General features: G+C 25.1%; 6 protein-coding genes across 8 annotated transcripts in view; 3 read left to right on the forward strand and 3 right to left on the reverse strand.

Moving 5' to 3' along the window:
• The first annotated feature begins 14,013 nt into the window (after positions 1-14,013).
• Positions 14,014-19,728, forward strand: LOC126552287 (probable ATP-dependent RNA helicase DHX35). The gene is made up of 11 exons (XM_050206979.1): positions 14,014-14,233; positions 14,850-15,067; positions 15,347-15,526; positions 15,597-15,737; positions 15,813-15,975; positions 16,044-16,203; positions 16,550-16,698; positions 17,610-17,751; positions 17,828-18,423; positions 18,496-18,649; positions 19,403-19,728. The coding sequence occupies exons 1-11, from the start codon at positions 14,206-14,208 to the stop codon at positions 19,518-19,520; spliced, it is 2,049 nt and encodes a 682-aa protein (XP_050062936.1). The 5' UTR covers positions 14,014-14,205; the 3' UTR covers positions 19,521-19,728.
• A 6,969-nt stretch (positions 19,729-26,697) lies between these two features.
• On the forward strand, positions 26,698-32,747 carry LOC114130301 (cuticlin-4). Of its 2 annotated transcripts, none has more exons than XM_050207711.1 (9): positions 26,698-26,712; positions 28,175-28,213; positions 28,693-28,747; positions 28,954-29,165; positions 29,239-29,378; positions 29,892-30,122; positions 30,311-30,473; positions 30,538-30,693; positions 31,799-32,747. In XM_050207711.1, the coding sequence occupies exons 2-9, from the start codon at positions 28,184-28,186 to the stop codon at positions 32,000-32,002; spliced, it is 1,191 nt and encodes a 396-aa protein (XP_050063668.1). In that variant the 5' UTR covers positions 26,698-26,712; positions 28,175-28,183; the 3' UTR covers positions 32,003-32,747. The 2 variants fall into 2 exon arrangements, with proteins under 2 accessions (XP_050063668.1, XP_050063667.1); XM_050207710.1 differs by lacking the exon at positions 26,698-26,712 and adding an exon at positions 26,758-27,047.
• A 731-nt stretch (positions 32,748-33,478) lies between these two features.
• LOC114130299 (protein ST7 homolog) lies at positions 33,479-46,632 on the reverse strand. Its single transcript, XM_027995245.2, has 11 exons — positions 46,238-46,632; positions 43,128-43,210; positions 40,876-40,990; positions 39,888-40,058; positions 39,576-39,809; positions 38,794-38,891; positions 35,928-36,118; positions 35,010-35,112; positions 34,299-34,542; positions 34,081-34,220; positions 33,479-33,974 (listed from the first exon to the last, which is right to left on the reverse strand). Exons 1-11 carry the CDS (start codon positions 46,356-46,358, stop codon positions 33,879-33,881), a joined length of 1,596 nt encoding a protein of 531 aa, XP_027851046.1. The 5' UTR covers positions 46,359-46,632; the 3' UTR covers positions 33,479-33,878.
• Positions 46,633-46,822: 190 nt separating this feature from the next.
• LOC114130298 (microprocessor complex subunit DGCR8-like) lies at positions 46,823-51,181 on the forward strand. Its single transcript, XM_027995244.2, has 3 exons — positions 46,823-47,046; positions 49,043-49,980; positions 50,080-51,181. The coding sequence occupies exons 2-3, from the start codon at positions 49,052-49,054 to the stop codon at positions 51,095-51,097; spliced, it is 1,947 nt and encodes a 648-aa protein (XP_027851045.2). The 5' UTR covers positions 46,823-47,046; positions 49,043-49,051; the 3' UTR covers positions 51,098-51,181.
• A 2,395-nt stretch (positions 51,182-53,576) lies between these two features.
• Positions 53,577-60,444, reverse strand: LOC114130296 (protein catecholamines up). 2 transcript variants are annotated; one of them, XM_027995240.2, is made up of 5 exons: positions 60,162-60,444; positions 57,342-58,033; positions 55,998-56,206; positions 55,297-55,372; positions 53,577-53,775 (listed from the first exon to the last, which is right to left on the reverse strand). In XM_027995240.2, exons 2-5 carry the CDS (start codon positions 57,976-57,978, stop codon positions 53,600-53,602), a joined length of 1,098 nt encoding a protein of 365 aa, XP_027851041.2. In that variant the 5' UTR covers positions 57,979-58,033; positions 60,162-60,444; the 3' UTR covers positions 53,577-53,599. The 2 variants fall into 2 exon arrangements, with proteins under 2 accessions (XP_027851041.2, XP_027851040.2); XM_027995239.2 differs by lacking the exon at positions 60,162-60,444 and having other exon boundaries at positions 57,342-58,278.
• A 3,227-nt stretch (positions 60,445-63,671) lies between these two features.
• The window catches only part of LOC114130297 (protein Mo25), a 6,056-nt gene continuing 1,819 nt past the window's right edge, over positions 63,672-67,908 (reverse strand). Inside the window, exons 2-8 of the mRNA XM_027995242.2 lie at positions 67,026-67,131; positions 66,360-66,527; positions 66,178-66,296; positions 64,820-64,988; positions 64,573-64,737; positions 64,179-64,283; positions 63,672-64,121 (exon numbers count right to left, since the gene is read on the reverse strand). Coding sequence (XP_027851043.2) covers positions 63,936-64,121; positions 64,179-64,283; positions 64,573-64,737; positions 64,820-64,988; positions 66,178-66,296; positions 66,360-66,527; positions 67,026-67,127 — 1,014 coding nt within the window. The 5' untranslated portion in view covers positions 67,128-67,131 and the 3' untranslated portion in view covers positions 63,672-63,935. The remainder of the gene's footprint in view (positions 64,122-64,178; positions 64,284-64,572; positions 64,738-64,819; positions 64,989-66,177; positions 66,297-66,359; positions 66,528-67,025; positions 67,132-67,908) is intronic.

Consider the following 67,908-nt stretch of genomic DNA (forward strand, 5'->3'; position numbering starts at 1 on the left):
AATCAATAAAAATCATCTTATACCTTAAGTGTTTAACTATTAAAATAAAACAAGTGGTTAATTGTTTTTGTCTTATTGACACATATTAGTAGGTACCTAAATTATTTATACAAATTATAAATAACAAATACATTATATATACTAAGTTACATATAGGTACACAAAAACAAAAATTCTACATTGATATAATTACGATCTTGTTAATTAAATTACATAAATAAATACCTTCAACAATATTTTTAAGAAACCAACTTATTATTAGGTGAACAAATCTAAATTCTTCCATACACAGTAAATTTCCGATTACCAGTGAATTTTGATAGAACATTAAAACGGCAATAGTATACACACTAATTATCTACACTCTACAGCTTATCAGCAAAGTGTCAACAGGGACATATGGAAATACATTTAGACAATACTTATTTACAGTAGCGAGTTACATGTCATTACCTATATAATTATAATTTATGACTAAATAAGAAAAAAATATTGTAGGTACCTTCAAGTTATAATAAGTAGTTTTTTTTTCACAAAATAATAATTTTACATATTTTCAAACCGCGCTACGTACTAGACCGATTCGTGGAACTGAATTTCAAAATATTACATAAATTTGTATTGACCTATCTGAACTATACGTTTTTTAGTTACCTACTTATTGTTTTAGATTCAGAGCGAAGCGATGAATGTATTGATTGTACAATGGTGTGTGTCTTTTTTTTTTGTATATCTATGACTACACGATAAATTGTCTAACACGGAAAATCGAATCTAGTTTGTACTTCAGAGAGATCATTATTGAAAATTCCCAGAATTTTTTTATAATCGGAAAAAAACAAACAAAAATTTTTTAAAAAAACAGTAATTTTTACTTAATTGATTTTTTTATTTTGTTTATGATTCTAAAACAAAAGATCACTGAAAATTTCAATTTTCACTAAATATTTATATTTTTAATTTCTACCCACAGTATTATCAAATATTTTGACTTTTCTTAAGCTATTATAAACAATTGAAATTTTCTATTTTTTTAGTTTTTTTTTTTTTTAATCAATAATGATAAAAAATTGATGAATGGATAAAAATGCTTAAAAATAATGCAAGGCTACTAATCAATTGATTCTTATTCCAATTAAAACTGATTAAAAATTTATTGTCACAATATTTTTTTATAAGTATTAAATTAAGAATGTTGATAAAATTCATGAAAATCTCGAAATATACAAATTTGTAATTAGAAATAAATATATAAAACAATTTCTGTTAAAATAAGATTTTAAGATTTGTAAATCGAATATAAGGTTCTTTATAAGTTTTTCAACCTTTTTAAAAAAAATTCTTCGAGAAAGCATAAATAATTTTTTATGAGCATTTTAAGTTCAAATTTTTTCAATATTAGATATTTACTCGTATAATAACTTTTCTTTTTTGTTATTCATTTAACTGTATAGATACTTGAAATTTTTATTAAATGTGTATGTTATCATTTTCATTGTATAATAACAATTTTAAAAAATTTACTTATTTCGAACTATTTATAGGAATACCAAATTTTTAGTAAAGTTGATAATAAAATATTCCCCTAGTCAAAATTTAATGTAAGATTTCACATAAGTTATTTTTTACCTACTTGTAAACAATATTAGGTAACAATATATAGGTACAAATGTACAATATTTTTTTAAATGTATTTGAAATTAGAAATTGGACAAAATTATTTATTTAAACAACAAATTTAATAACAATATTTATTATTTTGTTATACTTATTTTAAAACATTATTTCTAGAAATTTAAAAATGTTAATTATATTACCTATATTTTTATGAATATTTATTAGTTTACCACATGCAATGATACTGTTGATTTGTTTTAAGATAATATATAAGTAGGTATCTATTATGAAATATGAATCTATTTTGCTGTTTTATTGTTAGAAAGATAAAATTTAAATTTCGAGTTATATAAATTTTTATAATATGTTATATATATGTATATTATATATTTTATTATAATAATTAAATAGTACATTAATCAAGAAAAAATTATATCAACCTACCTTTATAGGTACTTAAAGTAAATATCATAAAAATGCGTAATATTAAGCATATTATGTTTTCCCCCCTCTTGGGTGTTATATTATACTTGTAAGGCCTAAGAACAAATCCTAAATGTTGTTTACAAAATTAAAATACACAATTTTTGTCCCCTACTCTCAAAAATAAATCCTATATCCGACACTGATCCTTGTATAATATATATTATGATAACTTAGAAATTGCTAGTTTAAAATTTATTTAAATTCATTAATATTTAAAAAAAATTACTATCTTAACAATTTACAATTATAAAAGTTGGTTTTTTATTTGAGAAAAACGTTAAATAAGTATCTGCTCGGCTATATAATAGGGGTCAAGTAAGTCATAGAGTAGGTCACAGTAAAGGCCAATTTAAATTTAAATTCAATGATAAATCACTCAATATGATGAAAAATGATTCTGAGTGGATATGGTCAATTTTTGTTACTAAACAATTATTTAAATCAAACTATCAAAATTTTATCAATTATATTTTTTTTCGATTATTTAACTTATTATAGTACCAATTAATCAATTTCTTCTTTAAAACTAGTACAGACTAACAAAATACAAACTAAATCCAATTTGTTACCAGATATCTCGCTAATTTTTCTAGTGAAAAAAGTTTTTTTTGATAAATAAATTATAAAATTACCTACAAGTTAAAAATTATATTTATGAAAATCAACTGTACGAGTATAGGTATAACCAAATTATTAATTCAAAAACGTTCACGAACTGGTTTATTTCTTGAATATTGAACGAGTTCTTACCCTGCACTGGTACACTATACCTACGTCTGTACAATATACTTGTAATATGTAGGACGTAGGTAATAACTAATAGGTAGGTATATTGAAAAAAATACATCATAGAATATAATGTATGTATTATTTATAATTTATAAAATAAAATGTTTGAAAAAAAAGCATTCGTGCAAAACTGTTGGTTTTTTTCAAAAAAAAAAAATGTCTATAACTTATAACTATAATATTAAACAGCTCCATTCCTACATTCTATATCAGGTTTTCTCAATAAATAAATCCATTTAATGTAATATATACTTTTACCTATTATTTAGTGTGTTCACAATTCATATTTCTTATCTTCAATTTTGTGCAATATGAAAATGAAATACAAAATTTTTATTTTCAAGGAATGTCAAGTTTATAATTTCCCTTCCATAATCCATAACACATATTTTTTAAAACCAGTAACATATAATAGCAAGCTATATTACCTATGTGTTAAGTTTCTGAATGAAATATTTAATCATACTCACGACGAGGACTTATCTACATATCTATTTTTTGTTACAATACAAATTAAAATAGGTACTATAGTGTTTTTATGTTTAATTACCTAGTAATTGTGCTATAATGTGTTCACGTTATCATGCTACATTGTAGTAAAACGTAATAGGCACCTAATACTATAATCAAACTAAAATTAGCATACCTCTTAAAAATATTCTTAAAAATTAATTTAGTAATATGTTTATGTTCGGCTTTGTCCTAAAATATTTAGTACAATGTTTGCGAGTACCATAGAAGCTATACTGTCCTGTGTATAAATCAAATTATATTCCTTAAAAATATTAAGTATATTATATTTATTTGAAAAACGTGCAGTGTTACTGCGTTAGTTTGAAAAAACACAAATTTCAAAACTAAAAACACATTTCTGAACTATATCTTGCAGGATATTAGCTATTAATAGAGTATGTATTATTTTATTTTATACTAACTATACTTTTGATTTCATACAAATTTATTTAAATAATAGTTATGTGAATTGAAAATATGTACGAGAAATTATATTAAATTATACCTACTCGAAGGAATGATATCGCTCGCGGTGTCCACTCGACTTCTCATGATAAGGTATTTTTTATCTTTGAGGGTCAGAGTGAAATCTGGGCTTAATGCCGCAATAAATTAATTAGGCATAGGTACTTACTGTTTACTTGTAATAGGTATGTAACATTATCTATGACAGATTATTATAATATCGAATACAATTTGCTGTTTACTTGTAATTTTCATATGGATATATAAATATTTATTACCAACACAAGTTTATCAAAGTGTAGTTATTTTAAAGATAAATTATTTCTATTCTTATTTTTTATATAATTTTCCAGTTACTATAACTACACAAATTTTACTTATGTCGATTTGAATAAACAATTATCATAGAATAAATACTAAATAGTGAACTAATTAGGGTTTCATTAAATTTTAGAGATCCATAAAATTAAAAATTGTCTTAAAACCCGGTCCTATACATTATAAAGACATAAAGTAATTTATATAATTTTGGATGCATACAAATTGCGTGTCTGATTTTTCGAGTAAACAACTAAATTGAATACCTATTTTTTGAATCATACAATACAATTTTAAATTTCTCTTCCCACTATTTCACCATATACTAGGACTGTCGACTAAAAAAGTTGGTGGCACAACAGGTGTGGACGTGTGATTAAAAATCGTGTTTACACATAATTATATTGTACCAATAAGTATCTAAGTATATGTATACATAAAAAAGACTTAATGTAATATAATGTTTATTAAACATAATACAGTAATAATAATAATAAATGTAACTATTTTTAAAAGTTAAATTTTATAAATTAAATTTTCGGCAACAATGTGTACGCTGATTTATCAACGAATGCAAGCCATGTTATTTTTTTATTTTCATATATTTTTTATCTATTATGTTTTTTATGAAATAGTCTTTGTCTATTGCTTCTTATTGTTTTTATAAAATATAGTATGACTAGTTATGAGTTTATGACATTATATTAGTTCTATATCTACAATTTCAATAAGATAATAATGCGATAAAATAAATAAAGTAAAATCCGCGATATATATAGTCTTTGTTTTCATTAATGACACACGTAACTCAGACGCACCAAAAATAATTATCAAGTGTAAAAATTATTCGATCCTAATGATTTTTAATCTTTTTTATGCCGCATGTAATGCGTATGCATCGATAATTAACACCGCAGTACCGCACACGACTAGCTACGTCCTCCAAAATTAAGAAAAGTATTTATAATATATTATACAGGGTGAGAAGTAATCATTGTAGTTAATTTGAATTAATACAGAAATATATAATAGCTATCTAGGTAGGTATCTTCTTTTAAAAATACCAACTACGCATATTAAATTAAACATTTTGATCATTCTGAAATACGCCAACGTGGATATGTTTTTGTAGATAAGCCTATTTTAATTATTTTTGAAACAATCAATTCTAATAAAATTATAAAAATACCTATACTACGTAGATAATAAATATCAATACTAAAATTAGCTTTTACCTAAAACATTGTCAATAAGAATTCGATAGTATTTTAAATGTTAAAAAGAGGTATTTTACTTTTGTAATTTTAATAATTAATACCCAATACCAATTACAATAATATGTCTACATTTCTATGAACCAAATAAAGCTAAAAAATATATATTTTTTTTATGTATATGCTTCATCAACTTAAACTCCAACAATTTGTCTGCCTGCAAATACGCATGTCATCATACATAGTTATTTCTATTTTCGTTTGTACCTTTTTATAACTATAATACCTATGTAATGTATAGTACATTAGTACTTACCTACCCGTTACACGAAGCACTATAATACATTTTCCGGACAACCAGCACATTTTTAATGAATAATGAATAAATCACAAATCGTTGTAAAATAACGTGCTTTACTAACCACAAAGTTAAAAATTGGTACTAACGAATTCAATGTTAAAACTTTTTTTAATTTTAGGTTTTTTTAGGATTTTTAATGATTTTTATCATTTAAAATTTTACAATAATATAATTTATTTTAAAGTATATTATGTAGAAAAATTTTTTTTTGAATTTTTGTCTTATAAATACTAACACGTTTTTTTGTATAAACGCCGTATTCGATTAATAATACTTATATTTATATCACAATAGTTAACACTTTATAGATTATTTTACTTTTTGATTTTTTCTATATTAAATTAATAACTTAATTATTGCATTTATTAATAATAAATTGTTTGGTAGGTAAATATTGCCTACTATAAATCTATCATACTAAAACAGTTGCACCTACATATTGTATTAAAATATATTATTACATGGTGTGTATTTTTACCTGTAGATTGAACTTGTTTTGACTGAATTCTTCAAACGACGAACAAAAAAAAAAAAAAAATTACTAAACAATATTATAATTTTGTTAAACTACTGGACACACGTATCTCGACGGTGGTCTTCAGGAGTGCGACTGTGTATTAATGAATCTCAAATGAATAAACAACGGTCATTTATTCGTTTTTTTTTTTGTGATAGGAAATGAAACTAATTTTTTTTATTTTACATATCGGTAGCCCTCTGCTATTTGTTTTGAATGGCTTCCGCACAATCCGGAAGTAAACATGAATGAATTCATGTAGGTACAATGCATCATTAATAGACTGCAGCGCAACACGCAAAATGTATTAATCGACCGTTGACATTCAACACAATTGGTCCAAAATGTACTCGTATTCAAATTAAAAATCTATCGTGATTCGTGTTTATTATCATCGGTCCGGACGTGCATTTTTATTTAAAAACTGAATATAATGTATTAATATACCTATCACAATATCGTGTATATATAATTTATCTACCTGTATAATATTATATTATATAAGATAGAATGAAGTACTTTTGTAGCTTTGTAACAAGATATAGAACTACTTATCCGGTCGGCGGTCGACATCATGAAGTAGTTTTTAAATATATAAAACATACCACTAATATAGCTGTTTAAATTATTATTAAAAATAAATGAAACTTATGCAAACGTATATTCTAGCATTAGGTACCTACTTTGGGACGCTTGAAACGATTTCAACTATAAAATTGTTAGATGAATGTAATGCTGCGCGAATGAGGAAAGAAAGCCCGTGCATCGGTAACGACAAAAAAGCACTGTTTAAGATTTGTGTTCTGAAAAAATATACCGTTGAGAATTTGAGATAAAGCACCCCTATAGATGGTGATTGCCGCTGAAAATGTATGACGGAAATCGGGAGTAAACTATTCGGGACTCGGCGTAACTTGATTTTGATAGAAACACGATCAATGAATCTGTTTTGATTTCCTAAATAACATAAATAATAATGCTATAAATGAAATAAGTACATAACTGTTACATACCTAATAACCTATCCGGTTTTTATGTCAAAAAAATTTTCTACGAAACACATTTGTTCATTTCCACAGGATGAGTCAAATATAACTATAGCTATAGCTATATAATAATTAATATACTGCATTTAAAATTGTATACATAATATTTAATAACTATTATGTACAACCATAAATATAATACCTAAGTCTGAGTTTATAATTTAAGCCTATTAACCAGAGCGACTTCCCTTGTTTTTAATTTTTTTTAATAACTATTGTATTATTAACGTTATTGTATTTTTTTTTTTTTTTTTTTTTTAATTATAATTATCTTTTGTACTCTTATAATACTTAGTTTAGAATTTTATATGATTGAGTAAATAGAAAACTTTAAAATAATAATAAAAAATAATAGCTATTGCCTAGTGCCTACGCAATAGCTAATTATTAACATAATATTTGAATATAAAATAATTCATATTCAATGGTTGCAATTTTTTAAATGTTAAATATTCATAATTGTTCGAGGTAGGTAATTTAAACATTATAATAAAAGCATATAAATTTAGGCACCTATAAATTATAATAAATGCGTAATAATAAATAATATTAAATTAAAGATACCTATCCTATCTACCAATTCTAGTATTGCGCATGCCATGTGTGTTTAAAATATTAAATAACATGAATATATTTAATATATTTATTGGCGCTATTATATAATTGTTAATCTCATTAATTAATATTGCACAACATAACACAACGTATTTAATTAGTTACGTACTTACATATATAATAATCGATCATCGTCGTAGACCTATGAGCTCTAAGTTGATAATGTATGGACAAATATATCATGACGCATTATCGATAAACAAATACATTAGAAAAAATTCTTTTATTTGGTTTTTGGGAAATAGCCTTATCATCAGTACATTATTTTAGGAAACGGTTTGTTATCATAAAAATACTGTTTGTAAGATTAAAAAACCGTGTATGCATTAGTTATATGGACAGTTAACATTGAATAAATGAGATTAATATAATAATAAGCGGAGATATCAGAGTTGGACTTCAGTCTGCCCAATTAGCATTAGAAGGAAAATCAATCATTATTTTAGTCACGGTCGTTACATGAAATAGGCATAAAAATTAAACATCTCTAGTGAAATACCTTATCTTTACATACACTCGTATTTCGATCAGACCAGCGTTATTGATATTTCTGTAACTTCCACGACGGTCTGCATTTCTGCAATAATATATATTTTTTAAAACTCTATACAGTTATATAAATTGTATGTTACAAGTGCTTAAATAAAAACAAATTTGAAGAAGGTGGTGCGCATTAAAAAAATAACAATAAATATTTTAACGAAGTATAAAATCATTTCTGTAATACAAAAAGTAAATTTTTCTAAAATTGTCTAATTATTAATAAATATCGTGGAGGAGTCCGTTGTCGGGGACAGTTACGTTCTTAATATGCGGCATAATATATCAATAATAAACAATAGCAATCGATATTTGGCTAATATTTCATACCTATTATACCAATTACCAATTATACTTTATAACACGGCTGAGATCCTAAGAACTTCAAAATGACAAAATATTTTTTTTAATACATAATTTATAGGTGTACAATGCATGCTATATTTATAATTAAGTTCTAATTTAATAAAAATGTTTTTATTAAATATACATATAATAGTATTATAAAAACGTTTTTATCGCCTTTTACGACGAACATAGCTTGAACGAAGATATTTTTAAATGCATGTACCTATAATGGGTATGCTAACACCTATCAAAAACTGTAAAACTTAATCTCTAAATTAGAAAAAATAAGTATGAATTGTTCCTTAAAAACAAAATTGTAAAATAGTTTCATGTAGATTTTACAATTTTAAATATATTTTTATTGCAAAGAAATGTACCTAAATGTTTTTTAATGGACTTCCTCTACCAACTAATGGTGAATAGTAAGTATTATAGGTTTATAGGTACTTATATAGGTCACTATGATTAATTTTGAGATTGATAATTTGATCTACAACATATTAACATTGTAATATGAAGAAATATTAAGACCTGGACGAAACATATAACTTAAGCTCTATTCCATAATAGTATTTGTTAATTGTTAGTTATATATTAATATCATAGTCATGTGTTTATTCTGCACGCACATACCTACACTCATTAATATCAAACGATAAACGTAAACATTCAATTTTATTACTGAACAATCCTTTACAATAAGTATAATTAATAATTTCTTTGACATATTGGTGTATAATAATCAAAGCTTAATACCAGAAAAATATTTTACGATAACAAAATATTATATTTCTACAGATATTTATTCTATTTTTATAATGAAGACAAAAATATTTTTTAAAGATTGAAATTAGATAACTTTAGATCGAAGTAGATCACATTTACTAACTTAAAACTAGTTAAAACTGTAGACGTTTTAGGCTATAAATATGTCCAGACTAGAAAATGCGATACAAGATCAATGTTGTAATTACTGACATACATAACTGAAAGTCTGGAAACATTAGTAAAACACTGAGAATATATTTTCAATAATTTAAAATATTTATAATAATAACTTATGAATATTATAATTTTAATTGATATCATAAATATTTTGAAAAATTAAAAAAATAACAATAGAATGTTTCAAGTTGTTGCGATTAATACTTTTAGAAAACATAAAAATAATTAAAATTGTTATTTTACACAGGAGTATTCAATTTTGACAAAATTCTAGCTTTAAAAACTTATGCAAATATATTGTTATTATGTAAGTAGTGTCTAAATATTTTATTTAGTATTATATATAAATATAAACATTGTATTAATTTGTCAAGGATTTCAATTAAGCAAAAATTATTCATAGAAGAAAAATCACTAAAAACCATCGAAAATACTAAAAGTCTAACATAAAATGAGTAAAAATATTTTTTTTAATTTTATAATTCATTTAAGTATATGCATAGTATTGCTGATAACAAACATTACAACATTTTAAATACTTAGATTACTTAGAGTTATTTTGTGTTATACTAAATTCCCACTTTTTCTTACTTATTTATTAATTTTTTTTTCTCGATTATTTTAAAAAAAAAACTAGGATTTTTTCATTTTTTACTACCTTCCGGGCACACACACACACATAACTAGATTCATTTTGTTACCAGAAACCACGTTTTAATATAAAGGTAAACTATTGAAAACCTGCAAAATGCAAATACCTAATGCTCTTGTATTACTATGCTCCATCGTTATTCATAAAAACGATTTTGTTATATTATTCTTGTATTATTTTAATAAAATTCAAAAGTTTTCAATTCTCAGGTAATGCTAATATGTTGACACTAGTCGATCATCGACTTGAACCTATCAGCCATTGCCGTTATGTAAATAAACATTCACGATTAATATGATTGCAGTTTGGATAATTGGATATCAACGATTTTTAAAGAATTTATTATAGGCAATTTTCTAAGTACCCTACGTGGCTACGTGCATGTGGGTCGTATAAATGTGTGTAAAGTAATCATCGGTGTGTGTGGCTATGTAAAAAAAAATAACAGAGCCCAACAACATACACAAGCAACCACGCTCATCACGCACGTGAACGAAAATTAATACGATAATTCATCAAATAATGAATGCTTATTAATTTATTGTAGGTATCTACGTTACTTTTTGTCAATCCTAGTGTTCTACCGATAGGCTTAATAATTCAATAAAAATTTCGTCAACCGATTTGTTATAGTTAATACTTAATGTGTCTATTTGAGATCAATTAGGCCATATTGCCCACATTATTTTAAGAATTTTAGGTTCGATTTTGAATAATCAGAAACAATAGAAACAACTGTAAAAAAATGCATAAGATTTTTGAATTTCTATTGAATAATAAATAGGTAGCTCATAGAAAATGCTTAACTAACAAAAGTTTTAAATGCTGTTTTATATCTCGTATTAAATTTTTGCCTATAAGATTTAAAAGTTTAATATAAGGTTTCTGTTAATTTATCATAAGTGGAATTAAAGAAAAATTGAGCGTAATTCCACAAATATTTTTTAACAACGTCTGAAATTTAAATTTGATGTTCAAGCTCAAAATAACGATTTAAATTTTTTATTGTTTTTTGATAGGTAAGTATCTATAATCTATTAAAAGAAAAAAATATCCAACATGTTTTTCCTTAACAATCAGGAATATAGAATAAAAGAAATTAGGACAAATGAAAATTTTATGGTAATCCAGTTTTTGACGTTCGACCAAATGTATATAATGTATATAATTTAAAAATGAAAACCAAAAAACTTGAAATTCCAATAATAAATTTTCAAAATATTTTGACTAAAAGTTTTTGAAATGTTAAATTTCTTTTAGTAATTTTTTTCCTTTTTAAGTGTTTTATATAATCAAAATTATTGTTATTAACGTTATAAGATATTTAGGTACTAGATCTTATTGCGTCTTTGGAAAAATGATCCATTTTTTGAAATTATAATTATTATTTATTATTCTAGTAGTCATAGTCTTAATTGGTATATTGCATGTATAACAGGATAGAAAATCAGAGATCCGATCCTTAAGACAAATACAACTTATATCAGTGATATCCTATAAGATTAATTTTATTGTAAAAAAAAACCACATTGTGATATAGGTTTAGAAAACAATAGGTATAGATGCAAAAAATTGTAGTGATTGTAGGTACCTAGGTAATTGAATTTTTTTTTTTAAACTATTTATGTATTTTATTAAATGAATGTACTCATGAGTAAACTTTGATCATGAATATTTTTTACTATGATATATATACAAGCATCTATATAAATTACTATTAAAATAATTTTATTTAAAGGGATCGGTGACGGACAGTTATTTTAGCCAAACATTCAATTTTTATTCCATCATACTGATTGATGTAGTAATGCGATAATACTTTTTAAAACTGGTTTGAATTTGTTATTATGACTACTTGAGATCGGTCAGTCCATTTTCCCATTTTGAAAATATTTTTTTTAAATAGAAGTAAATTTTCCTAAAATATATGCAATATGAATATGATTAATAAATTAATAATAATACTTATGCTATAAAAAGGTAATCAAGTGAGTACCACTCTATTGTACATAAGGTATCAAATGGGTATCTATTATGGGTGGGTTAAATTTGAATTCAATGATAAATTATCATTAAATACGAAAAACAATTCTGAGTGAAGACGGTCTGTCAGCCTATATCACAAAAGGTATTTGTTTTCTATTTTAGTATTTATCTGCTTCATATAATCATAATATGTAGAAAGTGCTATTGTGTTTAAGCTGTTTAAATATTTTACTTTAATTGTGATACTTACATACAACTTGCTTATTTAATCTTGCAACCAAATAAATTGAGTAGAATTATTACATTTAAAGGATAATATAAATTTAAATTACTCATTAATGTATTTTGTATACTTGAATGTGCATAATTTACTTATCTGTAGGTATACATCGTAAATTTATGGGTGGGTCAAAGGAGCATAGTCAAAGACTATGTATATCGAGTTATTGAGGGTAGGTACAATTTGTACATTTGACAAATCGGTACAAAACACACAAGCAATAACCACAACGCACCATCGATTCAAAACGCATCGTTTTGTGAGTAGTTCAATACTATATTACTGTATAATATAAGCAATATTTAGGCTAAATTACTAATGAATCATTGAAAACAAATACAATTTCAAAATGTATATTATACATTAATTATGATCAGTATGTCTAGCTATATAGTATATACTATGAAAAATAAATAAATAAAATGTTAGATAATTGTTCAAGTGTTATTAAAATCGATCCGATGATGTGACTTTGAAGTTAAAAACAGATTTGAACATTTTGAACGTCTAATAATTATATGAACTTTGGATCACTCAAATTTCAAACAACTTTTTCCATTTATTTAACTACTGAAGAAATGTACCTAATTAATAATTTACTGTTAAAAGAAATTGTAAATTGTAAAAGTACCTAGGTATTCATTTTGAAAATCAGATTATAATACTGCTATTTTAAACTTATTAATAAGTTAGAAGGATACCACTAAATAAGACATGACGAGAAAAATTGTTTTCAAAATCCTTAGAAAAGAGAGAACTTCTTAGTTCTTACAACAGAAAATTACTCCATAATATTAAAAATTCCATCAAGTTAAAATATTTTACCAATTACCAGTTTTAATTTTAATCCCGATCTTAATGACCAGCCCTAACATGAATAATATATAAACCTTTTATAGGAATAGAAAAATATTTAATAAACTTTGAATTATTGGTAGGTCGTAGGTATCTATTAACAACTTATATAATAGGTACTGCGAATACGTTAATGCAATATTAAACAGTACTTATTAGTTAAACGCCTATCTAATTTTAATTCAAGTTCACAAAACTAAAAATGAATTAAGTGCAATAGCACAGAAGATAGAATATTTTGAAGACCAAATATAATTGGAACATTATGTATAATAATTTAATTAATATGTAATACTATGAACTATTCCACTATGGTATTATTATAGGTTGTACATTTCGTATTTGCTAGGCCACAATGAAGGACTAAATGACTGAGGAAATAGTTAACTAACGCCTAAATTATTGTAAACACGCTTCAGCAGCAGCATGATAACGAATTTGTGATAACTAAATCGGAATATTTTGAAAATAATAACTATAGTAGTAAGTAGTAACTACTAACTAGTATATTGTTTCGATTGATCAGATGTGTTTTATTAATTGTATTATTCGAATAACTATTTGATTGCTTAAAATAAAATAATTGTGAGCTGAAATCATACAACAATTTATTCAAACATCGGTCCCATGTTGTTAACAGCCTAGGTTAATAAACAAAATGAGTAGTTTTCGATTTAAAAATTGTGGTAAGTTTTTATTTATTATTTAGGTACAAAAATTCTAACATGTTCTTTGAATAAAAAATGTTATGGAATTTTATTCAAGTTTCAATAAAATTTAGTATGTAATTATTTTTTAATTTTAAATTCCTATTTAAAACATCAACAAATATTATAATGTTTTAAGATATTACATGAGGAATAATCACAAAATAAATTGCATTGGGCCATAACTCAAAAAAGAGTTCAATAATAAATATTATTTTATGTTGAAATTTTGCATTTTTTCTTTTTGAATAAAAAAACTTATGCTCATCGTTCCTCTCTGTTTGAATTTAAAAATGTCTTGTTCAAAAACTTCAGTACAGTTTGTGACCTAACTTAAAACCAGTTTCTAGTGGCAACTATTACCTTATCGTCTGAAATGTATTGCTAAAGTTGTGACATTAGTTATGACTATGATTGATGTTGATGTCGTTAATGACAATGATTAAAGTAGATTTTGTTAATAGTACTTTGAAAGAAAAGTTTAAAAAGTAGATCAAAATATCTTGATTAATAAAATTGTAGGAATAAAAAATACAGTTTATTTTTTATTGTTCCTGAAATTAATGAATTCTGCTTATTTTTTTTTATATTTTAGATGAAAAACCAGGATATGGAGAAGAAGATTCCAATTTTGAATCTGCTATATCCTCTTCATTTGTTTATAATCCATATATGTCATTGGATTTACAAAGCCAAAGAAATAAATTACCTATAACCAAGTATCGTAATGAAGTCTTATATCTTTGTGAAAAGTTTCAGACATTGATATTAGTCGGATCTACTGGTAGTGGAAAAAGTACTCAAGTGTCTCAAGTATGCTTAGTTTTATTTACTAAATAATATCAATTATATATTTTTTTAAATAATTATGAATTTGCACAAAATATTGACTTACAATATTTATCTACATATCTCCTTCAGTTTGTTACTAGGAACTCTTAGTTACTAATTTCTTTCCGCAAAAAATTCTTTGTATGAATTAATTGTATAGCGTATAGCTACGTTTTATAGACTATATTTTTTATATATTTATTGTTAATAGCTAAGTAAAAAAGTTTTCACTATAGTTTAACAATTTAAAATTATTCACAGATGCTTTTAGATAGTGGTTTATGCCAAAATGACAAATCTATTGTAATTACTGAGCCCCGAAAAATAAGTGCTATAACCTTAGCTACTCGAGTAGCTCAAGAACAAAAAACAAACCTAGGTCAACGAGTAGGTTATTCAGTTAGATTTGATAACTGTTGTGATTCAAGTACAAAAATTAAAGTAAGTAATTCATATTTTATATTATTTTTATTTGGTTTATATGTTTTAATACAAATTATTTTATAAACAGTACATAACTGAAGGTATTCTTTTGAATGAAATGATGAGCAATCCTTTATTAGTAAATTATTCCGTAATAATATTAGATGAAATACACGAAAGAAGTTTGATGACTGATATTTTAATGGGACTAATTAAAAAAGTTTTAAAAGTTAGTATTTAATTCTTTTTTTAAATTTTTTTTTATTTATTATTTTGTAATGTTTTCTTTTAATTTTAATTTCAGAAACGACCAACTTTAAGACTTATAATTTTATCTGCTACTTTGGATTCCTCACAACTTAAATCATATTTTAATTTAAACCAAAGCAATGACCCTAGTAATGATACTGCAACTGTTTTGGGTATCGAAGGAAGATCATATCCTACAAAAATCTATTACTTAAAAGGTGATATTTTTAAATATACAACACTAAATTTGGTATTTAATATATAATAATACATTTTTTTTGTTTAGATCCAACACCAAATTATGTAGATGAATCAATAAATACAGTATTAAAAATTCAACAGAGTGGTGCATCTGGTGATATTCTGGTGTTTTTAACAGGCAAAGAAGAAATAATGCAAGCAGTTAATACATTGGACGATTACAACATTAAGAATGCTAATGAAAAGTACTAATTTATTTTTAACTTTTTTTTTACTTTATTTACCCTATAAATTTATAAATATTTTAATCTTAATATTAAAAATTTTGAAATTTACTTCTAAAATTAAAAATGTTACACATTTTTACTAAATTAATAATATATAGTTATAATAATTGTTGGTTTGATTTTTAATAAAAATCATTGTTAGATTACATTAAAAGGTTATAGACATTATTTAAATATGAGTATATTATGATTTCAATAAGAAATATAAATGATTTAAATTAAAATACCACTACAAAACACGTGAATATAAGTTAAACTAAATTATATTATTATTTTATGATGCTTAATATTTCATTTTTTACAGAATTAAACTTCTTCCTATACCTATGCATGGTACATTAACTAATGATGAACAACTCAAAGCTTTTCGTCCAGCACCTAGAGGATATAGAAAAGTAGTTTTTTCAACTAATGTGGCAGAGACATCAGTTACAATTTCTGGAATTGTTCATGGTAATTTCAACTTGTTAAATAAATCAAAAAAATAATGCAATAAAATAACTGTATAATATTATATTATAAATTTTACTTAACAAATCAGTTCTAAAAATTCTTCTTGGAAGATAATTCAATTTGTATAGTATAAATTAAGTAGTAAAAAATTATCGATGTTTACGTTTAATCTATAGTTACAATTTTTTTTATATATAACTTTAAAGAATATTTAAATTAATATTATTGTTGTAATAAAACATATTACAGATGATATTATTTAAAAAAAAAAAAATTTAATCATAACATAGTAAATATTTTTGTTCAAAAATTTCAGTAAACCTATTATAATTTACTGTGAATAATTAACATTTATCAAAAATATTATTATTAAGAAAGGGTTAATACAATATTTGTTTTCTTTCTCGGGCCTATGTGATTAATACAATTGAGAGTTTGATATGTAATTTTTATATTATATTGAATATTGATATATTCACATTAATGTTGAACTCTCTTAGTTAAGCACTTGAGCTATATTATCAAATTTGATAATGTATTATTAAAAATTATATTTTATTCAGATTCATTATTATTTACCTGGAATTGTGTAATTTTATTTTGAATTGAAAAATAATAATAATATTATATTATATTGAATGTTTTATGTGATATTCTAAAAATATTATTTGAAAAATCTAGAGATTCTTATTTTATAGTTTATTATCAAATTAATTTACATAAATAATACATGTTACTTAGTAAAATTTATACTAAGTTGTATATCATTATCTTTTAATATTTAACAATAAAATATTTTCGTTATAATTATTGATATATTTTTATTCATTACATTAGTAGGGATAAATAAAATTAAAATGTATATAATTATTATTATTATCACTAATTTTACCAATGTCTTTTACTTATAGTTATTGATTGTGGATTTGTTAAACTCAAGTGGTTTAATTCTAAGTTTGGCGCTGATTCATTAATTGCTGTTCCTATATCCAAAGCATCGGCAGTTCAAAGAGCTGGCCGTGCAGGAAGAGAACGACCTGGTAAAGTTTATAGGTACATGGTCATTTTTAATATTTGAACACTAAATGCTATGTCATATTAATTTTCATACAATTTAATTCATTTTTAGATTATACACAAAAGAAGCCTATCAAAATTTAATAAATGCTACTCCTCCAGAAATGATGAGATCTGATTTAACTGATGTAACTTTGCAGCTCAAAGCTATTTATATTAATAATGTTTTAAGATTTCCTTTCCTTAGTCCACCTCCAGCTAAAAATCTCCTATATGCTCTGGAGATGTTAAAATCTTTAGAAGCAATTGATGAACTTGGAAATCTGACAAATTCATTTGGAACTATTATGGCTGAATTACCATTACCAGCAAAACATTCAAGAATATTATTGAAGTCTGGCGAAATGGGATGTTCTTCAGAAATTGTATCCATATTAGCTATGCTTCAACTTCAAGATGCATTTATACGCCCAAAGCATGGAGCTACAATACAAAAAGCTAAAATACAACATAGGAATTTTGAAGTTGCTGAAGGAGATCTACTCACTTTATTAAATGTTTATAATGGATTTGAAAAAAATCAATATAGTCCACAATGGTGTCATCGATTTTTTATAAATTATAATGAGTTATGCAAAGCACGTAAAATACGTTCACATTTAATAGATTTAATGAGGTCATCAAAAATTCCACTTAAATCTTGTAAAGGTGAATATATATTTTTAAACCAAAATTGTTTATAAAAATAATTAAATAAATACTATTTTTTCTGTAATATAGGCAATACAAGAACTATTGTAAAGAGCATTGCATCTGGACTTTTTAAAAATGCTGCTTATTTGCATTATACAGGAGTATATAGATCGGTTGGTCTTGACGAAGATCTTTATTTTCATCCCAAGTCTGTTTTGAATTATGTGAATCAACCACAATGGTAAACTATAAATCATATTTTAATTTTGAAAAAATAATTTAATCTATATTATTAAGAAGTACATATCACAAAACATAGGTTAATATTTGTAGTAAAAATTAAAAAATGTTAGTCTGGTTGTGTAGGTACAACTTTTCTTTTTTTCTTTGATTTAAGATGAAGAATTTAAAAATTCTTTGTAATATCATTATTCTATGTCCTATAATTTCATTATTTGCCTTATTAAATAATTGTTTAGTAAAAAAAAATAATATTTAATGTTTATTCTTACACTGTTTTGTAAAAATCATTCTATTAATACAACTTAAATAAGTTTCATTTATTGCAATCACTGAGAAATATTATATACTCTTGAATACAATTATTTAGTTTTATTTAAAAATCAAGTTTATCATGAATATGTACTCATAAAATTCTCTAAATAAAAACATTGCAATTTTTAATACGGATTTCCATACATATAGTGTCAATTAATATTTAACTAGCGTACATGAATTATTATTTTAATTTTAATCTTCTAATGAGTGATTTTTAACAAGCAGACATTGTAACTTACAATTGTATATTATATTAAAGTAAATTAGTAAAAAAAAATTGTAAAACCTAAAATGTATATTACATTTCTATTTTCAACCACATTTAAGTTTTAAAATTGCATATTCTTTTGTTAAAACCTTATTGTATTATATTCATATCTTGTATAAAGTTTTCCTTCAGTTATGTTAATTAAATAATTATGAATTTTTTTTCTAGGGTCCTGTATGATGAACTTCTGGAAACTACAAAAACATACATAAAAAATTTGGTTGAAATAACACCGTCATTATTATTAGAGGTAGCTCCTCATTATTTTTCTACACCAACATTATAAAAAAAAATTATTTCATAATGCTGACATTTTCACTTGTTGATAGATTATTTTGTGTTCTTTAAATTAAATAACTTTACTATTTTCTTTTATTATATCATTTTTGTGAATGTATTGGTTATAAATAATACATTTTTTATTTGTATAGATTTACAATTAAGTTAATTTAATTTAATTATTTTACATTAAATTTGACATAAGTTTGTCACTATTTTTAATGTTATTTCTATTTGAGTTTTGATTAAACATTAGACTCATTAGAGTACAAGTATCAATGACTACAAGAATTTTAGCAGATATACTCATTGCATACATTTACCTTTTCCTTTACATTAAATACCAAAATTTTAACAGTATAATATTTATCAAATGGCTCAATAAAGTAGTATAAGCACATAATACACAAGAGTATAATAATAATATAACATAAAATTAAGATAAAACTTTTAATTAACTGTTGGTATCTTGATATTTAGTTTTAAGATTGATGGATTATCTGGTCTATAAAATTCAAATAATGTAATCCAACCTTATAGGTATATCTGTAATTATATTTACTTACATCATAATAATGAACTTCGATATACACTCCACACTGAAATGATAACAGTAGGTTTAATATAAAATGTATTAAAATTTAAAAATATCAAAAAGCTATCTAAAAATTATCATTTTTAAATTTAAAAAAATTAAATAATAACAGACAAAAAAAGAAAATTCATAGTAAAATGAATACATTCATCGCTGTGTAAACTTCTTAGAATCTAATATACATCTATTATTTTAAATAGCTAATATAAATTTATATTTAGTTAAGAGTTTCATGCCGCATAAAGACAAGATATTAATCTAATACTTACTATGTAGGTTAATAATTAATGATTTGTTTGACATATTAGTGTATAATAATCAAAGCTTAATACCAGAAAAATATTTCTAATATTTCTTTATTTTAAAAGATCAATGTTGTAATTACTGACTTACATAACTGAAAGTCTAGAAATATGAGTAAAACACTGAAAATATATTTTCAATAATTTAAAATATTTATAATAATAACTTATGAATATTTAAGCTGTTTAAATATTTTACTTTAATTGTTATAGTTACATACAACTTGCTTATCTAATCTTGCAACCAAAAAATTTGAGTAGAATTATTACATTTAAAGAATAATTTAAATTTAAATTACACATTAATGTATTTTTTATACTTGAATATGCATAATTTACTTATCTATAGGTATACATCGTAAATTTATGGGTAGGTATAGCTGTATAGGTCAGAAGAGACTAAGCTTTTTCCATACCATGACAAATATATAAAATTAAAAAAAATAAAGATGTGCAAAAATAATAATAATAATGATACTTTTTCATAAATTAAAATGATTTATTAAACATATTCCTTAACTTTCATAAATTCAGATTATTAATATGCACTTTATAAAATCAGTAATAAATAGATAATTAATTTAATTTAAAAAAAAATTATATTATCTAATATTACAATTAATATTATTTTTTTTTTATTATTTATTGGGATCAATTTATTACATAATTCAAAGTTAAATGTTGAGTTATAACTACCAAAATATTGTAATTCTATAAAAAAAAAGCACAAGATTACCCATAAGTAATTAACAAAAAAAATAATAATAAAATAAACATAATGATAGGTATAGTTAATTGAATTAAAAATAATATGAATACAATGAAATTAAATTAAATTACTAGCATTAGATCTATTTAATTCCTCAGATTCGTCATCATTTTCTCATTTAAAAGATCAGTTTAATCAATCTCAACATCTTGGCCCATATCATTATCAGATTGTTCAAGTTCCAAACTACTAGATGCCTTTTCAGTTTTCATGCAATTCAAGGTGCTTCTTCAGTACAACATGTCTTGAAAATACTTTATTACAAGTATCACAAACGTAATATTGAATATCATCATTTTTTTTAGTCGGTGGATTAGATGTAATTTTTTTTGTTAAATCATTACAACTGATCAAATGATTTCTAACAGCATCTTCACTCAAAAGACACATTATACACATTTTGCAAACCCATATAGTACTATATTCACTGGGCGAATTTATGTTATGGTTCCATAGTTCTTGGACAAAATAGATTCTCTTGTGGTCTGGGGACCGGACCACGTATCTTTCTTCGCTTACGCGACTTACAGTTTACCAGCATACCCATCAACAAATTATTATATTATTACATACCTATATAACTATGTAACATAATCTATTAATTTATACCAAACTATAGTTATCTCATCAAATTTTTTTGACGTAAATAGACTATTTAGCCATGGTATTGAGGGTAAAATTTGTACATTTGACAAATCGGTACAAAACACACAAGCAATAACCACAACGCACCATCGATTCAAAACGCATCGTTTTGTGAGTAGTTCAATACTATATTACTGTATAATATAAGCAATATTTAGGCTAAATTACTAATGAATCATTGAAAACAAATACAATTTCAAAATGTATATTATACATAAATTATGTTCAGTATGTCTATACACTATGAAAAATACATTTATACCTATAGTATTCCTAATATTACGTTAAAATCGGAACTAGACAACATTAAATATGTTTTTACAGCCATAAATTAAATATATATTAGTGCTATTTAATCTATAATAAGTTATGCATATCCAGCGTTAAAATCTTTTTATTTATGTCTTAATCTCTTTTAGTTTTTTAAACTTCTACTATAGATAGATAGAACCTACACATTACAGTATGTATTACCTAAAGAGTACAAACATAAATTAATTATATTTTGATCATATTAATAATTGATTTTGAAAAATAATATTAAATACTTATACAATATTATATATAGGGCATATTGCTATACATTACTAAAGCCTAAAAATCAAAAATCGATTTTTAATAAATATATTAAACTTATTAAAATAATTTTAGTTTAAATTTTAAAATACCTAGTTTATGTTGTACAATTATAATTCTGAAAAAAATTGAATTTAGCAAAATAATGTATATATATCGTACGCAACATGTTGAAAAAAATTAATCTGATTTAATTTTTAACTGTACCTAATTGAAAAATTGAAAACATGGATTTTTTTTTCATCATAATTAAAAATTAAAATTAGTGGGTGTTCCGTAGAATATATTAAAATTTTTCTGTTGAACTCAAATCTTTTTTTAAACTAAAATCAGATAAAGATAATCTACTAGAATTTTGTCAAAATAATAAATAAATTGCCTTAAAATTTGCGGTTTTGAGTATTTTATTTTATTCTCCAGTATTCGAGTTATTGATAGGTATGTCCATATGCATACGAGTGACATTTATCGATGTTCACATTGAGCATCACTGTTCTCACTCACAACAATAATCAATTATGAGTTTTGAGTGTTATAGCTTATAGGTTTATGCATAGGTATATCGTATATTATACACGCCGAGCGACGAAGAATAAGTTATAAATTGCCTAACTATTGCCCCTTTAAATAAAAGTAGCGATGCCCCTTAATTTAGAAATTATTTTATTATTATTAAAAGTTGTAATTTATTGTTCAATATTATGACACCTATAAAGAAAAAGCATACAATTAAAAGTTTAAACATTTTCAGTATTTATACCTTAAAGAATCGAAAATTCATTTTTTAAAACTAATAAATTAATACTGCAGACGCCAGACAATATTATTATTTTAATATTTTTGATAATATATATTGCAGATATTATAGGTATACATTATTATTTAATATTAACCATGGTCCGATTTATATAGTCTATCACTTCTATGCAACAATAACGTCACCCTATAATGAGATAAATACATTATGTGGTAGATACTGTGAGTAGTTTTACACCATAGTATAATATTATTATATAGGTAAAGTGTATGTGTGTAATATTCACAGATTTAATATTTTAATACCTATATAACGATATCTATTGCTTACTCCTTGTGTGAGCCATTAATTACTTTTTGGGCACCACTGTAAAGTCTGTATTACTGCAGTATTATTGTCTATTGAATTACGGCCTGAAGGTAGGTGTATGTATATAGTATATATACATACACATGCATGTATAGTGTATTAGTGTGTAGTGTGTACCTAAATATAAAGCTACACCTACCAACACGTAATATCCCGAGGTCGTCGCGCCTGCGAGTAGAGTCGATTTTCGTAATATTTTCACTGTCGTCCTCCGTAATATAATAAAAGAATATTATTATGCAATGTCGTTGTGTGCGTGTGTGACTGGCGGCTGTCACGGTGTAACCACTTCCAAATAAGGACCAAGGAGTAGGCGAATCGCGCCTCGTATATGCACATGTTGTAGGTATGCGCGCAAAAATTGTACGTACTAATGTACTTTATTGAAATACCTATATCATAACAGATATATAATGCTATATTATGAGTATATGTAGGTGCATATATATATTAATTAAAAACACAAAAATAGCTTAATCATTTTATATATAGATAGATGTGTGTACTTAACCACAACCTTGCCTAGGTGTCATACTTACTTATACTATTACACAGCATTACAGCAATATATTATTATCCTGTATGCGTAAAACAATATTTTATTAGATATCGTTTTAGTTGTTCGTCAAATACGAATTTGTATGCACCATAAAAGCTTATAATAATATACAAAAATGCAAAACTTTGAATATGTTATGACATTATAAAAATATTTTCAGAACACATTGATTTTTAGTACCTATAACATTAAAATGGTAATTTAAATTTTTAAACATAAGACATCAACAGCAGTATACAAAAATTAAATAGGTTAAGTTTTTTTTTTTTAAATTCACAGATTTTCGAAACAATTATTGTATTAAGATTAATGCATATAGGCACACTTATTAATCATGAATTTGTACCTTCAATTTTTATTGTTTAAAAGATAGATTGTTATTGTATTTATTCGAAATTTTAAAATCTGACTATATAGGTACTAGGTAGATATTATAAAATAATTTATACTATATGAGCGAAAGTAGAAATTTAAAATCATGAATTTTATTTGGTAGGTAGGTAGCTGATAAATATACGTATTTATAAGATATTTTTAGTATTTTATTTTATTTATGTTGTCATATTTTGATTACACGTAGGTACTTGTTTATTGAATACAATAAATGCTTTTTCTTTTATTCGGGTTGTTTATTTATTTTACCTTTTTAGTACTTAATAATGACTTGAATTGTGGTTTTCATCTAAATTAAACTTATTATAAGTTTGTTGACAAATGATAAGTGTTATTTATGATGTAGTTTGTAAAAAATTCTATTTCATACATTTATTAGTTACAATAACTATGTGTAAATCTCTAAAAATGTATGTCAAATAAGCACAAAAAAAATTGTTTTACCTAATAATTAAAGTTTTTATTTTAAATTAATACTATTTTTCAGATTAATTTGTATTGTTCATTTTTTTTATTGTTCATCTAATAATTATAGATTTCTACCTACGTCGGATAGGAATGAGTTTAATATCAATGTTACCTATCCGATCCTAAAACAAAATAATAAGTGATAAATCAATATTATATGTATGTATTAATTACGTTTTATGTGTTATAAAAAATCATCTCCGTCAACAGTGGCGATCTGCTAGGGACATGAATAGTCGAATCGGTAAGCTTATTATCTCCTATTATAGTCTAATACTCAGATACTCTAATACCTTAACAACATTTTATGAAAAAAAATATAAGGATTTTAATTTAAATGAAATTTTAATGTACACATTATTTTCTCTAGAATATTTAGGTACCTATAATTACCTACATAGTTAAGAAGAATAAGTATAGATATAGGTACTCGAAAGCTAAGTGATACCACGTATAATAGTATCTACGAGTATGTTCTAATAGGTAAGCAAAATCCTTTATACACAAAATAAATTTTGCATTGCTGTAGATTCTTAAATATCCTAAAATCTAAATAAGAATTGTATTTAACCCTGAAATTGATTTAATTTAATTTAAAAAAATACACTTAAATGATGTCTTTATGTCTATATAGTATAGTAAGTAGTGTGTATAAATAAAATTGCATTGTAGACAACATTTCGAACAAATCATATATTAATATAATAAACACGACGTGAAAAAGTAGGCGTACCTGTAACAATGACTAAGATATTTAAAGAAAAAAATTCATCCATGCCAAATACATAAAAGCAAAAAAATATATATAAATATGAAAAGGTTTTAGAAGTTACTTTATAAAAAAAAGTGCCTATATTTCTTCCCATATAAGACAATGAAATTATATTGTCAGAAATATATTGAGGTTGGTTATGCTTAGTCTGTGTCTTTGGATTTTTTTACTGATGTTTCTATTTCCTAGTTTCTTTCTTGTGTGATGTTCTACTTCAGTATCTATTTCGTGTTCAATCGCGTCGTTTAACGTTTGCATTGTTTGATTCCTGATTTCGAGGAAAAAAAAATGCCTGGTATTATCGCGGAGTACCTACGTTTTTTATGGCATAATATGTCGTATTTGTTCTGTAATTATTGATTTTCTTTTTATTTCTTATATTTTCAAAAAAAAAGGTAGGTACTTAAATTCAGATCGAATTTTGTATTTTTCCGCATCTATCAAAAGGTTTGAAATGTGTTATTAAAGTGACCGTGGTAGCGTTCGACGCGCGTGTTTTAAACAGATACCTACATATTATTTTTCGATGTATATACCTAGGTATGTGTACCTATCCGTGTATTCTTTGTGCCACTGTTGTACCTACTGAGGCTATACAGTTATAGCCATTACAGATAGGTACTTATTACTTATCCGGGAGGAAGTAATGCGAAAGCAGTCCCCTCCCGGTCGTCGGTTCCAAACTGCAAAAAAAAAAAAAAAAGGTACTTATTACTTATACCTACCTACGTAGTAACGGGTCGACGGTCGTCATCGTAATCGTTACAATAATAAAATATTATTGTACTAGCGCTACAACACAGCAGTACACGTAATAATAGTAATAACAAATACCTGCCTGCATGTGTGGACCTGTTGCGGGGGCGAGAACCGTCGGCGGCAATACCCACCACCACGCACCGCCACAGCATCACCTGACTACCTATCCGGTCGTCTTCGGCAGCGGCGGCGGCGGCGAAAACGGAAGAGTGGGACAACGTTGCGAGTCGTGACTGTAAGTATGCATTATTATTTATACTACCTACCTACGTGTCGCGTCATTCGTGTGGAACACCCACCCACCCACCTGCCTAAGCGTTAGTACGGGTCAGAACCAGTCCGAGCGGATTGCGCAACGTCGGAACCTTTCACTGACGACAACGACGACGACGACGTACCGCCGCCGCGCACGAACAGCAAAATTATCCGTCTTTCGTCCGCGCTTTGTCCGCCGCAGTTGTCGCCGTTCGTCATCGTCGCCGTCGTTGTCGCCGAGTCGTAACCGCGTCGCTCGTCGGATTCCGCCGTTTTCCCGTCTGGCGGACACCGTTGACGGCCATCGCCAACCCCGTGAGTACCACCTACCCTATACGTATTATCTATACCGTTAGTAGGCACCCGCCTTTTACGTTTTCATCTCGACATCCCCCCTCCGTATCACCCCCGACCGGATATCCCCGGTCACTGCCGCAGGTGGTCGTGAAAATGTCACGCGCGCAAGCGATGTCTCCGTCTTACGAGCGCAAGACTATTTAGGAGTCAATCGAACTTAATTTTTTTAAGTTTTTTAAGTTTAAATTAGTCAAATCACTCTATAATGTAAGAGCTAACAGCACAGAATTGTTTTTGCTGAGTGTAAATTAGCTATGCTGTACGTTTGTGTGACAGAGACCACATAAGCAAATGAGATATCCTACAAGGCCTTTGTATGTTAAGCCATACCTATACCTAATATGTATATAACTGCTTTGGGGGTTGTCAGTGTAAGTTGTGCTGTATGAAGGAATGTGTCGGCTTTAACTTTCGTGTTCTTTAACCAGACTACATAATGTTATTTAGTGCATTTTTATGATTTTATGACATTGAAAAATTATTTATTTTGTGCTCATTGTTTTGTAGTAAACACAATAGAAAAATGCACTTTTCTAATTATCAAGCAATATAAATATAAAAATAATGAACCTATGAAATAAGGACAATTAAACATTTTAAGACAGCTAAATACTGGGTTTGGTGCCGACTAATTGAGTGTGGACTAGGTCAAAGTACAAGCCAGCCATCTTCATGAAATAAAACTTCAGTAGGCATTTATTGAAAATATCTCTTTTCACATGAATTAATCGCACTGTGATAATTATAAAAAGTCATTGTTCTGAGCAGTCGGTTGAAAATGGTTAGTTAGCCTACTTTTTTAAGACTAACTTTGGTATACAATGATTGATATATTATTTATCATTATTTTTGGTATACTAGTCGGTAGTCATCAATATACCAAATATATCAGTGAAGAAATTTAACATTATAAGACAGGTGTTTGATTAATATGAAGTTGTACACCTATATATACAGTACTTATATGTAGTGGTATAGAGTATTGTATTTTATTTTGAGACCTTATGGTTTTATTGACATTAGACTATTATTATTTTTGTCAATTACCCAGATTAGACTAATCGATTCAATTTTATTTTTTTCAGGGTCATACCATGGCTAATAAATGCATTCTTTTATGTGCAGTAAGTATTTATAGCTAAAATAGTTTAAAAAGGTACATTTATGTTTAAGGCAATGTCAAATAGTATACTATTTTAGATAAACTAATGTTCATCTATTACCTCAATCATTTTATTTTATTCAAAATATAAAATATTTTTTCTATAAATATAATATTAGTTTGACTATTAAATAATATGTAGGTAGAAATCAGAATTTAAAAATTAATTACTCGTACCTTTACATTTTATTGCCAAAATATTATAACCAATATAGAATATACCTATATATGATTAACAATACAATTTAGTAAGTCAATTTATAAATGCAATATTTATTGAAAAACTTTATTTTGGAATAATCACTTTTATATTCTATGAATTATAGATTTAATGTGAATATATTTTCATTGAAAAACAAGTTTAATTTTACAAAGATTTTTGGATATTTGCTAACTTATATTAATTAACATAGCATTTTATAAATTATTTTCTTATTTTAGTTGGCATTATGCTGTGTTCGAGCTGATCATCTGATGTCTAATGATGCTTTATCAGGTATATATATTTTAAATATGTTTGTTTATTAATATGAATGATTCCATACATATAACTGTTTATGGAAATTAATAAGAACACTTTTTACAACATTTTTATTGGTTTTGTAATGAAAAATAATTTTTTTGTGATTAACTTAGCTAAGCACATGCTAAAATTTGAATTATTTTTAAAAACAATTAATTTGTTTTTTTTCATCCAAATAGATCTGAATGATATGTCTAAAGATATTACTATAGAATGTAACAATAAAGAAATAAGTGTAACTATTGATACAAAGTCAAAATCATTCACTGGAATAATTTACCCTAAGGGTTTATCCAAAAATTCCAGTTGTATGGCTGAATTCAATTATGAAAAAAGTCCTGTAGTTTACAAACTTCCGTTAAGGTCATGTAACACAATGAGTACATACCTAGTAAGTAAATCTGAATAGTATATAATATTAAACTTAATAATACCTGTATTAAAAATAACAAAAATACTTTTAGAATGATGGTTTAGTAGAGTACTTCAATACAATAGTTTTACAACCTCATAGAAAATTGGTGACAAATCAGGGTAAAGGATTTCATATTCGCTGTAAATATCAAACAAATGATCAGCTACTAACTAATGTGTTAAATATGAGGTAAGATTTCTTGTAATTTGAACTGTTTTGTATTATTTTAGGAAATACTTATAATTATATTAATATTATGCCATTAACCTTAGTTGTTGCGGCTCAAATAAAATAAAATAAAATAAAAATTATATTAAAAGTATACAGTTTATGAAATTAATAAGCTTAATATATTATTATTATTATATTATATTGTTTAAAAAGTAAATGTTTGCTACAAAATTATAAAGTACCTATTAAAAGCAATAGGTAATAAACATACTTTTTGTAGCCTTTTATTATACTGTTAATACCAAATAAATAAATGTATAAGTATTATAAAAAAAAAACCATTAATTTAAATGCACTAAAATAAATTTATTATACCTACTCATTAACATAAGATGGTAAATCAATTAATACTAAAGAAGTTTTATAATGATAATATAATAATCCATTTATATAAATTTAATTTTATATAATGTTTGTGATTGAAGCATTTTATTGATTAGTGCCAATTAATATATTTTTTTAATTTTGTAGCACAACTGATGAAGCTGCAATGATTGAAACTGCCAAGATGCCAACATGTACAATGAAAATTTTCTCTGGAAAAACTGTAAAGCAAGACGTAGCAGAAAATGTTAAAATTGGAGATCCCTTGACAATGGTTATTTCAATTAACAGTGAAGACACTTTTGGATTATTTATTACAGACTGTTTAGTTCGTGATGGTTTGGGTTGGGGTGATCAGCGACTTATTGATCAATCTGGGTAAGTTTATATATGTGTGTATTTAACTTAAAACATCTTTATTCAAATCTTAACAGTTTTAAATTAAATTTAATATCAATACTATTTAATTGAACTATTCTTGTTGTACAATTTATTACTTCATATTAGATATTATAAAATGTTATTTTTATCTATTTTAATTTATAAATTATAACAATTTATGTTAGATGTTCAATTGAAGATGACATAATGGGGCAATTCCAATACAGTGCTAACAAAACAACAGCAGTGGTGAACTTTCAAGCTCATAAGTTTCCTTATACTACCTCTGTTTATTATCAATGTCACGTTCATTTGTGTTTGAAAGCAAATGGAGGTTGTGCAAATACGGTAACTTTTTTTTAAAGACAATTGTCTTTAAGTACATGGTTTTTTAAATTTATTTATATTTCAGCCACCAAATTGTAGTAACAGAAAACGTTTCCGACGTGAAGATCAAACAATTGAGGATGAAAGTCCTGCTACAATAGAAGTATATAGCGGGCTTTATGTAAATGAAGGAGTAGATTCAGGAAATCCAGAACAGATGGATCAAGTAGCACGAGAAAAGGTATGTTTTAATTATTTTTTTTAGGTGTATAAAAAAAGTATTTGCAAAATACAATTTATTATCTGGTAATTCAATATATTTTAGGTATAATATGTAATTTTTAACACAATTTTTGAATGTCACATGTAATTAGTTATAATTATGTACATTTGATATTAATTAATCTGATATTGCATATTGAAATTCAATTATTTCTATTGGTACATTTTTATAGTAAATGTATTGTCTTATGATTTTTAAATGATGAAATATTTTGACTCATATTAAACTAAATAATAATTAATACATTTAAAAATTTATTTTATTTCTGAATATATACACACATATATTATATACATATATATTAAATATGCGAATAATTAAGTCTAGGACATTTGATCTAAAATGATTCATCAAAAAAATATGTTAAATAAAAGAAATAATCAATTTTTTTTCAATGTACATTTCATCAATAATAAAAATATCTTTTATAAATTTTGAACAAGGTTTTTATTTATTACATGAAATTAATAGTTAATTTATTAAATCATAAAAAATATATATATTTTTACTAATTAAAATTATAGATACCATAGATACCAATAATCCGCTTATAAACCTAACCTATATTGTATAGACTGCAGTCAAATTCCCTTTATAGACACCTCCAAAACATTGACAAATTTTGGGAACAAAATTTCTACACATTAAACTATAAATAGCAGACAAAATGTCATTGACTAAAAGTCATTATAGCAAATAGAAAATAAAGGAACAATGTTATTTATTGTATATTAAAACTTTATATAGAATATCCAAACAAATCAAAAATAAGTATTAATGTACCAACTGTGTTTTTGATGAAATACGGATTTGACCAATAAATCTTTTCATTAATTGTTTTTTTTTATAAAAGTAGCTTTTTATGACTTATCCAAATATCATTTTGAATATCAAAACATAATAACCTATTAAATAAACAAATTTCTACATATTTGATAAATCATACAGTTGTTATATTTTTAAAGCTCTGTGTGTCAAACAAACTATTTTGTTTAAAACTTTCTTGAGAAATAGTTTATTCTACAGGTATTTTAACAACAAAAATTGTACTTTTTTGTTACAGATAATGGATGATCCGTACAATATTTGCATTTCTCAGCGAAATTTTGCTATTAGTATTGCAATAGCTGGACTTATTCTTATGCTTTTAACAGTAATAACAGCTTTAATATTGTTGATGAGAAGACACAAAAAGTCGGTTTCATCCAGTGGAAGTTCAGTATACAGTGGCCCATACACAAATACAGCGTTTAGTCATACTAGTTAAATATTAGCAATTAAAAATCTATGGTGCTCTTTCTATTAACATTTAATAACATTTATTTTTATTTTATATCCAAAAAAACAATTGATATTCATAATATATAAGATATATTAAAGGTTATGAGATGTATTAAGATAATTCTATTGCGCTATTAATTAGCGCAAACATTTATTTTTTGGTAATTTAGTATTTTTTATTTAATGAAATTTAATTTGAATCGCGGACATATATTAAGAAGAACTTCACTCTTGTAAAATGTTTTTCAGAAATAAATTACCCATTATTTAGCTTAAGCTGCTCGTATGCTCTTATTGCTCCCAAATTCACATTTGAAAACATGTACAAGAATATGAATGTATTGCTATTAATATATATATTTTTATTAAACCATGTTATGTGCAATATTATACTTTTATGATAATAACTATTTATTTTATATATATATTTTTGATAGATATAATTTGTCTTGAGTTCCTTCTTTATATTTTGTCAAAACTAAATTTAGTTATTTGTCATGAAATAGTATAAATTTATATATTATATTTTATATTTATGTATTTATTATGTAAATGAATTGGAGTCTATTGTATTAATATATGTCCCTGATTTAAATATTTTATTAATATTTATATTACTTTATTTTATACAATTAATATATTTAAGACTTATATTATATTATAAATACTATGATCAATGTAGTGTGGTAGTATTATTTTTATTAAATTAATTTATAATTTTATGTATTTAATATTGTGTTATTATTTAAACAATCCGATGAAAAAAAAAATGATGAATGTAAAAAAAAACATCATTAGAGTTATAATTTACATCAATTTAATGTTATTGGTAATTAAAATTTTATAAATTAGAAGACATTTATGTTTTAATTAGTCGTTTAACAATATTTTCTTAGATGTAATATCTAATTTATCTAATCAAAATGTTTCTAAAGCGTAGGAAAAATCTAAATTGTTCATTCCATTTGTACTAAATGTACCATTCTTCATCTATAGTTTTGACTATGTTACTATTTCCACTAATACTTAATTACCTTACACTATATTAAATCATTCCTTTCTTTGATAACCTTCATAATTTGGATCTGATTATTTGTTTTTATTTACTAGTTTAATTTTGCAACTTTTTGTATGGGCTTTTGTAAAAAAAAAAGGTTTTTATACTTTAGTCAGCAAAAATGCAGTTAATTACATGGTTTTAAATTACATTATTGATACAGATTATAAATTCATAGTCATAATAATGTGTTTAATAAATTACCATGTTTGGTAGATGAGTTATAGTGTATGTGTGACCACCAGCTCCCTTTTGAGATAGATAAGAATACTTCATCCTAATACTAAAACTACAACCAAAGTGGGATAAATGTTTTAAAATTTTGTATAAATATACATATACAATATAAACTATGACATAAAATTCTTAAATGTTATTTTCGGTAAATGATAATCAAAATAAAAATAACTTTCAAAACATGATCATGTATTAAAGTCAAGTTTTTTTTTTTTTACAAATACTTAAAAGCAATTTAACCTCTACTAAAAATAAACATAAAAGCTAAATTTAAGTTTACATTTCAATTATAAATATTTGACAGCTGTTTGTTCAGTATTGTTTTTCATCACTTGTGCTTGTCCCATGGATTGGACTCAGGTTGATTAATACTTTTTTTAAACTTAGCTTTCATTTGACTAGTTTCAATTTAATATTAATTTAAAACTGGTATTATTTAAATAAGATAATATTATGATCAAAAATTACAATGTCAGATCGTTGTGCTTTTCTTTGTTAAATATACACATTATACATAATATAGTATTTACAAATAAATAAATAATAAATTTACTAATTATAAATCAGATCAAATATTTGAGAGAATATCCATGACATTATTTGGAAGCATTGTTTCCAAACGATCAAGACAATAGTTTACTGGCACAATAATCCACATTCCAACCTACAAAAATTAAAATGACAATTTTTAATAAACATTAATATGTTACTCGAGTTATTCATATTTTTTAGCTTTAATTTGTATTGAATTGAGTGCAATATTAACTTACAATATAAACAAGATTTCCTGTAAACTGTGGATGAAGATATATCAGCAGAGCGAGTAATGCTGAAAAGGAACTTAGACCAGCCGTAAAATGAATAAAGAATGGCAAATCCTTCTTTGGAAAAACACTTACTTTGTGATAAGCTAAATAAACAAAATTACATAAATATTAGTACAAATACTAAGAAAACATCAAACTTTATAGGTATTTGAATGAATTACTGGGTAATAGTTCTCTGTCGGCTAACTCAGTACATGTTGGATAAGGATGAAATAAATATCCTTTTTCTAAAGGATATGGAATTTGGTTAAATGCACCTTCCCATGTTACATTAAGTACGGTCAATGCTCCTTTTATCCGTTTCCAGTGTGCCAAGTGAAAAAATGCATATGCAACAGCTTCTGAATCTCCTCTTTTAAGTATGTGTTCAGGAGGAAAAATATAAGACTTCATTTCCAGTAAGTACTGAAAAATAAGTTATACAATCTTAGAGGAAGTGTAATTGGGTTATTTAGGTTTATAAGAAAGTGAAAGAAAGAAACTAACTAAGGTTTTAATAAAAATGTTAACGTTTGAAAAATAAATTTAATTAAAAATTTAAAAAGTATTTTTATCACTAAAATATTGATAAGTCTTAATATTGAAATCTATATTAAGTAATTATTAAATTAATTTGATATGTTCTTTAAGAATAAATTTAATATTTTTTTTAAAAGTACACATTGTTGACATTTAATTGATGTATAATAATTAAGAATAAAAATAGAAAATGCCTAGATAACACATACATCTTTAAAATTTAAATATAATAATTGATAAATAGGTCTTAGTTGTGTACATGAAAAATATAGTCAACAGTACTCTGACAATGTAACATTGTATAATTTACAATTATTTATAACATTGCAATAATTTAGATTCTTTTAATATACTTTTGGAACATGTGGATTAAATTCTACAGCTCGATGAATAGCTTCAAGTGCCACTTCTTCTGCTTGAGAAAGTCCTTTTTTCAATGTATTTCCTACATTATATCTGTAATTTATCAAATTTCCGTTATATTACAAATAAAGAAATTATAAAATAATAATAAAAACATTTAGGCAAATTAAATGCAATACAATACAATATACAACAAAATAATGTCCATGCGTTTTAGTTAAAATTTTGTATTCATTATGACAGTAATAAATACTTATTTTGATAAATTAGTTTATTAGAACACCCATTTTATAACATTTTTATTTTTTAGCAATTTGTACACTTTTAATTGAAAATCTGATGACGTGTGTGAGGTTCATTTGTAAATATTAATTTGGTATATAGTGAAATAGATTACTTAAAATTCAACAAAGAAGTTGACTTTGGGAAATATCAATAATCCTCATGTGAATCTATTTTAAGATAACACAAAAAAGTTTGTTGCTAACAATGTAAATAAATGTTATAAGTTTTCATTAATTATTCTGACATGTAAAATACACAGTGTTTTAATGATATTAATTATGTTTAGATTTATCATTTATAAATAGTATAACATAATTTATACCTCATGGGTATCAATATTAACAACTAATAAATATAATTGGTATATCATGTTCAAATACTAGAAACATTATCTTTTTAAAAATATTATCAACTAAGTATCTACTGAGCACTAATAATACAATAATATTAGGTATTCAAATTTTAAGTTATGAATCACTTAAGTATATTTATAGCAATACAAACTTGTTTAACTAATTATTAATATTAAACAAACGACAAAAATACATGCATGGACTTGAATATACCTGAAATTTTCTATGCAAAGAACATAATTAATATAATCATATCAATAATAAATTTACTTGTCAGCGATAACACGGATTTTTAACAATGCAGAAGTATAACAGATGACCGCCGATTTAGGTAGATTTATATCATCGTATTTGGCTAGTACCGATTGTACGTCGGCATATGACTGCGTTTCTAATAGTACTTCTATTAAGTTTTCGTGAACATTAAGTATGTTCATTATCGGAGGCATTTCCTTGCTTAACTGTTAATAATAAATCCTTTCATAAATATAGGTGCACACACAAACACCCCACACACATACTACATACATACAAGATTCATTATTTTTATGAATTCATTAGAACATTATGATAAAGAGAAAGTTCCGTATTGATTAATAAATCAATAATACATTTTAAGCTTTAAATAAATCATTGGACTTTCCTTCAGCCATCAATAAGAAATTATAACTTGAATAAAAAATGTAGAATTTAGAAGTGCATTAAAATTAATAAAATAATTTAACAATGGTTAAATTATTTTTGGTAACTTTTTTATCCAATGAAAAGTTACAATTGAATATTTAATTAGTTAACAAATTGAAATTTATTAACTTAATAAAATAAAGTATACCACTTTGAAATTTGATTATCAAAAAATACTAAAACATCACACATTCCAAAATTAATACATTTAATTAAATTATTAAAGTTTAATAAGTCAGTCGACTTACATGTATTAAAAAATAATTAAACTTTAATAATTTAATTAAATGTATTAATTTTGGAATTTGTGTGATGTTTTAGTATTTTGACTGATCATCCAAACATCATAATATATTTACTTTATAGTTAGTTGAAAACTCAAAGGACTATTTTTATGGAAATTATTGTATTAAGTTAATGAAAATATTAATTTATTTTTTAACATAGTTTATGATAAAGCCTATATGTCTATTATCTACTACTAGAGTAAAGACTACGTTGGCTGGATGACAGGTATGAATTTTTTTATTCAGTTTCATCTAAATAATTCCAATTCTATTTTATAATTATGTAAATATCTATCAGTCGAGCATTAACTACAAAGTTACAATCATGTTATGATACTATAGTGACATGCCAAATGGAATATATTTGATGCAAAGGAATATTTACTTTAAAAATATGTGAAAAGTTTACCTATACCTAAATAGTTAAATTTATATTGTTTATGTTATGGTTAAATACAATGTACATGTAATTTTGTCATAATCTTAAGCCAAAGATGCACAGTGATAGTAATGCTGTACATATGTAATATACATATTATCTAGGTGGATCTTGACCACTTACTAATATATATTTTAAAACATAGAATTGTTATTGTTTTAATATATTAATATATTATATAATATAATATAAAATGTAAATGGTTAGAAAAAATAAAATTTTAATTGGCAAATTATAAATATTTATATATTATAACTACCAATTATTTCACATTGATTTATTAATTGATAGATTAAGATTTAGGTTTATTTTAGTTTGTACATAACACCTATGATCTTATAGGAAGGTATTTAAACTATTTTAAATTTAAGCAGATTTGGGACTTAAAATGTATTAATATAATAAAATTCATTAAACAGATTTATATTATTCATTAATATTAGTTTTATAATATTTATAATATAATATTAAATTATTAATAATTTATAGTGAAAAACAACCTAATCATAAGGTAATGTTGACATTACCCAATATTAAACAATTTAATAACATATATACTATATTATATATATATACAAATATATGTTTGTAATAGTATAACTAGAGTAAAGTTATTATAAAATATTGCATAGTTAAATAGTTAAAAATAAAAAAAGTTAAATAATGGAAGTACTTTGTGTCATTCACCTTAAATTCAGTTAAACAGTTTAAATATTTCAAATGGATAAATAAAATGGATTAATTTGAATGTTATTTATATTATTGATATCTTAACAATTTGAATCATCAAGATTAGTTATGGTTTAATATCTTAAGAATGATCAACTTGCACAGTTGTACACACAATTGGTTTAGGTTCTTTGATTGAGTAATTCAATTGAAAAGTTACAAGCTTGATGAAAACAATTTAAAATAAATTTAGTGGTATAGAGATTTTTTGGTCCACAATGTACTATGTATATTGGATTGTATTATTTATTATTAATTATAGTTATAATTGTAATGAAAATAACAAAATGCAATATATCTTAAATAAATTATCCAAATTACAAAGTAAGTTAGCAATTCATAATAGTTATCCAAATTAGCCTTTTTCATGCACCAGGTTATTGCTTTATAATATAAGATAATTAACAGAGCATGGAATGAGAAATTTAGTAATGATTATTATGAAAATGTAGTCCAATAGTATTAGTTAAGTTGTTATTCAATCTTCTGTAGTTTTATAAACTTTGTATTAATAAAAAAAAATATTAATTAACATAATTTTTGATAAATAGTGATACATTATTTTTCATTACGATTAAGAAAAGTTTTCTTAAAAAAAAAAAAAGAAAGTATAAATGAATATTAATGAACATTTATCACTATATCCAACTTAATATAATTGTTTTTTAAAATATATTAAAAAATGACTGAAACAAAGACAACAATTTAAACATTAGATACTTAAATCGAATTAGGAACCTTCACTTGTCATAATTTTAAATCTATTAGAAGTTTAAATGCAATTAACTTAAAAAATAAATAATTTTAAGATCTTGTACGTTCAATAATATAAACATTTGAAATAATATTTAAGACAGCTACATCATCAACCAAATAAGGTCTTTTTCTTAATCAAATATTATTTGAAGAATTATTATTGCTAAGCATTCTAATGATAAATGAAAAAGTTAATTGTTAATAGAATTATTTTATATCATTGAACGCCTTGTTAACTTACGTCTCTAAACATTTTCACAGCTTCTTTTAACTTTCTTAGTTTTCTACAACACATAGCTATACGCCTTTTGATATATATCAAAACATTTAGGTCTCGTCCTGGAAAAAAAATAATAATACATCAATTAATATAAATTAATTACTGAAGTATTTAAATTTTATAAACCGTTTTCAAAAATGAATAAATTCATATATGATACTAATATTATGTTATTTGTATTATCTAGTAATTTATAAATTATTGTGTTGATTTTATGCTTGGGGTAATTTAATATTATCATATCATTCTATGTATATTGAATAACTTATATAATAATAAAAGTTTTATGCATCAAAATAGCCTCAAATAAAGTTAGTAGTAAATACCCGATAAAAAAAAAGTTTTTGTTCATTAAAGGATTAAGTCAATTAAAAACTTTTTTCTTCTTAGTTTTAAAATGTTTGTGAATTAAGATACTAATAAAGTTAAAAACTTAAAATCATCAATATTATTTAATTCAATTTGTTAAAATTTAAAATTTCTTCCAACTAAACATAATATTATATTTTGTGCTAGTTATTTAATATATAATTTGTGATAAGAAATAACTTTTATAAGCATTACACAGCATAGTAATATAATGAAAGAGAGGTTATTTTGAAGACTTATAAATTTAATTTCATATTCACTTAATTAATTAAAATTAAATTAAATAGAATTTTTTTTTATGATGTCTGTCAAATTATTAAACTTATTTATCAAATTATAATATATAAATAGATAAGAACAATAAAATAAATTACTGTGTTGCATTTCAATTTTGGAGTCCAGATGATGAGATTTTTGTGTTTTTTTGTAGTTTGCTTCAGCTAGTTTTAATGCTTTACGTAAAATTTTTTCAACTTTAAGCATAGTTGGAGCTTCCTCTTCTGCCAGCATAATAAGAGCTGTGACACACTCTGAATTTTTTTCTAAAGCCAAATGTGCAGCTTTCACTCTTGCAGCAGGTACTCTTTCCCTCCATGCAGCTTGCATTACTTAATAAAAAATAAGATTTCATGAGTTTAAGTAATTCATGAAATAATACATATAATTATATAAATATTTTTTTTTACTTTCGTAATCTGGTTTTCCATTATCTGCATCACAAATGAAAAATGCCTGATGGTCTTGAGCTGATAAATTCATATCATAAAATGTCAATGGTTCTCGTTTGGTACAATTGAAGTATCTTGAATATTCTGCACCACGAAAAAGTCCTAATGGATTTCTCCATACTTTGCATTCTAAAAAAGGATAATTTGAATTTAGATCAAATATAATTTAACAAAAATTGATATATTTATAAATAAAACATAAGAGTTGCAAACATTAAACACAAAATAATGTTATTTTGAGTAACTTAAAAGTCAACATAATTATATAATAAAATAGTAATTATTAATTTCTAAAACCTAAATAAATACTAACTAGTATTTATAACTAAATGTACTGTAAAATGTTGTCTTTTTCTTACTAACACATACCATAGCAAAATATATGTTCATTAGTTCCAATGTTTTGTGTTTAACTTAAACATTAGAATAAAATAATTTATTATCAAACTTAAAGATAAGAACATTATCTGTGTTCTCTCATTGGATTACGGTATTTATTTAAATTTATATAAGCATGTAAAATATTAATTTTTAAAATTTTCATAATTTACATAAAAATTTAACTATTATAAAAAATCAATGAAATAACATAAATAAAGTTTTTAACTTTGAGTTAGATAATAGATCAATTTATCCTAATATTTAATTTAACAACACAAAATTGGAACTGTAAGACGTACATCTTGGTATATTATACTTTAGTAAGATACACGTCACACAACATTCCCTTAAATTATGAAATTATCACTTTTAATTAAAATGATTATGTTCAATTTAACTTAAGCCTTAAATAGATTGGTTTTAAAAACAAATAATGATTTAAAAAGATTTATATAAAACAATCTGCTTGAAAAAAACTGATCAAAATGTATCATTACTTAGTACACTTGTTCCGCTAATTTTTGCAGTATTTTTTTAAAATTATTTGACAATTTATAATATATACCTGGTACTTGTTGATTATTATCATTTCCTCCACCAATCCATGGACTAATATAATTCAATGAAAATTGTTCAATAAATGATACTCCATATTTTTGGAAATATATCCATTCTAAAATCTGAAAAAAAAATAATTATTTGAGAAATTGTCTAAATCAAAAAACTTACATTAAACAAACGCATATGAATATTCACTGTCAATACTTATTACTAAAAAAATGTCTACAAGACCAAAAAGTTACATAACATACATATTGAAATATGCAAAATATAATAAAATAGTTTATTTTTTATAAAATTTCAGTAGAAACAAATTGAAGTTTAAATTAAAATTTTTAATCTAAATATTTTTATTTTATTGAAATGTGGACAACCTCAATATATCTATAGAAATATCAAAATGTGATTATTCATCAATTTTAGAATAATTTGTTTTTCTTTCTTTCTCAAATTTCATATACCTATTTTGAATATATTATGTTAAATTAAATGTAGGTATTTATTTTTATTTTATTTTATTATTTATTGAACAACAACAATATCTAAGAAGTAGAAATAAAAATGTAAAGCTATAAAATGGTTCTTTAAATAAATTAGTGATCAGCAGTGTATTGTAGTTATTGTAGTTGTGTAGTGGTAATGGATCACAGGCCTGTTTAAAAAGGAAAAAAATGTATTTAATTTAAAGTGTCTATTGGCAATATTTGTTATAATGTAATGTAAGTTTTTTATTTTAACCGTAGTTTACTAAATTATCTGTATTATATAATAATACAAATTAGAAAAAAAATTAATTTTATTATTTAAGCATGCAATATACTGAGTACACGGAATTTTAATCTGATAGCTTTTAAAAGCACCGCATAAAGCATATTTTATAAAAACTTATAGAAATAGATTTTCTGATACAGAACATTTCATAATTGGTTTTAATTTTCGGTGCTTACAAAACTTAAAAAGGTACTGAATATGTTGCTAATATGCATGGAAAAAAATAACAAAATATGTAGCAATGTGTATACTATCAAAATATGCATAAAAATAAACAAGTCAGATTAATAAAAATAATTAAGAAACATCAGAAAAACCAGATCCAACTAAAGATTCATCATATAAATGATAGTAGAAGCCATGTTTTTATTTTTCTCTAATAGTAATAAAAGCAATAAAAAAATATATTTTTTTTAATTAAGAAATATTATTTTTGATGTTCAAATATTTTTCCAAAATAATTTTTAATTAAATGTTGATTGACATATTAATTCTTGTCTTTATTGCAATTAAGACATAAATAATTAATTTATAAAAAGTGTATGAAAATATACAAATTGTAAGGTGTATCTAATAACCAAAATTGTCTTAACCCCTTAGATAAAAAATAAATATTTAACTTTTTTGATTTTAGATATTTTGTGTTAAACTGTTTGTAACACATTTGATACAGCTCAAGTTAATTAATGGAGTAGATTAATCAACATTTAATGTAATATAATTTGTTTAATAAGTTAATGATAAAAATGATTTTTTACTTATGTTTAATCAATAAGATTTTATCGAGATGATGACAATTTAAAAACAATTTATTTATGTATAAAATATGAACCAATAATTTTGGTTAAAAGGTTAAATGGTCATTTTTGATGAATAAGAATATTTTAAGAATATATATATATATATGTTAAGTCATTAAATAATTAATTAGATCATTTGCTTTTTTAAAGGACAGTTAACTCGACAGTTAGTCAAAATAAAAGGATGTAAATTTATTTTTCTACATTTTATTGGAAATTTAATACATTTTTATTTTTATTTCTTACTGACATTTTTAAGAGTAATATAATTTTAACAATCAACTAAAACAGAAATAAGTTTTTGTAAAATCATAGAAGTACTTAAAATACAATCATAAGTTAACTAACTTAATGTATTTTAATGACCGCTTACTTTTAATTTAATAAAAATATTATACCAATATTTAACACTTTATTTGAAGTAGGTAATGTTTTTTAAAAAGTAACTTCATTTTTTACAAATTATTTAATTGACAAACAATGTCATTAATAAACATTAATAAAAAGCAACTCGTAAAATAATAAATAAACAAAATATCACAAACACAAATTTTAACAACAATTAATAGTTGATTCATAATTTTTCTCTATATCTGTTACTTAATATAATAATTAAATATCTTAAGGTATATTGTTTAATGTGTTAAGTAATATAACTATTAAATAATAAAAAGTAAATACATACCATTATTAAAGCTGAAATGAATGATGAAGTAGCTGTAAGAGCAATGTAAAATTTTGGTGTCAATGAATCCATAAAAACCGCCACTGTAAAGATATAAAGATCTATTTAAAATGTTGAGAATTTAAAAGCAAAACTATTTTAAATGCCTGAATATAAATGTAAAAAAATATAGCAAATATAATTCAACTGAAATATTAATTATTAAGCCTATGAATTAGACTAAAATGCATTTCTTCTAGCTTATCATGAAATCTATATTTTTTTAAATTAAGCTTGAATTATTACCTAATTCAAATTTTTCATTTTTTGAGTTTTGTAATTTTTTTTTTTTTTTGTCTGTTAAGGTATTATTTTCGTCTTTTTAATTGAATTTAATAATAATTTTTAACAATTTCCACGGATTACTCTTCATCACAAATTTTATTTGTTATTTTTTATTTTACAAAGGCAGTATAACTATAAACGGTATATGGACAACCCCCCTCCCGAAATTTTAGCGGTACTGGACATTTCCCCCCCAGACTGAGACGTTTCCTCCCAGAATCGATGTATATTATATATATATTTTTACATAATAATAGGTTTGAAAACAGGTATACCTACTCTGGTTTTACCAGAAATCTTCGATCACCTTAATATAATATGAAACTGATAATTTTTTACAATTTTAATGCATTTTCTTAGTTTTTAGAGCATTTTTCTCAATTTGTTAATAAAACAAATAATATTTCGAGAGGGTGGAATAATAAATTTGCAACACTAATTTCAAATATTGGGGGTGGTTTCTGATGGCAAAGTGAATATCCTTGGTGCATTATAGAGGTCAAAAGTAAACATTATCCAACAGTTTTCAAAAAAATTGAGAAAAACAAAAAAAAGTGACGGAAAAACGAGAATTTTTACGCAAAACCAGTTTTCGACCAAATCGATTTTTTTCTATGGTTGTAACTCAAAAACTAATCACTGTAAATACTTGACATTTTCACCACATGTTTATGTGACTATTATTAATACATGGCTAAATTTAAAAATATTTTGACTTTTTTATTTACCATAGAAATTTTCGAATTTTATGAGAATTTGTTTTTGAAATGTCGATAAAAAAATTTTGGATGACCAAAAAAACTTGAAAATTTAATACAAGGTTCCTTATGAGTTATTCTTATTGTAGCTAAAAAAATTAAAAATCGTTAGTCATAATTTTTTTTTATAAGCGTTGATAGTTCAAATTTTTACGAAATCTATCGAAAACGCGAAAATTTGGAAGTAATTTTGAAGTTGAAAAATCACAAAATTTTTTGTGTTAATAACTAAGGATTAAAAATCCAACACTAAGTTTTCTATAACTTTTTCTTCAAGTGTCTATAGAGAAAACTCGAAGCATCATTATAGGAAAAATTTTAAGTGCGTTTGAATTTTAAATTTTTACGAAATCGCGTAACGATAACGATTTATCCTCAAACGATTTTAAATATTTGTTATAATTCAAAAAATATAAGTCGTAGATACTTGAAAATTTCACCAGTTATTTAGATTGACATTTTCTTTACATGATTTAATTTTCAAAATATTTTGAGTTTTTTAAGTTATTTATAGACAACTGAAATTTTTAATTTTTCTAAAAATTTTTTTTTGAAGTGTCGATAAAATTTTTTTAGCATAATAAAAATACTTGAAAATTTAATTCAAAATTTCTCATAAGTTACTCTTATAGTGATTTAAAAATTATGAGAATACATTGGCACAATTTTTTTTTATTAGCATTTGAAGTTCAAATATTGACAAAAATTCGTAAAAATCATGAATATTTGCAAATTATTTTGTAGGTATAATTTATAAAAATTTTTGCATAAGTAGCTAAGAGTTGAAAATTTAATAAAAGATTTTTCAGAAGTTTAGCATACAATAATAATAAAAGAACTTAAATTTTGATGTATTCAGGCCAATAAACCACCTTTTTCACCAACCATTGAAAATTATATCCTAGGCTGACAAATCTTCTTTATTCAGAATTGTTTTTCGTATACAATGATAACTATCATTGAATTCAAATTTAACACTCCTATAATATATAATATAGATCCACACGGTACCTAATGTACAGCAGAGCGGTACCCACTTACCCGCTTTTTTATCAATAGTTTTATTATATTCTGTTATGTTTTTGATTTTCATTGTTTAATTTTATATTATTTAGTTTTCGTAAACAGTACATTTATTTACATGTATACAATTATATTTATATACCTAATAATTTAATTATTTATACATACTTTATTTATTCGCATTTTATATTATTATTGCCCAATATTCATTTATTTTTGTCCGGGGGAAATCGTCCCGTTCGAAGGGAAACGTCCATTATATCGGGGGTGTAACATCCTAGATTCATTTAAATTATACAATTGATGCTTACATCAGAATATCAAAATAGTTAAAAAAAAAATCTAATTGTTTGATAAATTTGAAAAATATATTGTTTTATGGCTAGATACCTACATTTTACCAATGGCCATAAATCTATCAAGTACTTAATTATCTTATATCATCACAAGTTAAACTGTTTAAAGGAATCTAATTAGATTTTTTTTTTAAAACTATTTTGATATTCTGATACAAGCATCAATTGTATAATTTAATATATACCCACCTGCTATCTTATCAAATGTTGTTTATATGATGTCATTTATAAAAGAGAAGTAATCTTAGTATTATACAAAAGTTTTTGACAGTTAAATTATTTTGTAATTACAATAAAAAAAAATTAAATAAATAACAATAAAACCATTATCATATACTTATTAAATAGTCATATAACAGTAATAATATAACTATTTAAAATTAATTGAATCAAGTCTAGACCTTATTTAATTCACCAAAACCATACAAAACATTGGGAGCAATTTAACTGGCTCAAAAATCCAGGAGATTGATATTTTACCAACGAAACACCGCCTGAGTAAAACGCCACCAAACAAAACACTGATAGACGTTTGACATGTATCGTCATCTAATAACTATATCTACCACATTGAATGGAAAAGAGCTTAACCGGTGGCATCCTAAACGGCTAACGCATCCATAACGTAAGATCGTGCATTATCACCCACCTACGTCCCAGATGGCCTTTTTTCGCAGACATTCTCTGGTGTAGCACACGACCAAAATGATGGCCAGATACCACGCCCACCACAATTTCCTCCAGATCCAACCGATGAACGTCTTGACCATTTTCGTACGGACACACGGAGATGTGGCTCTGCTCAGGTAACGTGCGACTGTGGCGGCGGTTTTACGGACATTACCGATCGGCAGTCGTTGGTCGGCGCGTAAGACAACCGACCGGCGAGCTTGACAAACCGACGACTGCGACGACGGGGGAAACGTACTGTTTAAACGGCAACCAGCGACAACATGGAGCTGCGGGGCCGAGCGACTAAAAAATTAAAAAGAAACGACAAACGAATAGCAAAGTCGCCGCACGCTCGAGACGCCGCTTGGTGATTAGTATTTAGTGTTAGTTTACTGTTTATGTCGCTCAGCCGATCGATACAGAGCTTATCAGCAAACCGGCGGGACCGTATTCGACGCGCCGTAATCCGCGAAACGTTTCGCCGCCTAGTCGCACCGCATCGAATAAAAGCGAAAAGACGACAACTACAGCTGATTGACCGTTGGCGACCACTATCGGGTATCGACCGACGACTACAGTCTGTAGCTACTGGCTTGCCCTAGGGCCCAGGGCTATTTTTTCTGCATTGAGTATGAATACAGTTATACATAAAGTAATTGAATAATCTATACTATTTATATTATCATTTATCAGTAGTCACTCACTACTAATCACTACTACTAGTGCTACTCACTACCAGTGTTGGGGAGTAACTTAAGTTACGAGTTACTATATCGAAATTACTTTGTAAGTGATTTGATGTTAATTAATTAATTACATTTTATTGTAGATAATTTATACGTTATTCGAGTTACTTTTTTGGGTACTTTTCGGTTATCCCGACTACCAGGAGTGTCAATTCCATAATCTCGACTAGGTACCTCAAAGTCTCGACCAACATGAATTTGTCATTTATTTAACTCATATAATGTATATTATTATTTAACTTTTATTAGGTATTACATAATCCCGACTACCTTTCTTTATACGACATAATTTAAAAAAATGAATTAAAAATTGTTAAAACTAGTTGATACAAAAACTAAAAATAAAATTCAAAATTAATAACTAACTCGAGTTGGAAAATGCTCAGCCATTCAATTTTAAACACTTATAAATGGATTATCGTGCTTTTGACACCACATAAATTTAACCAAATAACTGTCTGAGGAAGTGAGAATTAGGGGCCAGCGTTGCCACTCGCTCGCTCGGACATTTAAAATGAAAATATCCTTTAATTTGCTATGCAATACCACCTAAGGTAGGTTACAGGCCACAGGCACGGGTTAATCTGTAGTCACATGATTAAAAAACAATGCCCATCATTCTGCTAACAGCAGTTCAATGGTTGGTAATAATTATTGAATATTAGTTATTTAGTTAGGTAGTCGCGATTGACTGAAGACGGCGGTTAGACCAGTGGTAGTCGCGGCATCGGCCAGTAGTTGGGATAATCGACTAGTAACTAGTAATTATTACTAAGTTGAGTACTTTATTTGGTTTAATACATGCATTAAAAAGCAATCTAGAATTAGTATCTATAATTTTGAAAATGCACTTTTCTTTGAAATAAATTTGAAAAATAAAGATTAATATTTGAAGTGTAGCAAAATGAATATTTGTTAATGATTTTATATTGTTGATTGTTATTATTAAATATTTAATTTGTGCATTTTCGTATTGAACACATAGTTATTAAGCTCCAGTGATATTTTTGATAAAAAGTAACTTCTATTGCAATTGAGATACTTTTTAAACTCAAAAGAAATGTAACTTTACCAAATAAAAAAAAGTAACTTCAAAATAATTTAGTTACAATTTTGATGAGGAATTAGTTATGTAATTTAATTACCAAAAAACAGTTATTTTCCCAACACTGCTCACTACTTAACAAGTGTAGACAGTGCAATAGACCGCATTTCCACACTGGGCATTCGGCAGGTTACAATTTATTTTAAGAATATTTTTCAATACTTTATTGGATCCTATTTTTAAGTATAAAATTGTTCCACGTACATAAGTACATTTTTTTTTGTTTTTATGAAAATTATTTACTTCAATTTATGTAAATATTTAATTACTAGGTACCTTTATTTATAAATTGCTATAGAAGTATATTTATTAAATTATTTAACCATCTTATTATGTACACTTTACCCCAAGTTCGCAAGAATATAATAGTATAATTAATACAAATACAATATTATATTTAATATTATTATTATTATACCTAGTAGTAAACATAGGCCTAAATGGTGGTGGTGGAGGAGAGTATTTTAACACCCAAAGCTCTTGAAACTCCATCAAACATTTTCTGACGTACCTCATTAGTATATAAAATCATGTTAATAGTATGTATTGACTGATACTTCTAGCCCCTAGATTTTTAACTTTGTTTATGTTTATTCCTAGTATACCTATATTAGAAATTATTGCAAGATCTGAACTTACTATCCAGCTATTTTCAAGATATTTGATATTAAATTCAATATTAATACAATTATTTATTATTAGATCACACACGCATTTGCATTTGCATTTTTTCAACTTATATTGACTATATAAATTCATTTATGAAGTTATTGAATTTGTAAAATAGATAAATATGAAAATGTAGGTTGTAAAAAATATATACCTAAAAATTAACTTCTAAGATATGATTGTTTCTCATTTTATTTTAAATGTTACCATTGTTTATTAAATAAAAAAAATGTTTAATGGATTTTGTTAATTTTTATTTCAGATTAAAATTATGAACATGCTACCAACAGATTTGAGCACTGATTCTGACGGTAGTTTAGAACTATCTCCTAGGAAAAAAATAAAACTATCGGATATAAATGAACAATCATCTGACAGAGATATTTCAATTGAAAAAGATAGTCAAAATTCTAATGAAATTGAAATGGATAATTATTTTGATCTTAAAGACCAAAATTTGAACAAAAATCTATCTTCGGGAGTATCTGATGATGAAGATTATAATATTAATAAATATGAAGATAGTGATAGCGAAGATTATGTACCCATTTCTGATGATGAATTTGAGTTAGAAAAATATGTAATAAATGAAACAAATTCCAAGACTAGTGATAATGAAAAATCTAATGATGAATCTATCAAAGATGTTGGCGGTGATGACAGTAATTATAATAATAATGAAAAAAAAATTACTGAAACATATACATCCATAGGTATAGATAATGACGAAGTATATGATTTACTAGATAAAGCTTTTATAGACAAAAATAAAACCCTTAATGAACATAAAAAGAAAACTGTTACTCAAGATGACTTTAAAGAATATGAAAAAATTGTGTTAGAAGAAGTATGTAAAAATCATTTTGATATATTACCTGAAAATTGGATTGAAGCCACTCATAAAAGTGGCATGCCTATTTATTTACACAAAAAAACCAGAGCTGTGACATTATCAAGACCCTATTTTTTAGGACCAGGTGATCCTAAATCACATTTAGCCCCATTATCAGCAATTAGTTGTTTACAATATCAAAAAGGTCTTGAGAATAAAGAAATTATAAAAAATGAACCTGAGTTTCAAGTTAGTAAACTTGGAGATATGATTATACCAAATGCTAAAGTTGAGACTGCACAAGAAAATATTATTAAAGAATCCTTAACACATGCAGAACTTCGGGAATATTGTCAATCAATATTTAAGTAAGTCAATGAACATTACAGGACTTAATAAATATACAATTGTTTTTATTTAACAATTTTATTTTTACATAATGTATTTTAATTATGTTTTATTTGCAGGTTTAAGATTAAAAAAGAAAAATCTTCTTGTGAAATGCAGAAAAAAGATATAAAAACAGAAATTTCTTGTAACACACTAAAGAGTACCAAAGAAAGACCTTCACTTCCAGATAGTACTAAACTAATATCATTTCCAGTTCAAACTGAAGATCAAGATAAACGATGTAATCGTCGTCGTGAATGGATAATGAATCCCAACGGTAAAAGTTATGTGAGTATATTACATGAATATTTACAACAAGCATTGAAAACCCAACCTTGGTATGAGTTTAAAGAACTTGAAAATACAGAAACACCTTATTCTGCTACTGTTGTACTTAATGATGTCCAATATGGTGTCGGTGTGGGTAATAGTAAGAAACAAGCAAAACTTAATGCTGCTCAAGCCACCTTAGATATACTAATACCAGAAATGAAAAATAAAATAGATTCAGATATCAAAAATCAACGTGATCCAGTAATATTTGATCAAATTAAAGTCACTGACCCTAGAATTACTGAATTCTGCGCTAAAACCACAGAACCTAGTCCGTATGCTATGTTATTAGTGTGTTTACAAAGGAATTTTGGTGAATGTGAAATAGCTACTGAATATAAATTAAACAATCGTCGTAGGATGTTAAATCAATGCACAATGATGGTTGGCAAACACACAGTTTCTGTTGCTTGTAAAAATAAAAGGGATGGCAAACAAAAAGCTTCTCAAATAATACTGGGTTTATTACATCCACATATTGATAATTGGGGTTCGTTGTTAAGGCTTTATGGTAACCGTAGCATTAAGAACGCTAAAGAAAAGAAACAAGAAGAGCAAGAAATCACTCAGCTCCAAAGTAAAGCTGCTGTGAATCAACCCAATTTTGCTATATTAAATAAACTTAAAGAAGAAATGTTAAAAATTAGGGACCAAAGAAAATTAAAAGAAACCAATGAAATGTTAGGACTACCCCAGACAAGGCTTAGTACAACATGTCCATATACTATAGCAATTCCATCATCTTCAACAAGTCCTAAATAACATATAATTTTAACTGGTTTATTCTTCTTTGTGTTCAATTTTAACAACTTCTAATTTTCAATTAATTGTATTAAGGAATGCACACCCGCATGTGTTGTCGCCGTCTTACATACTACATAACAAATTTTCATTCAACACCATCAATTTTATACTGTTAGCTTTAATATTAGAGACAATTTACATATTATCAAGTATAAATATGATTATCTAGGGCATCTCGTAGGATTTTATTGATAATTTAATTTTTAAGTGACTCTTAGTTCTGTAAAATATTGAAACTTTAAAATGCCCTAGATAATTGTATCACCTTTAAATTTGATAATAAGTAAATTGACTCTAATGTTAAAGCTAACAACATAAAATTGATTTCAAAGAACGAATATTTGTTTTGCTGTTTGTATGCAAGACGGAGAAAACATGTGGCCCGTATGGCATCCTCTTAATATGTATTTTAAATGTTTTGTTCCTAATAGTAATGTTAAGTAATTAATATAAGTGATGTAGTTAGGTATTATCCCGTACAATTTAATTGGTTAGTTGGTTAACCTAAAAATTAATACTTAATTTATGTGTGCAATAAAAAGTGGATAATAAAACAAATAAAAATAATAATAGCTGCAATAACTGAGTAATATATATATTTTTTTTACAATTAGTAATTACTACTAGAATTATATAAAAATGTAAAGCCATCCATGATACAAATAATGCTGTTTTAATTAATTTTAATATAACCGATTAACATATTTATTAATATTTCAATGAAATATTTAAAATAGATACTAGTCCATTTGCACTAGTAGCAAAGACTATGTGGATAATGAGTACAGCGTATGAGAATAATTTTAGGTAAGAAGGTATCAATGGATTTTATAGAATTGGTTGGTTCCTTATAATAAATTAGCAACCTATCTTTTAACTGTTAGTAAGTAATCATAATATTTCTAATTTGGCCATGTTCTATAATTTATATATTAGTGGCATGCTGAAGTAGGATTTTTTGAGACAGTTTCCTCAAGACTAAAATAGGTCTGGTGGGTACCGGTCAATAGATTTAGTAGTCAACTTTTTAATAATGATATACATATACAAAAAAAGAATATAGAATAGAAGTTATGGGTGATCAAATAGTAGTGTTTCATACATGAAAACTGTTTAGCGCAGTGATACAAAAAAATTGTATGATTATTTATTTTATATTTAACATTAAGCACCCAAGTACACTATACTATTATAGTAAATAATAGGTAGTTTGATAGGTATATTATATTATGTACTATTGTTTATTGTACAATTTCATGGACCACTTGATCAGTATGAATGTATGAAAATTATAAACAGCCATAAAAACAAACAAAATAAACAAAGGTACACAGCTGACATACAACCATTATCTTAGAAATTAAAAAGGAAAATGCATTTTAATATAATATTATAATGTACACAAAATTTGTGATCAATCGTCCAAAATCTTCACATAGTAATATAATAGTATAGTCTTACTTTTGTGTAACATGAAATTATTCATCTTTTAGAAAATATTATTTTTCAAGAAAAAATAAGATGCAAAGGACACTACTGTTAAGTCATTCTCTACAATTTAAGACAAAATTCATAAAATATGTATTTTAATTTCGTAACAAAATTACAATTATTTAAATAATACATTAGCGTTTCAATAACATAATACAATAAATGGTCATACAATTTTGATATTTTTATTTTCAAACAAATTAGAACTCTCATTTGTAACAATACCTGCATTAGTAATTTAGAAAAAATTGGTAGTTTTTAAAATTTACATATGATATATGAAAATAGTAATTGATAAAAAAAAGGCACGATAGATACATTATTATAAAAATGGCTTATTTGGAAACATTCCTAAAATTTTTAAAAAATGAATATTAGTCAGTTTAAGTTTATTTATTTGGTTAAATTATGAATATTATCAATACATTTAATATTTATTTGATGGTCATTGTTATTGTGCATATTTTTCCTTTTAAAGTAATTTCAGAGTAATAATTATTCATTATAATAGATGTTATACTATTGAATACTATAATCAATATCTAAAAAAGACTTTTAAAAATATAAAATTGCGACAAATTAATTTGATTTGAGTATTTTTTAAGAAAAACCATCTTAATAAATAATCTAAAACTGATTAAAAGCTTAATAAAATAATTTTTTCTTATTGCTTAATTAAATTAATAATTATTTCAGAATTACAATAATGATGAAATATATATATATATATACAAAAACATTATCACATATCAGTTCATGAATATTACACAATCTAAATAAAATTATAATATACCCTATACAATTTCATAGGTATTGGTTATTTTTTTTTCATTATTAAATGTAGCCTTAAACAAATTGTAAAAATGAAATTTAAAACAATAATTTTATATTTATTAAATAAAATAAATATGTGCCAACATGACGTATAGATGTAACTTCAGTCAAATAAACTATATATAACTGTTTTATTTATTCATATTTAGCAACAAGAACCATTAAGTACACTCCTACAAGTAAAGCTACAATTTCTTTAATAGACTGTTTAAAACTAGAGTCTTCTAAAAGACTTGGTATTACATTTACAGTTGCAATATAAATGAAACCACCTGCTGTAAATGGTAATACCCAAGAATTTGCTACTTCACCTGAAAAAAAAAATTAACATTATTATGCGATAAAATAAGATGTTTCCAGTAAATATTTAAATGGGTAAAAATTTATCAAACTATTTAAACAAAATTAAAAATACTAAATTTAAATAAAAAATATTGAATCCTATTTTTAAATATTAATCCAAAATCTTATTTAAAATATATATTGTATAAAATATAATTAAAATGTGTATGTATATAATATATATTACATATGTCTGTTACGGTGAATGATGTTGTATCGGAAAATAACGTTAATAACCATATGGAATGGGAAATGTTTGTTATAATAATTTATAAAATAGATTTTCAACAAGTAATGTTAAGGTGGTTGTTGACCTAATTTCAGTAGGGACTAACTAGGAAAACTAATAAAATTTTATTAGGTACAAATAAGGAGTATCTACATATTACAATATGATAGCCGCCCAAAATTGATAGTTGTTACATTTAAAAAAAAATCATACCTAACGAAAAATTGTATAGTTGATTATACCTTAATATGTGTACAACTGTCATTGTATGTACCAGTTTGAAATTCCTATTGACATAAAAATTGTCGGTACAACTTAAATCGATAAAAACTAAAAATATCCTAATGAACAAATGGTATGATAATAACTGTTTTTTGTCTACTAAGGATTATAATTATCTTATTGAAAAAATAAGAAAATCAAAAATGTATTTAAAAAGTAACTGATAATGGTTTTTATGGGGGTAATCAAGGGTACCAGTGCTGAAATTCCAAGACTGATTGCAACAATAAAGGTGCGTATTTGGGGGAAGGGGAGGGGTTAAAAATTGTGTAACAGTAAATGTATACAGTGCAACTTGTAAAAATAAATAAATAGTAATAATAATAAACATTATTTTTATTTTTCAAATAATAGAATTTGAGTTTAACGTGCATATCTGACCTTAAGCAATTACCTATGTATTTGAACTCAATAAAGTTAATAACCAACGAATAACATTAATTTCCATTAAACATCATTTACCATAATATATAATATATATATAGGTACATATACTAGGAATTTTTTTAGTAGTTAATCTTAGTTTTATTAATATAATATATCATGAGGTTTAATTTTATTTATACATTTTAAATTAGTATTCTAATATTGAATTATTCGTAATGATTTTCATAAAACCATATTTTAGGAGTGTGCAATGAAATAATTTTTTAATTTAAAATCACTATTAATTGATTCAAAATAGTTAATAAAATATAACATTGTATGCATATTTATTATATAATAGTCTACATAAGTTTAATTAACATTTAAATAATGTAAATGCTATTTTTATTTATAATTAATCCACTAGAATTTGTATGTTGTATGAAATTATTTAACAATTTACACTGTAGTATAATCATTATTATATTAAAAAAATATATTTTATGAAATATATTCATAAACCATCTGAGCATGCTACTATTTTAATAATATAATGTTTATAGGTTATAACATAAATAATATTTTATTTTATTTATACATTATATTCACTTACTCTCTTTTCCAAATGTCAAAGACACTAATGTACCGCATATAGCTCCTATTGCAGTTACTAATTGACATTTCATAGCCTGTAAGAGAGGATATAAAATTGTTTAGTTAATTTATAAATTTTATAAATCATAAAATAAAATGCAAATCAATTAACTAATTAAACAATTAAATAAAAATTAATATTTTATTTTAAGTATATGTTTAAAAAGGATACCAAAGTACCAAACCCACATATGTTGATTCCATCTAAAAAATGTACAACTTAGCAAATCTGCATTCAGCAATTGTTTGTAGTTTGGTATAATATAATAGTGAATTTATCTATTATTTAAGATTAAAGGTAAGAATATTATCTAGAATACCTAATTTTATAATATTTGAATTATGAAGTAAGTATTAAGCATTTTAAGATTGTTAGGAGTCCTGTTTACGATAAAACCACTGACATTAAAATAATTCTCAATATTTTCCTCTCTATTGATGATTACTATGATAAAATATTTAAAAACACAAATTTGTAAGAACATTTTGTTTCAAACAAATAAATCAATATCTTATTTTTTAGACAAGTTAGGTAGTACAAATGTAGTGTTATTTTTTTTTATAAAAAAAATTTAACAAATTATTTTAATTCATAAGCTTAATTAATTAATTAATGTTTGCTAATAAGCCGTTAATTAATTTTAGAATAAATGTACTCACATTTGCCTTAGAACTACCTTCTTGAATTAAAATTGCATAATCTCCAATCTCATGAGGAACTTCATGAAGTAATACTGTTATTGTTGTAACTATACCAATATTTTGACCAGCTAAATATGCAGCACCAATGGCAAGTCCATCAGTAAAATTGTGTGTAAAATCAGCAACTACATTTAACCATCCAGCTACTGATAAACTTTGTTTTGGCACTATAAAATATAAATATTTTATAAAATCACATGCACTCGAAACATTTAATATAATTTACTATATTTAACTAAGTGGATACTTTAACAAAATAATTAACCTAAGTACCTAACAAAATACCTCGCAAAATATGTAGTACATTATCATGAAATAGTTTTAAAATTAATTTGGTATTCCATTTCAAATTTTAGAGACATTTAATATTTTTTTTATACATACACAAAACTGAAGAATTGAAATTGCACTTGTGTGATTGAAACTATAGAATTATTAAATGTATCAGTTTATTTTAATTATATATACATATATATTATATATATAAATTGCATATACACAACCTAGTTTTCAAGTTTATTTAAACTAAAATTAGATTAGATAACATATTACATAAAGTATATATAATGTATAATATGTGTTGTGTATACAAGAAAAATTAAATAAATAAAAAAAAAAAAATGATGAATAGGAATCACATGATAACATTTAGATTTTTCTTAGTTCTTAGTACCTGTCTAAATAGGTACTTTAAACGATATAGAATAATTAATTAAATATCAACCAATATTACTGAGTTAAAATAAAAAGCATAATTTAATAATAAATGTTATATTATTTATTATTATATATGAATGGAATATATATCATATAATAAAATCATTGCTTTCATACATATTTAATATATTTAGTTTTATTTAAAATTTAGGTAATAAATTTAATGATTAAAAGGTTGATTTATTTATTCAAGTAAATATCTAGGTAATCAATCAGTAGTATATCTAAGGAAGTTTAGGCCATGGCCCATAGTGAAATTTCAGATTCAAATCTTTGATTAAAACATGTATCATACCTATTAATAACTTTTAGCACCTTAAAATATTTAATTGGCCCAGAGTGTCTAAAACGGTTGAAAATAATGATTTATTATGCTTACTTAAATTATAATGTATTTAATACCTAGATACTTGTCTGATTTTTTTGCAGTAAAACATCATCTTTATAGGGTTAACATGGGTAGTATTAATGATTTAAAATTTTAGCAGCTTAAAAAGTAGGGAATAAATTTAAACATAAATTTTACCTTATTACATTATAATAATATATTGCCTTATTAGGCAAATATAAAAACATCAAACGCACCTGTAAGTTTCACATTTTTGTCCTTATCTTCATCTTCGTCGTCACTTAACTTTTCCTTGGGGCGTACAGACGAATGCGAGTGGCTATGACCACCTTTTATCACTCGAACCATTTTCTCGACAAACAAGAACACTAATATGCCGGCTAGGATCCACAATCCCACTCTCATCTCGTTACCGTGGTCATGGCCACCTTCCGAACCATGTGAATCGGCACTGCAATGTTGTCCGTGATCGTGGTGATGATCATGATCGCCGTGACCGTGGTGGTCGTGCGTGGACAGTGAATGTGGGATTAAGTGTAGGAATGCGTCGCCCAACAATCCACCGGACGCAAAACTCAATAGCACCTTCAAAAACGACTTGTGTTCGTCCTTGTTGTCGATGGGTATGAAGAACAACACGAAAAACGGCAGCACGCTAATGGCCACGGTGGACGACAGTGCTTTGGCCCAGAGCACCGAGTCGACGACGATCGGCGGGGACACGGACTCGGCGGTATGGTGATCGTGATGATGGTGATCGTGATCGTGGTGATGGTGGTGTCCGTGGCTCAAACAGAGTTTCGGCAGTCCGAGGAACACAAACGCGAATATCAGCGTCCAGCAAATGTACTTAATGCATTTCTTCGACAGCATGGCTGTGTGTCGGCTGATTCACCGGGTAATTTCGGTTTGTCGGACACGGACCGGCCTAATAAGAGTTATAAAAAACAACGTGAAGAACGACAACAGTGATGACGAGTTGTCATTTCATGCGTGGAGGCGGCTAACGGACGAGACGATACGTACGTCGTTGGTTTCAAGGGGAAGATAACGACGACGGCGACGGTAGAAATCAGAAGAGAGTGCGAGACACGGACGGTAGAAAGAGGCTAATGAGTGAGATAGCGTGCGCGAGAAAGTAGAAGGGAGAAAAATGTCGGTTGTAGTTGATAACGGGACGGCGTCGTCGTCGTCACTGATCGTCGACGGTGAAATAAATGACAGTAGGCGCACACTACGCAAGGAAAAATGGGAAACGATTTCGGCGTGTACCTATCGTCCGTCAGGACAAGTAGTGAGGTACCCATTTTCCGTATTCCGATTTCGTTCGACTTAAATGATACAAATATTAATGACCATTTAAATTAAATTAAGTCGAGGACAAGTCGGCAATATAAACACCGAACTAAATATAGTATTTAGTTCAGCGAATATAAATCGAACGCCGAATGATCAAATTATTATTTAATATAATAATTAGTAATAGGTATTATAATACCTACACCTACCTCACCTACCTATATCCTCCTATTAGGTATATCGATTCATCATTATAATTATTTCATACTTGTACCTATTATTAAAAATATGAATATTGAGCGAGTTTAATTTTTAATTAATAATGCATAGTACACTATTAGTACTACTAAAATAGTGCGCCTTGTGCAGTTTTATGATTATATCAAACATTCAAACGTATTAAATAGATACTACAACTTGAGTATTTAATAAATTAAGAATTGATTGGAAAACCGACACAATTGCTTATTTTAACAGAAAAAATATATAAAATATATGCATTTGTAAAAACAAAGTTACCTACATATTATTTATAATTATAATCATTTCGAAAGCAATATAATTAAATTCTTTTAAATATATAATATGTTACCGTCTGTCGTCAATACTCAATATAGATAGGTAGATAGGTAAAGGTACTCGACTATGACAATTCAGGAAAACTAACAAGTTGTAATGATAAAATTAATTAGTTGTTGGTAAAGACTGATACTTCACATCCTGGCATTGTTCAAAATGTTATAATTTGCTTAACATTAACTTATAATAGGTATGTTAGTAAAATTATAGACATCGACAGGAAAAAACTAAATTTTATATAAATTTTGTCTGGATAAATAGCACAAAAAGATAAAGATTCCAAAATATTTTAAGAATTATACTTTACATAGGAAATGATAATATACAAATACTTCAAGTACCTACCTATCTACAGTTATTCGTTTAAAATTATAATAAATATGAAAAATATTATATAGATGAGGATAAATTTGAACTTATAAAAAATGAATGTGATTTTCCAATGAACTTACATTTTATTGTAGGTAATAAAGTTTTCTAAAAGAGGAATGTTTTATTATATTTTCAAATCTTATATATAAATATATTATAAACTTACAAATTTTTATCAATTTTTATCTACATTTTTTACGAGATTTTGCCAAAATTTTAAATTTAAACAGTTATATAATTATATAAACATATTCTGACCTTGTGCTTTTGATATTTTTTAATTGGTAATAAATGAAAAGCTTATATGGAACTTCGACAACTCGTTTTCAAGTATTTCGACTCGGCTAACATTTTTTTTAATCCACATTTATAGAAAAAAATTACAAATGTTTAGAAAAACTCAAAATATTTTGAACGTTTTATCGTGAATATAATGTTAGTATAAACATTTGGTGAAAATGTTATGCGTTTACGTTTTTTTTATTTTTGAGTTGCACCAAAAAACATAATCAATTTTGTGTTATACGTAAAAATTCCTGTTATACATAGGTACCTAAGTACTTTTTAATTGAAAAATTTATTTGCCCCTAAGTGGTGACGACCGAGTAAAATAGAGAAAATGACAAATCAATATACGTGATTCATCTTTGCTGCGTTCAGAACCTAAAATAGACACTTGGTCATTTGGATGGGTTCTAAAATAAGACAATAATTGAATGTGGTAACTGTAGTCTAAAGTTACCCATAGACTTGTATAATATTGTACTATTTTGAAAAATACAAATAATAATATGAGGAATACGTACCTTAATGTAGGTAAGTATATCCTAGCGTCGGATCGATGTACCTATTATTCGTATTTACGGTGTTATTGTTATAAATAAATAATAAAGGTGAGTATTATATTTATTTATTTTTATTTTTGCTCGTATAGCCTTCACAATATTCACAAATATACATCGAGTCGCGAGGCATACATCGAATGTCAACGACTATGATTTACAATGCGAACCTTACGAGCAGACAAATATCTCGTATTTACTTACACGGCGTCGTGATATCAGCATCGTGTGTCGTATATTTATCTGTATAGTACCTATCTATGTACAAACGCAGCTAATGAACACGTATTAACATAGTAGTTAAACGGCCTACGTACGCTGTACGTGTTGTGATGCGATGGGATGTATGGGCAAATGATAATAATATCATTACCATACATTATGGTGGTGGTAGCGGCCCGTCCCCTCCGTCAAAACTATACGGCCGTCGATGTATATACTATATTGCTTAAAACCGAGAATTGATATGAATAGTAATTGGTAATTAATATTAATGAGTAATAACGGCATGGTTTGATACAGTCGTGTATACTTATATAATAATGTATATTATGATGTCTTAACTCCAAACCATAAGGGACTGCAAAATAAAACAAAACTATAACCTACCTAGTACCTATCCATAATGTGTAGCCGTGTAGGTAGAAGTGTGTAGATAGGTACTATACGTCTATACGTACCTACGTTTACCAGACTGGCAAATTCGAGTGATGTGTCATGATTAAATAAGCCATGGTTTTAAAGTCCTAAAACTATTAAAAAAGGCTTAAAAATAACAAAAATATCACGAGAAAATAAATCTTAATTGAAAAATGTCCCAATTTTTTTTAAAAAATCTTATTAATTTATAATTTTTATTTTATTATTAAAAATCTGAAAAAAATACTAGAATGATGATTTTGAGTGTTAACCCGAGGAAAACATTACTTTTAAGACTGAATTATTTATTCTAAACACACCGCAACATTTTTAATTAAATTTGTTTGAATATAGATACTTACCTATATTTGGACGCACTATACACTTTATCGATTATCGAAATCATAAATAGAACGATCGACAGATGATGATTGAAGCAAAATTTCTAAAAACTCTTTTAATGGCAGGATAACCATAGGCTGCAGAGGTTCAAATTATTTTTGAATTTGTAATAAAAAAATTATAGGTATAATTATTGAACGATCAACTCAGATGTTGTATGTGTAGCTCGTTTATATAATATGTTTTTTTTAGGTACCCTAACTATGACAAAATATTGTTACTCGTCACTCTATTGTTGTAATATTATAAGTAGGTACCTATATGGTTATAAACTTATAACAAATAGTAGGTAGATTTCTAGTATCTTAATCATGTTAAAAATGAATAGGTTTTAAAATTTAGAAATAATGCCATAGGTACTTAAAAATTCATAAAATATTAAATTTAAAAACCTAAGGAATTTATGTTAAGTATCAATAACGAATTCATTTATTTTTTTTAGTCATAATATTTAAATATTTTGAAATAATAATTTATTTTAAATCTGCTTACTATCATGACAATTTTCTACAGATATCAATTGTAGATAAAAAAATATTTTATATTTTCCATTTTCAATTATTTTTAGGCAACGCTGCAGAGGTGGTGGTACACGACTAGGTATATCTATCACATAGATAATAACATTTTACCACCATCGTCGGTAATTTAACTAATGAGTTTTGAATTAAATTTACAGAAAATAAACTAAAATGTCTACTTTGTGATAAATGATGATACTAATTTCCAATAATTAAAACAAAGAGCAATTCGAGAAGTATAATTTTTATATAAAATAGTCAACAAGTATATGTAAATATTTGTTTACAATTAAGACTGTACAAACCTTAGGCCTTAGCTATCATGGATTTTATTTTTTACTTTTATAAATGTATATTTTCATTGACGTGTTTTGTTAGTATAGATGATCAGTGCTTTCAGTTTTGTTGTACCTAATTAATCAATATCTACACTGTTAATTTGTTTAATATAATTAATCTAGTGCTTCATACAATATATTATTGAGACTTAATGGTGATTTGAGTACTTGGGTTGAACAATAAAAATTAATTATTACAATTGCGTTATTAAAAAAGATTCGAATAATGATTACTTACAATAAGCACATTTTCTGGTTTTTAAAGATGCTTTCTTAAAAGTTAAAATTATATTATAAGATAGAGTGGACATATTTATAAAATAATAAGACAGGATAAATGATTTTGGCTCAACTTTAAAAACATCCGAAAAGTTTATAGCAATTTTTAATAATATTTGGAGATCATGCTTGTATGTTGTGTATAGTAAAGGCTCTTGTTGTGAAAGTTAATAATATTATAAAATTATTGTGAAATACACTTATATAAGATGTTTATCATGATTGTTAATGATAACTGTTTGCTATCACTTGACAATTATTAAACAAAAAATTTTGTTTATACTTATTACTTGGGTTTCAATAATAACTAATAATTCAATGTTGAACAAAAAACATATTTTTTTTTTATACAGAGTTTTCTTTTACATATATAAAAGAATAACAATATGGAGAAAATATTACTATCTACTAAAAATAAGAAAAAAATGTCCTGTTGGAATTTTGTGAGGACAAGGGTACACAATCCTCAAAAAACGCGCACTTCTATTTTAAACAAGAGCGTATGATTACTACATTGTTAGAGGCAATAAAATATTATACAATTCAACAATTTTTAAAGATATTATGTTTGTTGCTTTTTTCACATAGAAAATATTACAATTTTATCATTGCTGTAGTTTCATTTATAAGATCAACAATTGTAGGAATAAAAGAATCTACCATATTTTCAACTATTTATTTTATTGATGTATAAAAGACTTTTTATAATCTAAATATAATAATAATCACTAAACCGACTTTTCAAATACAAAAATACCACATAATTATTATTACCAAAAATACTTTGAAAAACATTTGTTAATGTTTTCATGACACATTTGTAGCAATATCAATTAATAAACCAACAATATAATAACGACAAACAATCAACAAATTTGTCGGATGAAATTCCAGAATAGATTTTAGCTCAAAAAATAAAATTTAATAGTGAACCTTGTTTAATGTACTTTTTTAATGAATAGGTAACAAACATTAATTTTTCTAAAAAGTCCTTTCAAACAGTATATAAATATAATTAGTTAAATATTTTATTATAAACAGATTGTTTATAATTATAAAATAGGGATTTTTTTTCTTCTAATGAATACAATGTATATAAACAATTTTAAAATGTTTAATACAGCAGTACTCTAATATAAAAAATTATTATTTTTCTTAATGATTACATTGATTATCCATATAAACACTTGACAAAATTATACTCATACACACATATATGTATATTGTACATAGTATGCATGTGTTTACTAATAGAAATTACAAAATATAACAAATGAATATAATAAGATTGCATCTAAATTCCACTTTCAAATGTTATAATTCCTATTATGCAAACAAGTATAATTACATTTCTTTAACACTGAGGCATTTATAAAACAATAAATAAATAAATTATGTTTATTTGTTATGCGTAAAAATTTGAAATGCCCCGTTGAAAACCAAATTATATAAATGTGTTATTACCCCTAAATATAATCTAACTTAAAATAAAATAATGACAAGTAAAGTAATTATCAACAACTCGAATAGTCATAATTTCGAGTCGCATACACCCTAAATCATTGATCACTAGTGGTGGGTTTGAGCTCTTTAATCTGTTTGATCAGATATGCCTTTTCATCATTGAACTGTTCATCTTCAGATCGTTCAGTATGAAATCTTGTCAGGAATTCAACCAGCTTATCTTGGTTACGGAGTAAAATGTCGAGAATAGGCTTTGGTTTATTAGGATTAGCAACAAATACCTAGAGAAAGAGAAGTATTAAATTATATTGCAAATATTTACAAATTTAAAATTATACCTTAAAAACGTGAAAAGCTTCAAATTGGATATTTCTAGATTTTTCTTTTAACATATTCATCATCAATTTTAAATTGTCCGGATTTGATATATAACGAGTCATTACCTAAAACAAAAATTAAACATCTGGGTAAAATATTCCATCATTTGGAAAACAATTGGATCATGATCATGTCTTCTGATTTTAATTGTAAAAACAACTATTACAATTATATGTTACTTGTTCGTTCGTCATAGTATCAAATTATGTCACTAGAGAATGAAATACTTGTAACAAAAAATTTAAAAGCTCCTTAAAAATTTAAGATAAACTCCTGTTAAAATACATATGTATGTCAAAAACAATTCAATCATTTTATAAAAAAATGGAATAGTTTATATTATTAAACAAGTACCGTAAAATTATGACGGTCTAACAACAGTTCACCAAGTAACTTGAGACTCTGGCGACGAGTGACATAATTTTCAGAATTCAGCAGCTGTTGATAATGTGTGAACACTTTATCATAATTTATTTCAAGGAATTCGGCACATAGTGGTTTGTGTCTAGTCAGTAATTCCTGTATTACAAAAAAATAACAATAATACTAAATAAAGTTAATAAGAACAGTGGTATATTCTCTTGATTAATTAGTATACAACCTTAAATGTAGAAAATGCATCTGAAGCAATATCAAAAGTTGAAACTTCTACATAACGGAAAAAATTAAAAAATTCTTTTGAGTATAGCATTATTTTTGCTAAGGCTTCATATCTAGCACATTCACGTAACATTGTTCCACAATTAAGAGCTATTTCTTGATGTTCATACCTTTAAATAATATTTCTGTTATTCATACAATATTATTATTAATATAATTATTATTGGTAAGTTCCACAAACTAAAAATGCAAACCATAATATCTTCCTAACAAAAATGAATACATTTTAATTTTTAAATCTCCAAGAACAATTATTTTAGTACAAAGTCAAATATTTGTATTGAAACTTCAATTTTAAATATTCTTCTTGTATTAAGTGACATAGAATAGATAATTAAGTATTTTCACTTAGTGCATTATTAAATTAATTATAAGTTAAATAATGTGTGAAATTTAAAAGACTAAAATTATTATTTCCATACATAAAACTATACAACTATAATCTAGGGAAATCCTTTCAGATGATCAAAGCACATTTGATGTAAAGATAATTTAAAATAAATAAAAACGGTAAAATTTATAAACAAACTCAATTTGAGTAATGACTATAAGTATTTTCAGTATTAAGAATTTATTTATTATTCAAATCATCATACAACGTTATACCTTTTACATATATTTATTATTATGAATTGATATAGATGTATATATAGATATTACAATTTATAAAATAAGGACGAAGACATTTATTACAAATGATGTTGTTTCCTGGTAATAAATATTTTGGACTAAATCTGTTTAAACTAAAAAATTGAATTGAATCAAATAATTTAACCAATTTTTTATAAGTTTAAATATTTTCATATCTTGTAACTTGATTTCAATAAGTTTATCATTATGGAGCAATTTTTTCGCAAATTAAAAATGTGTACCTTTGTGTTTGTATTTATATTTAACAAAATAAATCAGATAAGTAAAATTTCTAAATATGAAATAGAAAACAATATTTTAAAATTACAATATTAGCATATTGTAGTATAATTTGTATAGTTTTAGACAAAATATCCAACAAATAATAATAATAAACAATTTAGAATTTTTAAGTTAACAAATATTTGAATATTAAATTTATTAATTTCATTAATGTATAACACAGTGCAGCTGCAATAACTCAGTTTAAACTAAGTGTTTATGATTTATATTTTTAGTATTTAATTTGAAACACAAAAAAGTTGAATTTATTTATATTATCCTCCTTGAGATTCGAGTTACTTATACTTGACTATACGTGCAATATGTATGTATATTAATATGGTAGACTTAAATAAATGCATATAATATTAACATAAACTAATTTACCCAGCAATTAAAGTAAACAGAATTTCAGATTTTGCACAAATATGTTCAACAGTTGGTGATCGGCTACCCAATTGCCGACGAAGGACATTGTTAAAAACTTGAGCAACATCCTTTTTTCCCTGCAATTTTAAATAATATAAACAGATTTATTTAAATTTAATGAATTAATTAGAATTACATACTTCAAAGTCTATTTTTGTCAAATTTTGTACCAACATCAACAATAAGTTGTTGTTGTACATTTCTTGTGCTAACTGGGCAACAACAATATCAGACAAGGGCTCAGTATCTGCTGTTCCATATAATAAATTCTTTATAACTAAAAGGTTCTTGCTAACATCTTCCTGTGCCTAAAATAGGATAATTATTAAAAATAAATTAATATGATCATGCAATAAGATTTTTTATATTTATTAATAGATCAATAACATCAATTAAAATTATGCGGAGAAACTAAATTATTTTTTATTACTTATTGGTATTTAATTTACACAAATTGATCTACACTTTGATCTCTATGTAAACATTTAGTTATCTAATAATGTCCAATAAAACTTATCGTATATCACTTGAAATATAACATAATCATATAATATAAATTGCTATAAAGAAGTATGATTGTCGTTTTATTTTATTAGATTTATATTGCATTTAATAGAAATAAATCAACAATCAAATCAAGTACAATATAAGTATTAAAATTTAAAAGTAAAGAATTAAATGCTTAATGCTAATTAAAAATACATAAGATTATGATAAAAAAATTAATTGTTTGAAATTTTAACTCAGGAAAGAAAATTATTAAAAATTACCCAATCAAATTACAATTTTTTTTATATTATACTTACTTTTTCTAACTTTTTATCTCCTTTTTCTAATGCAACAACAGCTTCTTTAATTTGTTTCACTACCTCCACTGGGTTTTTCTGCGATTTCCCAAATAACGGCATGTTTCTAAAATAAATTATTCGATTCATATTAATGAAAATCAACCAAATATTATAACACAATTATTAATTATAAGCAGTTAATAGTAATAATGAATTATAATAAATGAATGGATCACACTAAATATTTTTATCGCATTAGGAACCATGTTAATAAATATGACCATAGTCTCTAAAAAACAATGCATACATATAAAGGTATATTATCATAATATAGTATTATAGCAAAAGCAAAATAATGTATAATTAAGATAAGAGTTTTGAAAACACACACACATTATTTATGTTATCTTTTAATATTGTGGTACAGATTATATTAGGTACCTGTTATCTCTTTATAAATATTGTTAATTTAAAAGTATTAAAAAGATAATCAATAAGAATAATAGATTTGTTGATAATGGTTTCAGTTTTTTATACCTAGATTTTGAAAATAAAACAGTTATTAATGTAAAATAACTTTTGATAAATAGTTTTCAATAAAATACTTTAATGGTGATGATAAATCATAGTATTGTACCTACATTTTAAAAATATAAAAGCCTATGAAATTATTCTTTAAAAATTAAAATCAATATAAAAATTGTCAACACAGACATACAGTAAATAACAATATATGTTAAGTATGTTTTTAATATACATCTTGGAAGAGATCCAACAAACGGACTTATAAACAGAGAAATTACTATGAATGAAGTTGCTTAACAATATTATTACAAAGAAATAATTTATTAAGAACTCAAAAATGAAAATTTGATAAATAAAGCATAACAAAATAATTGAT

This window comes from Aphis gossypii, chromosome X (assembly GCF_020184175.1).
Source record: "Aphis gossypii isolate Hap1 chromosome X, ASM2018417v2, whole genome shotgun sequence".
Classification (NCBI taxonomy): Eukaryota; Metazoa; Arthropoda; class Insecta; order Hemiptera; family Aphididae; genus Aphis; species Aphis gossypii.

Excerpts from the sequence above, each read along its gene's own strand:
- LOC114130298 (XM_027995244.2), top strand. The coding sequence starts at position 49,052 with ATGAACATGCTACCAACAGATTTGAGCACTGATTCTGACGGTAGTTTA. Across the intron at positions 49,981-50,079 it reads TATTGTCAATCAATATTTAA|GTTTAAGATTAAAAAAGAAA; the intron begins GTAAGTCAATGA and ends TTTTATTTGCAG.
- LOC114130299 (XM_027995245.2), bottom strand. The coding sequence starts at position 46,358 with ATGGTCAAGACGTTCATCGGTTGGATCTGGAGGAAATTGTGGTGGGCG. Across the intron at positions 40,991-43,127 it reads TCATTTCAGCTTTAATAATG|ATTTTAGAATGGATATATTT; the intron begins GTATGTATTTAC and ends TTTTTTTTTCAG. Across the intron at positions 34,221-34,298 it reads CGACAGAGAACTATTACCCA|CTTATCACAAAGTAAGTGTT; the intron begins GTAATTCATTCA and ends TTGTTTATTTAG.
- LOC126552287 (XM_050206979.1), top strand. The coding sequence starts at position 14,206 with ATGAGTAGTTTTCGATTTAAAAATTGTG. Across the intron at positions 16,204-16,549 it reads ATTAAGAATGCTAATGAAAA|AATTAAACTTCTTCCTATAC; the intron begins GTACTAATTTAT and ends CATTTTTTACAG. Across the intron at positions 18,650-19,402 it reads TATGTGAATCAACCACAATG|GGTCCTGTATGATGAACTTC; the intron begins GTAAACTATAAA and ends TTTTTTTTCTAG.
- LOC114130296 (XM_027995240.2), bottom strand. The coding sequence starts at position 57,978 with ATGCTGTCGAAGAAATGCATTAAGTACATTTGCTGGACGCTGATATTC. Across the intron at positions 55,373-55,997 it reads AAGGTAGTTCTAAGGCAAAT|GCTATGAAATGTCAATTAGT; the intron begins GTGAGTACATTT and ends CCTCTCTTACAG. Across the intron at positions 53,776-55,296 it reads TTTGACATTTGGAAAAGAGA|GTGAAGTAGCAAATTCTTGG; the intron begins GTAAGTGAATAT and ends TTTTTTTTTCAG.
- LOC114130301 (XM_050207711.1), top strand. The coding sequence starts at position 28,184 with ATGGCTAATAAATGCATTCTTTTATGTGCA. Across the intron at positions 28,748-28,953 it reads GTCTAATGATGCTTTATCAG|ATCTGAATGATATGTCTAAA; the intron begins GTATATATATTT and ends TCATCCAAATAG. Across the intron at positions 30,474-30,537 it reads ATGGAGGTTGTGCAAATACG|CCACCAAATTGTAGTAACAG; the intron begins GTAACTTTTTTT and ends TTTATATTTCAG.